This window comes from Tamandua tetradactyla, chromosome 19 (assembly GCF_023851605.1).
Source record: "Tamandua tetradactyla isolate mTamTet1 chromosome 19, mTamTet1.pri, whole genome shotgun sequence".
NCBI lineage: Eukaryota > Metazoa > Chordata > Mammalia > Pilosa > Myrmecophagidae > Tamandua > Tamandua tetradactyla.
In genome coordinates this window covers 38,371,040-38,443,128 of record NC_135345.1, presented here as the reverse complement: position 1 = coordinate 38,443,128, position 72,089 = coordinate 38,371,040, and the positions used below count along the sequence as shown (strand labels likewise).

General features: G+C 37.6%; 1 pseudogene; it reads left to right on the top strand.

Annotated features, from left to right (window-relative positions):
- The first annotated feature begins 13,610 nt into the window (after positions 1 to 13,610).
- On the top strand, positions 13,611 to 18,352 carry LOC143663371 (small ribosomal subunit protein eS26 pseudogene; annotated as a pseudogene).
- The last annotated feature ends 53,737 nt before the right edge of the window (positions 18,353 to 72,089 follow it).

Below are 72,089 nucleotides of genomic sequence, written 5' to 3'. Positions count from 1 at the left end.
AACTGCCTTCCTTCTTGCAGCCACTCAATATTCTGTGTTTGTCCTTCCATTCATCAGTTGAGGCACTGTTAAGCCCCCTCCATCCACTGCATATTGTAAATATTGCTGTCATAAACACCAGGGTGCTAATGCCCACTCAGTTCCCTGCTTTCAGTTCTTCCAAGTATATATCTGGTAATGGTGTTACAGGATCATATGGTAATCCTATACTTAGCCTCCTGTGAAGCTACCACACATTACCTCCAGATTGACTGCAGCATTCTACTCCCCTACCAATAGTGACTATGTTTATCTCTTGCTCTCCACATTTTCTCTAGCACTTATATTTTTATATTTATTTTTTAAAGGTTTATTCACACTGCATACAAACCATCCTAAGTAAACAACTAATGATTCCCAGAATTCACTACCACATTATATATGTGTACATTTCCATTTCTTCCACAAAGAAAGAAGAGAGAAAAAAATTAAGGAAAAAAATTTAAAAGGAGATACAACACTATGAAGAATCCCATACCCCTTCTTTATATCCCTCTTATTGACATTTTGCTTTGATAAATTGTCTTTGCTACATTTAATGGAACCATATTACAATGTTACTGTTAACTATAGACCCTAGTTTCAATTGATTGTTTTTTTCCCATATACTACCCTATTTTCAAAACCTTGCAATGCTGTTATTCATTTGTTCTCCATCATGTAAAAACATTCTTATATTTGTACATTTAATTACCATCATTGTCTACTCTAGATTTCACTAAGTCATACAATCCCACTCTTTATCTTCTTTCTTTCAGGTGTCATCCATGCCCCTAGCATTCCTCTTTCAACCATACTCACACTCCACAACCTAGCTTTTGTCCTTGAGTCTAAAGTGAGTCTGTTGTAGACAATATATAGATGGGTCATGTTTTTTAATCTGTTCTGCCAGCCTATGTCTTTTGATTGGGATGTTTAATCCATTAATATTTAATGTTATTATTGTAAAGGCAGTACTTTTTCTACTATTTTGTCTTTGGGATTTCATATACCAGATCTTTTTCTCTCTTTTTACCCTTACAAATGGTCTTCACTTCTACACTCATCTCCAAGCCCCTCTCTCCTGTCTTTTCCTATCTGCCTCTAGTGCTCCCTTTAGTAGTTTTTTGTAGAGCAGTTCTCTTGTTTGAACTCTCTCAGTGTCAGTTTGACTGAAAATATTTAAAACTCCCGCTCATTTTTGAGGGATAGTTTTGCTGGATTTAGAACTCTTGTTTAACAGTTTTTTTCTTTCAGTATCTTAAACATATCTTACCACTGCCTTCTTGCCTCCATTGTTTCTGCTGAGAAATCAACACATAGTCTTATTGAGCTTCCCTTGTATGTGGTGGATTACTTTTCTCTTTCTGCTTTCAGAATTCTCTCTTTGTCTTTGACATTTGTCAGTCTGATTAGTAAGTGGCTTGTAGTATGACATTCAGTTCAATTTAATCTTGACCTGTAGCATAGCTTCTGTCTTGCTTATAAGAATTTGTCAATTCTTCTTTTTCTGGTTCTTGCCCTGCTTATATGGAACCTTTTTTTCTGAGGAGTGTCTCCCAAGATATGAGTGACCCCAATCAGATTTTTCCAAACCAGACAGGCCCATGTCTCAGGAGGACCCAACAGTTTGTCAGACTTTCCTGTGATGTCTCTAGATTCTGTGGTTTTCCTATCCTTCCTAGAAGGTAGTGCTTGTCAGCCTGCAGCTCCCCACTAGTGTAAAATGGTATGGTGCCTTTAATTCTCAGCATACCCTGTCCCTGTCAGGGGTGTGGTTGAAACAGAGGCTGAAGCAGAAGGTAGGCTTAAGTTGTTTCTGTGTTCCAGCCCCTGGGGTCTGAATTCTCCAAATGAGTGCTGCCAGTTGAGTTGAGCCCACTGTCCCTTTTCTTGGAGAAGATACACCCTTTAGGAAATTACCTCCTTAACTTGACTGGTTACTTTGCCTCTCAGACATATCTTAACTTCGCCCTTGCCTGGGTCAGTGCTGTCAGTTGAAAATGCCTGAGGCTTTATTTAATGAGCTGCTTAGAATAGTTAAAAAAAAATAAGAAGAAATCTCTTTTCAGAGCCAGTCCCCTGTCCCCAAGATTTGCCAGAACTGGAGTTGGTACCTAACTCTGTGTGTCCCTTTTACTGGGGAACAGCCTTTTTGGAGTATTCTGAGCTTGGCCAACTTTAATCCCCTCCCCCCCTTCCATCAGTTCTGCCTCCACTCTGCTGGAAGAGACCTCAGAGTTCCTTTCTTACTTGCTCTGAGTTTATTTGTGCCCAAAGCTTGCATTTAGAAGTCCAAACTTCAGTTGGAGTTTGTTTGATCTATTTTCCTTGCTCCTAGTATGGAATGCTTCTTTTTCCCAGAAGGAAGTGTCTCCAACACAGCCTGCCCTGCCAATGGGGAAGAGGCATGAGCCTCTACAATTTGAGGACTTTACTTACAGTTCTACACTCAGCCCTTCCACCCATTGCAGATTGGTGTATGAGGTATGCCCATTCTCAGATGTCCCCTGAGCAGTTGTTCCAGCCAGTTCTTGGCTATTTACTAGCTAACCTAGAGGACTAACTAAATTCCACACCTTGCTACACTGTCAACTTGCAATGCCTCTCACAATATTATTTTCAGCAATCATCTTAGTTTAAACATCATTTGTTAATATGAACACCAGAGACTTGCCAACTATGAACAGATCTGATATATTTACTCTGCCATAATTTCTAATATATCAGGCAGCTCACAAAGAAGAGTAGAAAATGAAAGGTAAATCTATGCTACTCATGGTTTTCTGCAACAAATCATATTAGTTGCATATTTAATGATACTTTTCCTTTATGGAGCAGTTTGCTAGATGGTTTCATGCTTTTCTGACTGCTGTCTCTGATTTAAGATGGGGTTTCTTTCTTATTTTCTATCATGGAAAACTCCTGCATGCCCCAGAAACAGGCAAATTCTTTCTTTTCTCTGTTCCCATAATACCATGTTCATATAGCTATTCTAGCAGCTCATCTAAAATTATGGTAGTTGGTTTACATGGCCTATATTTCATATTGGACTGACTTCTTAAAAACAGAAGTTCAGTCTACACTGTATTACTTGCAGTGCTTGGGACTTAACAAGGTGTGATGGTTAGGTCCTGGTGTCAACCTGGCCAAGTGATGATACCCAAATGCATGGTCAGGAAAGCAAGGATATTTCATGACTGGTTAATAAACTGGAAGGCAGGTGTATTAAATCAGCAGTTAGCTGCATCTGTGCTGACTATGTCTGCAATGAATTAAGGCATGTCACCCATGAATGAGATAATCCATTCTGTTGGAGAATTTTAAGGAAGAAGAGAGACTTTTTTGCTGCTTCTTCAACCAGCAAGCCTATTCTGTGGAATTTGTTCAGACCCTTTCGACTCTTCTGTTCCCATGGAATAATCAAGATGGCACTGGCAGTCCATGGGATGAGTTGGCAAGATAGTTACTCAAAATATCATCATCGGTTTCTGCTAATTGTAAGCTTATGTGAGGCCAGGCTTTTAGTGAGAGTGTTTTTGACACCTCTATGGAGTTTTTTGAATTGTGAGGTATAATGATGTTGGCTGGTTTTCATTATATATGCTGGATACACTGAGGAATGAAAGGAATGAGCTGAAGGCTTCAAATTTTCAACTTAAGAGCCTTATGAAAGATATAAAAGTTTCCATGTTTGCCTTGAAAGAAAGTCTTATTTCCTGTGGTTGCAGACTTAAGATCTCTGAAAACCAGACACAGAAACTGATTGTGCAAGTAGCAGATTTACAATGTAAATTAAATCTCAGCCTTTTAGGGTGTCTGCTGTTAAAGAGCTTTGATTGGAAAATAATGTGATCCTGAAATGTGGGAAGAGGATATATGGCTTAATAATGATGGTGGTGGAGACATGGAGTCCATGGAAACTGCTGAGCCTTTGTTAGATAATCCTGTAATGGACTTCCCTGGGGAAAGACTTCTCAACCTCCAACCTTCCTTGAGGAAACAGTTTTTCAGCCTTCAACCTGCTTAGAGGAGTTTGCCATCCAACCTCTACCTCATGAGATTAATCCTTCAGTGCTTGCTTACCCTGTAACCACCTCCTCTGAGGAAGCAGCTCTCACTCCTCTCTCTGGATCAACTTACCCTGTTTCATAAGATGAAACTACAATGGAATACCCTTTAGTAATTGGATTGAAAAGCACTTCTATTTCTGTTCATGACCCATTCCCACTATCCTCTTTACTTCAAGACCTACAACTAAGCTAAAGTCCCAACAGGCCCTGAAAGGTGAGGTACAAAGTGACCCATGAGGAGGTATGCTATGCTCCAAAAGAACTGGATGAGCTTTCCAAGCTACATAGACAGAAATCAGAGGGATATATGTGGGAATGGATATTAAGGGTGTGAGATACTTGTGGAAGGAATATAAAGTTAGATCAAGCTGGATTTGTTGATATGGGCACACTAAGCAGAAATTCTAAATTCAGTGTTGTAGCTTGAGGGGTTAGAAAGGCTGTTAACACTTTGTTTGGATGGTTGACTGACACATTTATTAAAAAGTGGCCAAAAATTTCCTAAGGTTGAAATATCCCAGAACTACCCTGGTATAATGTAGTTGAGGAGATCCAGAGGCTTAGATAAATGGGATATTTAGAATGGATATGTTAGAGTGGATTTATCATGGAAGGAAGACCTTCTCACATACCCTAGGGATGTCCATAGGACACATCTTTCACCTGAACCTTGAGAAATAAATGCATAAGACTAGCTCTTTCATCCCTGAAGAGTCAGTCATCATTTTCTGTAGGTCAGATATTACTGTGGAAACTGCTGTCACTGAACTGGAATCTTTAAACACAATGGGGATGACTGGTTCCTAAGTTGGCAGAAGCCATGTGGTAACAGCTAATCACCATAAACAAGATGGGCATGGCCACTATAATGGACAGCAAACTCAATGCAGAAGTAAAAATAATCTAACTCCGCAAAGACTTTGTGGCATTGGCTAGTAGAACATAGGGTACCTAGAAGTAAAATAGATGGGCAGTCCACTAAATTCTTGTTTGAGCAGTATAAGCAGAAATCTAGGTCAAGTGAACAGAAGTTTAATTTAAATGACAAAGAAACAGAGAGTTACAGACCCTTAATCAGTTCTCAGACTTGAGAGAGTTTACAGAGCCAGAGCCCCTTGAATGAGAGGATGTCAGGATACCCTTGGGGAAGGATGCTGTTACACTACCCAAAATTTACAGTGTTAATCTTCATCCTAGCTTTCCCCAAGGAGATCTATGGACTTACAAGGGTTACTGTGCATTGGGGAAAAGGAAATGGTCAGATATTTCTGGGATTATTAGATGCTGGCTCAGAAACCACACTAAACATTGCTCTGATCTACCAGTCAGATTAGGGGCTTATAAAGGTCAGGTGATCAATGGAGTTTTGGCTCAGGTCCATCTCACAGTGGTCATTCACCTAGTTACAGAAGACAAAACTGGAACTGACATTTTCAACAACTGGCAGAATTTCCACATTAGTTCTCTGACTTCTGGACTGAGGGTTATTATGGTAGGAAAGGCCAAATGGAAGCCACTAGAACTGCCCCTACCTAGCAAAAGTGAATCAGAAGCAATAACATATTCTTGGAGGGATTTCAGAGATTAGTGCCATTCCTAAGGACTTGAAGGATATAAGGATGGTGATTCCCACCATATCCCCATTCACCTCCCATATTTGGCCTGTGCAAAAAACAGATCGATCTTGGAGGATGACAGTGGGTTATCATAAACTTAAGCACGTGATGACTCCAATCATAGCTACTGTTACAGATGTGATATCATTGCTTGAGCAAATCAACACATCACCTGGTACCTGGTATACAGCTATTGATCTGGGAAATATTTTTTTCTCAATAGCTGTTAGTAACAACCACCAGAAACAGTTTGTATTCAGCAGGTAAGGCCAGCAGTATACCTTTCACTGTCCTGCCTCAGGGGTATATCAACTCTCAGGCCCTATGTCACATCTCATCTGTAGGAACTTTGATCATTTCTCCCTCTCACAAGACACAACACTGGTCTATTATATTGAAGATATGTTGATTGGACTGAATGAGTAAGATGTAGAAACACTCTAGACTTATCGGTAAGGAATTTGCATGTCAGGTGATGGGAGATAAATCCAACAAAAATATAGGGGCTTTCACCTCAGTGAAATTTCTAGCTGTCCAGTGGGGTGGGACATGTCACAATATCCCTTCAAAGGTGAAGGATAATCTGTTGCATCTGGCCCCTCCTACAATCAAAAAAGAGGCCCAATGCCTAGTTGGCCTATTTGGAATTTGGAGACAATGTATTCCTCATTTTATGTGATACTCAGGCCCATTTACTGAGTGACCAGAAAAGCTGCTAGTTTTGAGTGGGAACCAGAACAAGAGGAGGCTCTGTGACATGCCCAGTCTGCTGTGCAAGCTTCTCTGTCACTTAGACGAAATGATCTAGCAAGTCCAATGGTGCTGGAAGTGTCAACAGAAAATAGAGATGCTGTCTGGAACCTTTGGCAGGCCCCTATGTGAGAAACACAATGTAGAACTTTAGGATTTGGAGCAAAGCTTAACATCTGCTGCAGATAATTACTATCCTTTTGAGAAACAGATTCTAACCTGCTACTGGGTCTTAGTAGAGACTGAATGCTTAACCTGGACTAAGAAGCTGACATGAAACCTGAGTGCCTATCATGAGCCGGGTGTTATCTGACCCACCAAGTGATAGAGTTGGGCATGGACAGCAGCACTCCACCATAACATGGAAAGTGTATATAAGTGACTGGGCTTGAACAGCTTAAGAATGCACAAGCATGCTACATGAGGAGGTGGCCCAAATGCCAATGGCCCCCACACGTGCCATATGACCTTCTCTTTCCCTGATCAGAACTATGGCCTCTTGGGGTAGTTCCTTACAGTCAGTTAACTGTGGAAGAGAAAACTTGGGACTGGTTTACAGATGGTTCTGAATGATATGCAGGGATCACCAAAAGTGGACAGCTGCAGCACTACAACCTTATTCTGGGTTGTCCTTAAATGACAGCGGTGAGGGGAAGAACTTCAAGCAGTGCACCTGGTTGTTTATGTTGCTTGGAAGTCGAACTGGTCAGAGGTGTATTTGTATGCTGACTCATGGGCTGTTGCTATCGGTTTGGCTGGATGATCAGGGACTTGGAAGAAGCATGATTAGAAAATTGGTGACAAAAGGTCTTGGGAAGAAGCACATGAATAGACCTTCTTAGTCAGCAAAGATAAGATAATTGTGTTCCATGTGAATGCTCACAGAGAGTGACTTTGGCAAAGGAAGATTTTAATAATCAAGTGGATAAGATGACCTCTCTGTGGATACAAGTCATCCTCTTTCCTCAGCTACTCCTTCCATTGCCCAATTGCTCATGAACAAAGTGGGCATGATGTTAAGGATGGAGGATATTTATGGATTCAGCAACATGGACTTTCACTCACCAAGGATGACCTGACTGTGGCCACTGTTGAGTGCTTAGTCTTTCAACAGCAGAAACCCACACTCAGTCCCCAATATGGCACCATTCCCCTAGGTGATCAACCTGATACCTGGCAGTAGGTTCATTATATTGGACCACTTCCATCATGGAAAGGACAATGATTTATTCCAACTGGAATGGACACATACTCTGGATGTGCATTTGCTTTCCCTACATGCAAGCTTCCAAAAAAACTACCATCCATGGACTTATGGAATGCTTTATCCACTGCCAGGGTATTCCACACAGCATTTCTTCTGGTCAAGGAACCCACTTCACAGCAAATGAAATATGGAAATGGGCACATGTTCATAGATTTCTCTTGTCTTATTATGTTTCCCATCATCCAGAGGCAGCTGCTAGGTTGATAAAATGGCGGATGGCCTTTTGAGGACCCAGTTATGGTACCAACTAGGTGACAATAACTTTCAGGGTTGAAGCAATGTTTTCCAGATGATGTGTAGGCTCTGAATCAGTGTCCACTCTACAGTGCTGTTTCTCCCATAGCCACAATTCCCAGGCCCAGGAATCAAGGGGTGAAAATGGGAGTGTCACTACTCACTATCACCCCTAGTGATTCACTTTGAAAAATTTTGCTTCCTGTCTCTGAAACCTTCAGCGTTGTTCATCTACATATCTTAGTTCCAAAATAAGGAGCGCTCTTACCAGGAGCTGCAACAATGATTCCATTGAACTGGAAGTTAACACTTCCACCTGGCTGCTTTGGGCTTCTCAAGCCACTGAATCAACAGGCACAAAAGGGGGTTACTATTCTGTTTGAAGTGATTGATTCTGACCATCAAGGGGAAATGGGACAGCAACTACACAATGGAGATAAAAAAGTTTTCCTAGAATATTGGGCGGGCCGCGGTGGCTCAGCGGGCAAAGTGCTTGCCTGCCATGCCGGAGGACCTCAGTTCGATTCCCGGCCCCAGCCCATGTAAAAAACAAACAAACAAACAAAATACAATAAAACAAGAAAATGTTTAAAGATGTTTCCCTTTCTTCCTCCCTTCCTTCCTTCCATCCTTCCTTCCTTCTCTCTGTCTTTCCTTCCCTTCCTCCCTCTCTCTTAAAAAAAAAAAAAAAAAAAAAGTTTTCCTAGAATACGGGAGATTCCCTAGGACATCTCTTAGTATTACCATGCTCTGTGATTAAAGTTAATGGAAAACTGCAACAATTCAATCCAAACAGGACTTGGCGCAGAGACTTCCAGAATGTGGGTTTGGGTCATCCCACCTGGCAAAGAACCATGGCCAGCTGAAGTGCTTACTGAAGGTAAAGGGAACATAGAGTGGATAATGGAAGTAGGTTGTGATAAATATGAACTATGAACATGTGACCAGCTATAGAAATGAGGACTGTGATTGCATGAATGTTTTCTACATTTTGTGATGAGTATGTTTACATTTGTACATAAGCAAATATCTTGCTTTCCTCTTATCATATGACATAAATTATATTTTTCATGTAATAGTATTTAAGTCAAAATATGTGAAGTTTGAGTGAATGTTATCTAAGGATTTGCATTCTATTCTGGAGAGATGTAGTGCATTTCTGGTTGTATGCAGGACAGTTGAGGACCATGGTGAAAAATATGTCCGTTATTGTGTTCTATTTGGAAATTAAGCGTGTTTCAAGGTGATCTGTATAGCTGCCAAGTCGACAAGAAGTGATGCTAAGGTTCAGGTATCACTTAGCCAAGTGATATGCTGAATTGTCTGGTCAGGAAAACCCTGACTTGATGATTGCTGCAAAGATATTTTGTGGCTGGTTGATAAACCACATAAGTCTCATTGTTTTAGTTTGCAAAAGCTGCCAGAATATAATATAACAGAAATGGAATGACTTTTAAAAGGTAAGTTATTAAATAGCAAGTTTATAGTTATAAGACCATGAAAATGTCCAAACTAAAGCATCCAGGTAAAGATACCTTGATTCAAGTAAGTGTGATGGGTCCAGAACACCTCTGTCAGTTGAAAAGTCACATTGCCATGTCTTTTAGCTTTTTCTCTTGGCTTTTCATTTAATAAGGATTCCCAAGTGGTGTCCTTCTGTGTCTCCAAAGATCTCTGGCTGTATGGCTTTCTCAGTTCTGTTGTCTCTGTGGGCTCTGAGATTTTTCCAAAATGGTTCCCTCTTAAAGGGCCCAAGTAAGCAATCCCACCTCCAATGGGTGGAAACACATCTCCATGGAAACCATCTAAACAGAAGTTTCCATTCATAAAGGAGTGGGTCACATCTCCAGGGAAACAATAAAAAATATCCCACCCAGAATGTAAAATGGTACAACCACTATGGAAGACAGTTTGGAGGTTCCTCAGAAAGCTAAGTATAGAGTTATCATATGATTCAGCAATACCATTGCTAGGTATCTACTAAGAGGACATGAGGGCAAGGACACAAATGGACATTTGCACACCAATGTTTATAGCAGTATTATTTATAATTGCCAAGAGATAAAAACAGCCCAAATGTCCATCAACAGATGAGTGGCTAAACACACATTGGTATATACATATAATGGAATATTATGCAGCTGTAAGACAGAATAAAGTCATGAAGCATGCAACAATGTGGATGGACCTTGAGGATATTATGCTAAGTGAAATTCATCAGAAACAAAAGGACAAATACTGTATGGTCTCACTGATATGAACTAACATTTATGAGTGAACTTGGAGAATTTCAGTTAAGAACAGAGGTTATCAGGAGATAGAAATAGGGTAAAGGTTGGTTAATTGGAGCTGAAGGGATACATATTGTGCAACAGGACTGATTGTAAAAATTCAGAAATGGATAGTACAATACTACCTGATCGTAGCACAATAATGTAAGTACACTAAATGATGCTGAATGTGAGAATTATAGAGGGAGGAGAGCTGGGGCACATGCGAAATCAGAAGGAAAGACAGATAATAAAGAATGTGATGGTATAATCCAGGAATGCCTAGAGTGTACAATGATAGTGACTAAATGTAAAAATTTAAAAATATTTTTGCATGAGAAAGAACAAAGTAATGCCAATATTGCAGGGTGTTGAAAATAGATGGTCATTTTTATTTTAAAACTTCAACTTCTGTATGAGAGTAAAGCAAGAAGTGTTTATTTGGTAAAAATTTTATGTTTTGACTAGTGCATTTCCTAATTTAACTTATACGGACAGTTTAATTGAACACCATAAGTACATGAAACCTTGAATAGGGCATGAAAGTTTGTAGGCTTATCCAGGTTAGTGCGATGCCCCAGTAAATCTCAGAGCTATTTGAACAGTGAATAAAGAAGTATTTGCAAAGTCCCCCAGGAGGAATAGGGAGAAAGGGGGAAAATTTCAACTTTCCCATTTGGAGAATTCCTGATATTCTTGTAAGCAGTGGGGACAACCAAATCAATAGTCTGACAGCTAAATCTTGGGGTTTGTCCTTATGAAACTTATCCTCACAAAGGATAGGCTAAGCCTACTTAAAATTAGGCCTATGAGTAACTCCCAGAGAACCTCTTTTGTTGCTCAAATGTGGCCTCGCTCTCTCTCAGCCAACACAGCAAGCAAACTCACTGCCCTCCCCCTCTCTACACGGGGCATGACTCCCAGGGGTGTAAATCTCCCTGGAAACACGGGACAGAAATCCTAGAATGAACTGAGACTCAGCATCAAAGGATTGAGAAAATCTTCTTGACCAAAAGAGGGAAGAGAGAAATGAGGCAAAATAAAGTGTCAGTGGCTGAGAGATTTCAATCAGAGTTGAGAGGTTATCCTGGAGGTTATTTTACACATTATATAGATATCCCCTTTTTAGTTTATGGTGTATAAGAGTGACTAGAATGAAGTACCTGAAACTGTATAGAACTGTGTTCTAGTAGCCATGTTTCTTGAAGATGATTGTATAATAATATAGCTTTTGCAACGTAACTGGTGATTGTGAAAACATTGTGTCTGATGATCCTTTTATCTATGGTATGGAAAGATGAGTAAAAAAATATGGATAATGAATCACCAAATAATAGGGGGCAAAAAAGGTTAAAATAAACTGAGTAGGTTGATATACTAGTGGTCAATGAAAGGAAGTGGTAAGGGGTATGGCATGTATGAGTTTTTTTTTTCTTTCTTTCTTTTGCTGGAGAGATGCAAATGTTCAAAAAAATGATCATGGTGATGAATACACAACTATGTTATGATATTGTGAACCACTGATTGTAACCATGTTGAGAATGTTTGTACGTCAAGAGTATTTTTATGATTGTTCATTGTTTATTATATATATATATATATAAAAGATCCCACCCAGCAATACTGAATGAGGATTAAAGGAATGGCTTTTCTTGGGTACATCACAGCTTCAAACTGGCACACTGGTGCATTAAATCATTAGTCAGTTGATTACATCTGTGGTTGATTACATCTTCAAACAACAAAGATGTAGCTTCCACCAACAATATAATCCAACCAATTGAAGACTTTTCAGGGAGAGGAGAGACTTTTTCATTGCCTCTTTTCCAGTGAGCCTCTCCTGTGGAGTTTGTCCAGACCCTTTACTGGAGCTGCCAGCCTTACAGCCCTCCCTGTGGATTTTGGACTCTTCCATTCCCACAGCTGCATGAAACACCTTTATAAATCTCATATTTACAGTTATTTCCCTTTGGTTCTGCTCCTCTAGAAAACCCTGACTAATATATAAGGACTCAATGAAAGTGTGTTGAATCCATATTGGGCTTCTTTTCCTTCTGAATTGTGTGGTTATCTTTCCTTTAACAAAGCTCAACTGTAAAAAAGAAATATTTGAGTTAGATTTCCTTATATTCCTTTCCACCATAATGGAAAAGATGAACAAAATATAATTATAACTTAAGGCATGCTTACGGTATGTTAAAACAAGTATATTTCAAAATTCCAAATTTACATAGAGGCAATCTTATCTCTCCACCAGCAATCATTGAAAACACTATTTGGTTCAGGCAGCAGCTCAGATAACCTCAGATATGTCAGTGTATGTGATATTTGGAGACCCAAGATAGTTACTTCATTTTATGTTCATTTGACATTTATGTTAGCAATGCCTCAGGGCAACCTAAACAAAATAAGACAATTCCAACACTGGAAGAAACTTCAAGAAATGACCAGTTGAACTAATAGATGCTTTGTGGGCCCTCATCAATATCTTATATAGAGATGATGCATAAGGGTTAGGTACTGTGATAAGATCATAGATCTTAGAAGATAGTGGGGCATACATACTAAATAAATGTTTATAACGGTGTAGCAGACACAGAGATGTGCAGCTCATATATATTTTCAAGGAAGTACTTTCTGCTTAGCTGCAAGGAGTGTGGTTTGCTGACATCTTCCAGCTATTCACTCCTTTAGGGCCTGCCTCCAATTTTGAACCAGGATTACACTTTTCTTTCAATGACTCTTCTTGCACCAAAGTTTGAGCAAGGTGGTGTTATAATGGCCTAGTCATTTCTACCCATGGTGAGACTCCTGTAATGGATGATCTTTGCCCCAGACGACCCACTGGGTTAGTAGAGACTTTGTCAGCTCCACATGGTGATGGAATGGCTCCACCTGCTCCATACTGCTTCCTTTTCCTTTCTTTCACAAGTATTACTCCATGATACATTCCTTCTTGGAGTAACCAAGCTGCAAGAAAAAACAATAGTAGAATCAGAAGACAGACCTAAACTCGCCCCTTGAGGCAGCTGGTATCCAATATCTGATTGATGTGTGCAGCACAAAATTTGCCCTGGCCTACTTGCCTCAATTAACATATCTTTGAATGGCCATCCCAGTTTCAGAGTGCCCTAAGACCTGGACAAAAGCTGCTGTGGAAACTGCATCACAAGAAGTACTTCTCTCCCTACACCTAGCTGTGGTTTCTGAGAACCCTCCATAATAACCTCATGCACTACAGATCTCAGTGTCTCAGAATCTGTTTCTTGGGGAACTACAGTTTAGGGTACATATTTTCAAGTGTAATTTAGGGTGCAGATTTATAGTAAAGTAGATACCACAGAATTTTTTATTAGAGAAGTTGTGGATTTACAGCGCAATCATGCGTAAAATACATGAGGAGAATACGACCAAGCTATCCCACTACTAGGTATATACCTAGAAGAACTGAAAGCAGGGACTTGAAAAGATGTTTGCACACCAATATTCATAGTGGCTTTATTCACAATTGCCAAAATTCCCATATACCACCCCATCATCCATACCTTGCATTGATGTGGAACATTTGCTACAATTGATGATAGCACATTTTTATGATTGTACTATTGATTAAAGTCCATGATTTAATTTAGGATTCAATGTTTTTGTAGTGCAGTTCCATGGGTTAAAAAACAAACTGTATTCTATTATCATATATATAATCTAACATTTCCTTTTTAAATGATATTAACATATGTGTATATATATATATATATATTTAAGCACTATTAAATGAAAAATGCTCAACATCATTAACTATAGGGAAATGCAAATCAAAACCACAATGAGATGCCATTCTATACCCATTAGAAAGGTTGTTAATTAAAAAAAAGAAAATAACACATATTAGAGAGGATTCAGAGAAAGAGAGACCCTTATTCATTCCTGGTGAGAATGCAAAATGGTGTAGCCACTGTGTTGCAAGAAGTTAAGTATAGAACTACCATATGACCCAGCTATCCCACTACTAGGTATATACCCAGAAGAACTGAAAGCAGAGACTTGAAAAGATGTTTGCACACCAATCTGCATAGTAGCTTTATTCACAATTGCCAAAAGATGGAGTCAACCCAAGTGTCCAGCAACCAATGAGAAGGTAAATAAAACATGTTATATACATGTGTATTAATTTACTAATGTGGCTGGCATGTAATATACAGGGAATGGAACAGCTTTTAAAAGGGGAATTGATTAAGTTATAAGCTTACAGTTCTGAGGCCATAAAATTGTCCAAACTAAGGCATCCAGAGAAAGATACCTTGACTCAAGAAAGGCCGATGGGTCCAGAACACTCTGGCAGCTGGGAAGGCATATGACTGGTGTCTGCTGGTCCTTTAGGTTCTGGTTTCAAACAGCTTCACTGGGGGTATTTTCTTTTTCTGCATCTCCAAATATCTTGGTTTTGTGTTGGCTCTGAACTTTCTCCAAAATGCTTCCTTTTAAAGGATTCTAGTAAACTAGTCAAGACACACCTTAAACGCTTGAGTCACATTTCCATCTTAACAAAAGGTCACACCCACAATTGAGTGGATTATATCTCCATGGAAACAATCTAATCAAAGGTTCCCACCATACAACAATGAATCAGGATTAAAAGACATGGCTTTCCTGGGGTACACAATACTTTTTAACCAGTACAGCATGCAATGGAATATTATTCAGCCATAAAAAGGAATGGGATCTTGATACATATTACAACATGGATGACCTTTGAAAACATCCTGTTGGATGAAATAAGCCAGACACAAAAGGACAAATATTGTATGATATCACTGTTTTGAAACAATTAGAATAAGCAGACTCATAGAATCAGAATCTAGAATATAGGTTATCAGGGGATAGGGGATGGAAGTTAAAGTTTAAAATGTACAACTTTCCTATTTGGAATAATGGAAGTATTTTGGTAGTGAATAGTGGTGATGGTAAAGGATTAATGTTTAGAATACATGAAGAAATCCTTCAATCTAACAAAAAAAGACAAATAACCCAATTAAGAACAGGTAAAAGACTTGAACTTATCCAACAAATAGACAGAGAGAATTATATTAAATTACAAAAAAATATGCCACCATGGCTTCCCTAACCTAATGTTTCTCTCTCCATTAGCGTCCGAACAGATTGCTGTTCTATATATTGGCCATACTGAAGTCCTTTCCATACCCTAAGGCACCATGCTTTTGCTTCCATTTCATGCATTGATTTTTGCATGTCTGCTTTTGGAGGCATCTTCCAGTCTACTTGGAGAACTCCTCCTCTTTCTGCAAAATACAATTCAAGTTGAAGCTTCCTCTCATTCTCTAAAATAATTTGATCATTTTTTCTTTTCTGCCATGCTACATCTAATAAATGCTTCTGGTTTTGTAATTATCACTTGAAAACAGTGAAGTGGGAGGAAAATCCAATTTTGGAAGGAGAATATAAGAAATGACTTTTAAGCATCTTCAATTTCAGAAAACATCTAGGTGCATATGTTCTACAAGCAGCTGAAAATGGGAATTCTGATATGCAGACAGATGTGAATATTGCTGTTCCTTGGTAAAGATATTTATAAAATGCATAGTTGGAGCTTAATCAACTGTGAAATATATGTTAGAAGCAACAGAACCATTAATAGTCTTTATGCATTGTAAAATGATTAGAGGAAACTGAAAGTTGGAAACATCTACTTCGGTTCGTTGTATCCAGTGACTAGTCACCTAGCAACAAGAATCCTGATTGACATGACTAGGCAGCTGTCCTTTGAGATTACTTTTAATAATCCAAAAATATTTCAAATGAATTTCTTTGAATAGAAGACAGAGTTAAGACATTCTAAAATCATAGACCATTTTAGGCTAGGGGCAGTGTAAGGAAAAGAAGCATAATTGTAAATTAGCCAAGGAAGTGAAAAAAGGGAGGTGTATACTAACTGTATAGATAATCTCATTCTATCTTGCACAAATCCATGAGGAAACATAATCATTTTATTGAATGAGCTTAACTTGGTAAAAGCAAGCAGAAAGCAACTTTATTCTTTCTCCCAGCTCTCACTTCAAATTTATTCTCTCTCTTAATAGCTTTGTTGAAGCATAATGCATATAAAATAAACTGCACATATTTAGTGTGTACAATTTGATGTTTGACATTGCCATACACTTGTGAAACCATCCCAGGATAAAACTAATGAACATATTTATCACCCCCCAAAGCTTCTTTGTGCTCCTTGATAATATTTTTCTCCCAATCTTCCTTGAACTTTAATCTCCATCAAGCAACCATCAATCTGCTTTCTATCACTACAGATTAGTTTGCATTTTCAAGAATATTACACAAATGGAATCATAAAGTTTTTATTCTTTCTTAACTGACTCAGTTCACTCAGCATAATTATTTTGATAAACAATCATGTTGTGAGGTAATATCTATAGATCATCCCCTCTTATTTTTGAGATTATTACCTTGAATGAATATACCATCACAATTTGTGTATCAATTCATTTCTTGAAGGATATTTGGGTTGCTTCCAGTTTTCACCAATTACAAATAAAGCTGCTCTGAACATTTCTGTACAAGTCTATTTGGACATATGATTTTATCTCTCTTTTGCAAAAGCCTAGGAGTAGAATGGCTGGGTCATTTGGAAGATGTATGTTTAACGCTGGAAATTGACAAACTCTTTTCTAAAGTGGTTGTAATATATTTCATTCCCACTAATAGTGCATGAGAGTTCCAATTGGTCCACTTTTTGTCAATAAATATATATATGATCAGTCTTTTTAATTTTAGCAATTTCAATAGGAATTTTGTGACATCTCATAGTTTTAATTTGCAGTTTCCTCATGACTAATAATATTGAGCATATTTCATGTGTTTACTTATGTCTTCTATGTATTTTCTTTTATGAAATATATGTTCAAATATTTTACCTATTTTTTTAGTGTTGTTTCTTTCCTTATTATTGTATATTGAGAGTTCTTTATATACTTTCGGTTACAATTCTTTTTCTTGATAGGCGACTTCCAAATATTTTTTGTAATTTTTGTCTTGTCTGTTTATTCTCTTAACACTGTTTTTCAAGGACTAGACATTTTCATCCTTTATGAAGTCCAATTTGTGAAATTATTTTCTTTATGTAAGTACTTTCAGTGTCATATCTAAGAAATCTTTACTTAACCTTGAGTCACAAATATTTTCTTTTACATTTTCCTCAAAAAGTTTTTGTAACTTTAGGTTTTACATTTATGTCTATGATTCATTTTGAGTTAATTTTTGTATGAGTGCAATATTTGAGTGCAATAACGTTCCTTATTTTGCTCATGATTATCCAAGAATTTCAGCATCATGTGTTGAAAGAACATCATTTCCTCCATTAACAACTTTGTTGAAAGTATCTTGATCACAAAGACAGAGGTTTATTTTGGACTTTCTTTTCTGAACTATCGTCTCTTTGTCCATTTTTACATCAATATTACACATTCTTAATAATTTAGCTTTATAATAAGACTGGAAATCATATGCAGTAAGTCCTCCATTTTTTTCTCTTCTTTTAAACATTGTTTTGACTACTCTAGGACATCAGCTCTTGGATTCTGCTTCCAAGACGACAAAGAAAAAAAGAAACAATGGTTGTGCCAAAAAGGGCTATGGCCACGTGCAGCCTATTCTCTGCGCGAACTGCACGTGCTGCATCCCCAAGGGTAAGGCCATTATGAAGGACACCACTGAAATAAAGTAGAGGCTGCAGCCATCAGGGACATTTCCAAAGCAGTATCTTTGCCACCTATGTGCTTCCTAAGCTGTCTGTGAAACTACGTTACTGCATGAACTGTGGCATTCACAGCAAGAAAGCATTATCATTTGAACAGAGTAAAAACAAGATCCTTGTTTAATATGAAGATACATCTGATAAGAAAACTATTAAAAATCATATAAAACTATAAATTTTTAGCCAACCTTATCCACAACCAATAGAATTCACTTCCAACAAGACATTCACAACAAGGTGAATGAATGAAAACCAGTCTCATGAAGCCCCAAAGGAGGACAACCCCACCCTGATTTAGACCTGCAGGTACTGCCCCACGACCTCCACCAAAGCCCATGTAAAAAGCTGAATCCATAAGGACTGAGGAAAAACTACCCTCTGGAAAGAAAATAAAATGGATATTAAACTTTATAGCATGATAAGTGTGTCTGTGCCAGAAAGGTTGGGGGTTTGGCATGTGTCATAATCCTTTCAAATTTTAGTTTAATTTTTAAATCTTGAAATACTTCCAAACTTACAGGACATTTAAAAAATAATATGAGCCCCGTACATAAAACTCCAGCATACCCCTACCCCCCAAATATCTGGATTTACCAATGTTAATATCTTGCCACATTTGCTGTGTCGTTCTATCTATCTATCTATCTATCTATCTATCTATCTATCTATCTATCTATCTATCTATCTATCTATCTACCTATCTATCTATCTATCTATCTATCTATCTAATCTATCTAGCCATCCATCCATCCATTTATCTCTCTATCTATCTATCTCATTTTAGTTTATTTTTTTGGCTCTTTATTTAATGAAGGTGATATAAAAGTTTGAAAGTAAATAGAGGAATTAACATGATTTAAAAAAAAACTTTTTTTTATTTAAAGTGAGGGGGCATTGTCTAAAACAGTAAGGAAAGAGATGGTCAACATACGTATCAAGAAGTATATTGGTCTGATAAGACATTGAATCTTTGTCATCTAGGCAGATTACTCAGATGGTTAAAAACCTTTTATAGCTTGTCACTAGGAGCAAACAAATAACCCAAGAAAACATTATCATTTGAGCAGAGTAAAAACAAGATCCTTGTTTAACATGAAGATACATCTGATAAGAAAACTATTAAAAATCTTATAAAACTATAAATTCTTAGCCAACCTTATTCACAACCAATAGAATTCACTTCCAACAAGACTTCTATAGCTTTCTATATCCATCCATTTTGTCCTACACATCCCTGTTTCTCATTCTGTAACATTCAGTTTATTTTACTTTAGGGGAAAAAGAACTCTCTTTTTTCCTTAACAAAAACACTTCCTGCATACTTTATGTATTAAAATTATCTATTTATCAATCTTAATGTATAGACTCCTCGAGCACATCACTGCCATGAGCCTTTCTTGAGAATAAGGATATTCACTTATGGAACTACTTTAAGTGCAATTAATCAAGTTCAAGGTATTTAACCATGTCTCAACTCTAAGAAGTTCTTGTCCCAAATTCCATGTTTTCTGTACATTGAGTCCAAAACCAGATTTCTCAATTACATTTCATGCATTTACCTCTTAGATCTCTTAGAAAGTAAAAACTGGAGTTACAGACTAAAAAAGAAAAAAGAAAGAAAGAAAAAAATAGAATGAGCTGGTCAATTTCTACATAAAGCCCTTAAAACCCTGCTGGGATTTTAACTGGGACTTCAATGAATCTAAAAATCAGTTGGAAGAGAAATTGAAATCTTAACAATATTGACTCCTCTGATCTATGAGCAGAATGTATCATTCTATTTATTTAGACCTTTTAAAATTTTTATCATAATTTGTTATAGCTTCTAGCATGCCAATCTTGCAAATATTTTATAAAAATTTTCCCTAAATAGTCCATATTCTTGGTGCTATTAAATGGTAATGCTTTTTATATTTCATTTTTCTAATTGTTCTTGGCTAGTTTATGGAAATACAGTTGATTTTGGTATTTTATTATTTATCTTGCAATCTTGCTAGCCTTATATGTTTGTTCTAATAGTATTTTAATGGATTCCATAGCATTTTCTTTAGAAAAAAGTCATCCCATCTGTGAATAAAGACTTCTTTACTTGTTCTCAAATGTGGATGACTTTTACTCATTTTTCTGGGTAGGACCTCCATGAGAAATGATGAGAGTTGGCATTCTTTCCTTATTACTCACCTTAGGGGAAAGCATCTAGTCTTTTACCGTTAAGGATGTTGGTTGCAAGTATAGGTTTCTATGGATATAACTTATCAGGTTGAAAAAGTTCCCTTCTATTTCTAGTTTGTTGAAAGTTTTTATCAGAGATGGATGTCGGATTTTGTCACATACCTTTTTGCATCTATTGAGATGATCATGTAGGGTTTTTTTTTTGTAGTCTTTTAATATGGTAAATTAAATTAATCCTTAGATGTTAAACTGTCCTTAAAGAAGCTGTTGCAGGTCTCTGCTGAAGAATGAGCATCCATATATCATTAATTTATCTATTATTGATTCCAGCCTGCCTAAGAATCAGGTACTATTCTGGATGCTGGGCTTGAAACTGTGAAGAGAACAGAACATAATCTCTGCTGTAGGGTGCCTATAGTCTACTTGGTTAAATGGTTAATAAGCAAATAAATAGATACACACTATGCCAAGTACTTAGAGGTTTTATTAAGAAGGGTTAAGGGATGAGAGTATTAGAAAGGAGGCTGGTGGTATGCTAGTTTTATAAAAGATAGCCAAAAAAGGCTTCTCTCATAATGTGATATTTGAGGAAATATCTGTATAACATGAGGGAGATGTCGGTCAGAAAGAGAGACACTTAAAGAAATGTGAACCTGCTCCAATATGGGTGTCAGGATTGCCAGCAAAAGCATGACTTACATTGACTCTGATGGAAAGTTGTTTTACTAACTTAGAGAAGAGACAGAGTAAGGTCATCTTTGGTAGGTGTCAGTACCCCAAGAGCAGCAGGTCTCAATCCTTGGCCAAGGCAGGGAGATGCTCTATGCACACTACCCTTCTCTTTTGTTTATGTGCTAAAATTCCACTCCCTACCTGCCAAGGACAGAGTTGAATGTGAGTGAGTTGGATGTCAAAAAACATGCCCACTAAAAACCAGACAATCTCCAGTGAATATTTACCTATGGTAGGGACAATTGGAGAAGGAATGCACTGGCAGTCCCCTTATCTACTAGGGATTGTGTTTTATCCCTCCTGGCTAATGCACCTGGTCTTGAACCCTGGATGTATTTGTGGGTCCCAGGTAAAGGCAGCAGGCCATGCTAGGGCTCCCACCTTCCACTAACAGCATTTAGACATCTGGAAGAAGGAAATTTCAGGCAGAAGGAATAATAAGAGCTAAGGTGGCAGATGGTTGGTGCGTTTATGAAACTGCAGAGATCATTATAATTGATCAGTGTGTGATAAATGCTCCTCCATTATTAGTGTTGGTGAGTCCAAACAAAAATTGAGGATGGAAGTAAATTTTAATCCATTTTGAAAAATTCAAGTGGAATATCATGTTCTGATATTACACCAAAATTTTCCAATTGGCAATACAAATATTACAGTATATATGCTAACATTGATATCAATATTTCTTAGTCTAAAATTGAGACAAAAATCTGAGTGAAACAATGTTAATATTAAGCTTATATCTAACCAAGCTTTTGTTCTACATAACACAATTTAATCTATTTTAGTATTTTAGTAACATTTTATTATAAAACACCTTCATGTGAATATTTAGTTTTAATTTCTTTGACATCATTTCATTATTTAGTAGAGTTGTTGCCTCAAATTTCAGCTCCCACCCCCCTGGAAGCATTGCTTTGAAGAGGGAACACATATTGATGGTCATTCTTCTCCTATTTTTTTTCAAATAGGAATAACTCTGAATGGAAGAAGTCTTGAGAATAAATAAACTTTCTGAAGACAAATAAAAATAAGTTATGCTGATAAATAAAGCTAATTGTTTTTTTTCTTAATTGCAGAATGTTTTGGTGTTTATTAAATGTTAATATAGATTGTGACTCTACAAGAGCAGGACATACAATTGACAACAGAAAATCTATTAACAGGTCTAGGAAGTTTTGCTGAAAAAAACAGATTTTGGGAAAACTGTTCTGCAAAAGTCAAGAAAACCTTGGTATTTTGAGTTCCTCTTTAAGTTGTAGGAGTGATAAACAGCTAAGGTGTACATGGCACACCATGAGCTCACAATCAAAAGGTTAGAAATGATACCATTAAAGAATTATAAGCAGAAACTTATAAATTTTTATCATTCACTGTTTTTAATTAACCTTTAAAAGCTATTCATGTAAGAATGCATGGGTCTTGGCTTCCGAAGAGAGCAGAGTTTAAAACAGCTGTGTTCTCTAATGAGGACCACTGGATGCCTCTCTTCTACAGTGTGGCTATGACATTTAAATTTCAATAATACCACATCTACTGAAAGAACCACTAGCTGAGCTTCAAGATGGCACCAGGTAGAAAGATGACATTTTTATTTCTTAATCATTTTTCCTTTGCTCCTAGACATTTCATATTATTACTACTATTTTTCAGTAACATTAATGTAATTGCATCATCACTCAAATGATCTCACTCCAAATTCTCTTTGTAGGACTTTCTATATACTAATGGAATGATTCTTCATCAATGACCTGTATAACTGGCCTTCAAGGAAACAAACAATTAAAAAACAGTAATGTATTTGTTTTCTCTTGCTGCCTAACAAGTTAGTACAAATATAGCAGCTGAAAATAACTCACCTTTAATTTATTACTAATGATTTCTCTAAGTTAGGAGTTAGGGCATAACTTAGCTGGGTCCTCTGTGTAGGATCTCATGAGGCTATAATCAAGGTGTTGGCCAGATTGCATTAGTGAATTCCTTGCAATGGTAGGACTGGCACCTCTGGTTTTTTGCTAGCAATCAGCTCGAGGCTGATCTCAGCAACTAGTGGCTGTCCTCAGTTGCTGACTTCTTGCATATGGTTATCTTCAAAGCCAGCAAGAAAGTCTCTAGAATAATTCTGCTAAAAAGATAGAATCTTACATAACAATAAAATCATGGAAGTGACATCCCATCATCTTTGCCATATTCTATTGGTTAAAAGCAAATCATATGTTTTGTTCAGACTCAACGAGAGGGGGATGCACAGAGATGTGAACTCCAGGAGGCAAAGATAATTCGGGGTCCATCCTAGAGCCTGTTAATCACACAAAGCAAAAACAATATTAAGCTATAGTAATGGACAATTTAGATCTTTAGATGGACTTTCAATATAGTAAGTTGAAAAAATATGGACTTTAGAGCAAGGTGAGACCATAATTGAAACCTAGTATCAGCACTAATTGCCTCTGTGCTTGTGAGTAAGGCAATTATTATTTCTCTGTCTTGATTCATTTAAAGTATGGAGAGGTGTGGATAAAATAAAATCAAATGAGATAATGCTTCTATTTTCAGCATCAGAAATCTCATATTTTTGTAAAGTATCAGTCCCAGGCAAACTAGAAGCTTTGGGTAGGGAACATTTCTTGAAGAATGTTAGAATGGAGGCATAATAATGCTGGTCTGTAAAGAACAGATTTCTACTAGTAGGGTCATCTAACTCAGGCCAGGACTAATGGAGTCAAAGAAGCTTCTCAAAGGAGACGATATGTGAGTAAGAGGACTGGGAAGACAAATACAATTATAAGTCAAAAAAAAGGAGCCAGGAAATGGATTATTGAAAGAGAATGTTTTGTGAGGCAAGGGAGAATTAAGTGTTATGGCAAATTTGGGGAATTCAATGTTAGTATTGTTGGAACATAGACTACACATAGGAAAATGTCAAGAGATGTAGCCTGAGTGATCATCAGTGGTCACAATGACAAGACTTTGAACCACTAAGCAGGATCAAGTGGCAGCACTGGGTCATAAGGTCAGATCTGTCTTTAAGATATATTAGTTTGTATCAGAGTGGAGATAGGCACGACTGTGTGGTTGGCATGAACATTTCTTTGCTCCCCCAGTGCACATTGCTTGAGTCCTTTGAATAGAAATTAACAAAAGCAATGCAAAACAAAACAACAAATATTAAAACTAACCAACCAACAAAACTGCTCTTTTTTTACTAGATAGGTGAAACAGGGGTATATGTAATCTCAGTTAGGTTTTGATAAATCCAGTATATAATCTGGGCTCACTTTTTGAAAAGTGTTTTCATATTCACTCAGCATGTTGCAGAGATGAAATAAAAACAAAAATTTCACACCAACCTCCCCAACCCGTGCACATACTCAAATTGGACTTTATATGTCCAGAAGTCAAGAAATCAATTTAATCATTGTAAGCTCTTTGTAAAGAGAATAAGTAAATTACCATTTAATTGGGTGGTTTAGAATCTGAATCAAGGCTCATTAAATTAGCATTTATAAGTTCTACTTAACTGCTTCAAATTGTGATTCTTATTTTCTAAAATACAAGAAAAGTGAAAGATTTTATCAAAGTTGCCTTCGAAGAAAATATATCATTTTCATACTCCTTTTTCTTTTCATTTTTCTAAACTATGCTCAAGGCCATCATAAAGCTCAATTGCATTTCATTTACCTTAAGAAGTCTTGGATACCATTATTTTTAGAAAATTTAGAAATCCATTTTTTACCACTTTTACATATTAAAATTAAACTTGGTTTTAGAGTTGTGAATAATGAAAATATTTGAAATAGTTTAGATATTAATTTGCTTAAACAATATGTCTCCAGGTACAGAGCATTTGGCACTAAGTTATTAGTAAAATAATCATATAGTGTTGTGTAAAATTAGCTGAAATCCTTCATGTCAATTGTCTTGTTAATCAATTATATTGATATTCTAATTTCTATTTTAAACTTGAGAAAAATAATGGTTGGAAAAGTTCGATGAATCTCTGTATGTCACAATACCAGTTAACAATGGTGCCTGACTAGAAGCAGGCACAGTCCTGGATAATGGCTTATTTTCTAGAACATTTTCCACTATAACCCCATCTATAACACCACACCTACCTTCTTATCTCTTTCCTGTACCTACTCTGAGTTACATACAAAAGAAAATCCATTTGATGGTTTAATTATTTACTCCCTGCTTCCACCTAAAAAGTATTTGACATGATTTTTAAAGAATGCAAAGTAAAAATTAGGAGTAAGCCGTAAAATTGGGTATAGGGTGAAGAGGGGTAGGAAAAGATAAGATGAAGCTAATTGTTAATTTGCTGCTAAGTGCATGTGCTGATGCTGTGTTGTCTCATTAATTTGACAGATTTGGGGTTGGAAATTAATCTCTAAACTTTATAGCAATCACTGAGAAGATTCTCATGCAGTTTCCTGTACTCATAAGATGAAAAGAAACCAGTTTTTCAGAAGAAATCTCTGCTAGTAAAGACTAAGAATTTGTCTCCTTCTGGGGAGTGATGAAATAAGAATGTGCCCTACTGGTAATGGTTGATGGTCTTGACAGAAATTAAACATTTTTTTTAATGAATGTAGACAAAGCCAGTAGAAACGTAGTAACATTAGCAGCGAAAACAGATTATCTATCTAATATAAGTTGTTTTGCAACCATAAAAATGGTGCAAATGTCTTTTTCAGAGTGATCTCTGCTTTCTCATAATATAATACTATCCTTGCTTTAACCTCCCCCTTCTGGAAAACACAAAACAACCACAAAAAAATTAGGTAATCTGTGCTAGTTTGGAAGGATTATGCACCCTAGAAAAGCCATGTTTTGTTCCTGATCCATCTCATGGAGGCAGCCATCTCTTTTAAACCCTGTTCAGTACTATAGGTTGGAAATACAATTAGAATATCTCCGTGGAGATGAGACTCACCCAATTGTGGGTACTAACCTTGGATTAGAGGGAGTTGTAACTCCACCCATTACAGGTGGGTGTTAATTGGTTTACTGGAATCCTTTAAAAGAAGAAGCATTTTGGAAAAATCTTGACAGCCATGGGAGAGCATAAGATCTATAAGAGACAAGAGAGCCCATGCAGCCAGAGATCTTTGTAGATGAATGTCCCTGGGGGAGCTTCATGAAACAAGAAGTCTGGAGAGAAGCTAGCAGATGTCACCATGTTTGCCATGTGCCTTTCCAGTTGAGAGAGAAACCCTGAACGTCATCGGCCTTCTTGAACTAAGGTATCTTTCCCTGATGCTTTAGATTGGTCATTTCTATAGCCTTGTTTGGATTGGGACATTTTCACAGCTTTAGGACTGTAAACTAACAACTTAATAAATTCTGCCATTTAAAAGACATTGCATTTCTGGTATATTGCATTCCAACAGCTAGCAAACTAGAACAGATTTTGGTACAGGAGAAGTGGAGACCTGCTGTGGTTTGCAAATATCAAACATGTTGGAACAGCTTTTTAAATGGATAAAGGGGAAGACTTTGGAAGAGTTGCAGTAAACTTGATAGAGAAGGCCTAGAATGCTTTAAAGAGGTGTTTGGTAGGTATGTGCACTCTAAAGATACTTCTGATAAAGCATTAGATGGAAATGAGGCATATGTTATTTGCCTCTGCAAGGAAGGTGATCCTTGTTTTTAAATGGCAGATAATCTGGCAAAATTTACTACAGACTTTGGCTGGAGAGCAGATCTTAAAAGCCATGAACTTGGCTATTTAGCAGAAGAGATTTCCAAGTTAAATGTGGGAAGTGCAGCCTGGTTTCTCTGCACAGCTTATAGTGAAATGTGACAGGAAAGAGATAAGCTGAGAACTGAACTCGTGGGTACAAAGAAACCAGAAATTGATGTTTTGGAAAATACTGGGCTTCCAGGAAGGGAGACCCCAGAGAATAGTGCCCCACATTAGGATTTAACCAAATGTGGAACCAGTCAGCCATTTCAGAAAAAGTCAGGATTGGAGACAGAGTAATCCAGGAAGGATTTGTGGAAACTCCTTATGTCTGATGGGCATGACCCTTGCTTACTACATAGAAAGCAAATGAGAGTGTTGTGGGGCCTGTTTAAATGGAACTGCTGCCAGTCTGGACTGGTGGGCTCAGAAAAGGGACAATGTGAAGGTAAAATAACTTCAGAGACAGAAGTACAGAAACTAAAGTCTAAAGTCAGGAAATATCAGGTCAGGAGAGTGGACACACTCATGTACTTGGAATAGGTGAGTTTGCCTCAAAGGCAGAGGGTGGGCCTTCCACCTCATTGCAGTGGAAGTTAAGCCACCTCAGGAATTGGAGAGGGTGGAGCACATTCCTTAGGGACTGGGCAGAGCCTGGCTGCCACTGCATGGAGGAGTTGAGCATGTGCCTCAGAGATGGTAGAGAGCCTGGGTGCAGCCCTGATCCTTGGAGAGGGTGGAGCCAAGAAAAATGTGGTCTTCCCAATATCCCTCAAGATTGCATTTGAAGAGAGGAAAGCCAGTGCATAGGCCCTTGGAAAGGGTGGGACTGCTGCTTTCTAAAGCACTGAAGATAAATGACTCTCAGACTTTGAAATCTAATGGAGTTTGTCCTGCAGATTTTCAAAGCTGCTTGAGTCTGGTGACAACTGTGTTCCTTCCAATTTCTCCTTATAGAAATGGGTCCATTTCCTATGACTCCTATAGTCCTATGACTGTTCCTATGACTGTTCCTTCTTTGTATGTTGGCAGCAAATAACTTGTTCTGAGTTTTACAGGTCCACAGCCAGAGGAGAATTTTGCCTTAGAACAGACCGTGCCTGTAACTAACTTTGTGAGATTTTCTACTGTTTTTAACCTTGTATTGTATTTGTGTTTTACTGAAATGCTTTAAGGCTTTCTAATATTGTGATGGAGTGAATGTATTTTTTAGGGTTCATGGGGTGAAATATGCTGGTATGAGAGGATTATGTACCCTAGAAAAGATCCATCTCATGGAGGCAGCCATTTCTTTTTATCCCTATTCAGTACTGTAGGTTGGAAACTCTATTAAAATATCTCCACAGGGATGTGCCTCACGGAATTGTGAGTATTAACCTTGAATTAGAGGGAGTTGTGACTTCATCCATTCCAGGTAGGTCTTGATTAGTTTACTTTTAATCCTTTAAAAGAGGAAGCATTTTGGAAAAAGCTTGACAGCCTCGGGAGATCATGAGATCCAGAAGAGATAAGCGAGTTCTTGAAGCCACAGACCTTTGGAGATAAATGCCCCTGGGGGAGCTTCATGAAATAAAAAGCCTGGAGCGAAGCTAACAGTCATCACCATATTCACCACATGCCTTTCCAGTTGAGAGAGAAACCCTGAACGTCATTGGTCTTCTTGAACCAAGGTGTCTTTCTCTCATGCTTTAAATTGGACATTTCTATAGCCTTGCTTTAATTGGGACATTTTTATGGCCTTAGAACCATGGACTTGCAACTTAATAAATTCCTCCATTTAAAAACCATTCCATTTCTGCTATATCACATCCCAGCAGCTAGAAAACTAGAACAGTATCCAATCACCCCAGTGCTCCTGCTTTATGATAGCATCTTACCTACTTTCCTAATGCCTCCTCAGAATCATCTAGCAAGAAGCACTTTCCAGATTCCCCTTTTTAAGATGCTCCTAATAGTCCCAACCCAGTATTTCTCCCTTATGGTTAGCCAAATAAATAAACTCCATGTGATTATAGGTGTATTCAGAGCCGTCATGAACTGGCAATAATATAGTCTAGAGGAGTTTTCAGAACTCTGACTTAATCCAGAGAAACATTTATATCTGTGCTTAAAAAATTTCTCACAAGACATCATGGAAATCTTGATTGACTGTATGTTTGTGCAAGATATTTTTAAGAGTTTTTATCCCTTAAAACATTGTTATCCTTCAAAATAGTCTCCTTTAAGTGAATAACCAACTTTTCAAATAGTTGTAACTTGGTAATAATCCTTTCACAAGGACCTTAAACAAATTTTCTGTAGACACTGGAGAGTAAAGGGCTTATTCCAGAGATTTTATTGAGATAAAAGTATTTTTGAGTCAGAAAAACATTCCCAGCATGACTGGATCACAAAAATGGTTTTGAAATGGGAACATTTGTTTCACATAAGAAGGGAAACAGTTATTCGAATGCACCCATCCCTGGGAAAATTCACTGGAGAGTTATTTGCTTTTTCAAGGCTGTTTTTAAGGCAGGTTTGGAAATGAAACATTTGTATCTTTTAAACATAAAGCACAATATCTGCCATATTGTAGGAGATGTAATATACCTAAAAAAGAGATTAAGTTTTTAGAAGCAACTATTTCCCTTCTGTATACTAACTGTTTCTTTTTTTTAAGTAATTAATAAATTTTACCTCCAAGTCAAAAAGCTTTTGTTTTTTTTAAGTTGCCCATCGGATACTTATTTTAAAAGTATAGGGATGCTTTCTTATGTTTATGTAATATGAGTCATATCATTGATTTAAAAATTTTACCATCTTATTCAGAGTGTGAAACCCACAAAGTAAAGCAACCTCAGGAAAATGTAAAGGCTGATTAATTAGCTAGTGATTAAGTTGAAACTAAAGGGATCTTATATTTTAATATTTTTCTAGACTGATTCATAATTTTAAACACGGTTTCTGCTCTTTATAAAGCACTTCCTTGAGTTTTCATCTTCCTGTCCTTGTATCCATCCATGATGTGTTTTTTGTTTTTGTTTTTTTGCATGGGCAGGCACGGAGAATCAAATCCAGGTCTCTGGCATGGTAGGCAAGAACTCTGCTTGCAGAGCCACCATGGCCTGTCCCATCCATGATGTTTTAAATATGAATTTTCTGGCATTAAAGAACAAATTTCAGTGTCAAACCTATTTTCCATAAACATATTTAAACTTTCTTCCTGTATCATGATAGCGCTTTGTAAATATATTCAATTTTTTCATAAGGAGTGTAACACAAATATGATATTCTCACTCCAGAACCGAACTCTCAAAATTAGCTCCTAATCTATTTGGGTAGAAATCAATTCCTTAATAAGTGTCATTTACAAAGATGGTATATATCAATACCTAAAGTTTGGAAGCCAGCTCTACCTATAAGTTTTAGAAAATAGGGTGAGTTTTTTTAAATTGTATTAAGATGGTATTATAACCAGGGATCCCCAAATACCAAAATCCTGTACCCGACCACAGCCATCTTTCCAACAGAGTGCTGGAGAGCAATGTATGCACAAGAAACAATGCTCAAAGAAAACAAAGGTAACATTTCATTAATTTTTGGAGCAGTAACGCAAATTTCAGTGCAGTAAATCCTGGTGATCCAAGCAGCATTACATTGAACTTCCCTTTTTCTACACTAGTCAGTAGTTCTGGCACCTGCAAGTTCAAGGGGAAGCTTTCAATGCCTAATACTGGACTATATTACAAATAATTCTCATGGAGTTATTCTATATTTGATAAGTACACATGGAAAAAGAGAAAAGCCTGGGTGGAGAAAAAGATCTGGTCTTTACTACCACAGAAAGGGCCCTTTCATGTGCCAGTGATTTCACCTACTAATGAAAAGTTTCACTCAGTGCCTTTGGGTCTGAATGAGCCCTGAAAACAAATTAATGTTTGCATTGGGAGGATATGGTATATAATCATCTTGCCTATGTTCTCATCTGATGCTCAGGATCCTCTTTAAAGCTCACATGGTTGTTGGAGGAATTTAGTTCTTTGCAACTGTAGGATTAAAGTCTCTGTTTTCTTGCTTCATCTTTTTACATTCAACTTTTTTATGCTCTGTTTTTATGGTATATTTCTTCTTAGAAACATACGGTTGGGTTTTGCTTTTAATTCAGTTTAATACACATAATTTGAATGGAGATATTTATTCCATTGCATTTAATGTAATTATGGGTATACGGATGAGGATTTTGCCTTGTGAGAGGAGTGTCCTGTGGACATTCCTGAGGTATGTGAGCAGGTCTTCCATGAAAAATCTACTCTAACATTCCAATCTCTCTAAGCCTCTGGATCCCCTCATCTGTATTATACCAGGGCAGTTCTGGCATTTCGACCTCAGTTAATGTCATCCACCTTTTGACCCATGTTTCAGCCAACCATCCAAACAAACTGTTAATGCCCTTTCTAACCCCTCAAGCTACAACCTTGAATTTAGAATTTCTGTTTAGTGAGCCCATATCAATAAATTCAGCTTGATCCAACTTTATATTCCTTCCACTATTATCCCACGTATATCCATCCCACACATATTTCCCTAACTTCTGTCTATATAGATTGGGAAACGCATGCAGTTTTTTTGAAGTATAATGTACCACATCATTGATCACACTTTGTACTTCACCTTTTGGGGCCTTTTAGGACTTTAGTTTAGTTATAGGTCTTGAAAAAAGAGATAGTGATGGGTCATGAAAAGAATTAGAAGTTTCTTTCAAGCCAGTTTCCTTATGGCGTACCACAGCAGCTTCATCTGTTGAAATGGGATTAATTGCTCCAGACAGAGGAGTGAGGACTGTTTACCCAGGGTAGGTGGTTACAGATTTAGCATGTACTGAGAAGTTAATTTCTTTAAGTAGGGGTTGGATGGCAGAAATCTCTGGGTGGGCTGGAGACCATGAAGCTGTTTCCCGAAGGCATGCTGGGTGTTGTCAGGTGACTATCTCTTCTGGGCAGTTTGGAGAAAGGGGGCTGTTTCCTTATGACAGACCATTACAGGGCTATCTCGCAAAGACTCAGCAGAATCCAGGCTTTCCATGTCCCCATTGTCATCACTATCAAACCATATTTACCTATCCCAACTTTCAGGATCCATTCTTTTCCAATTAAGCCCTTACTTGAACAGCATGTACCCTTAAAGTTTGAGATTTTAGTTTACATTGTAAATCTGTGACTCACACAATGAGGCTCTGTGTCTGTTTTTCAGATATTTCAAAGCTGCAGCCATAGGAAATAAGATTTTCTTTTGGGCCACACAGGAAACTTTTAGATTATTCATACATCATTTAAATTGCATATTTGAAGCCTTCAGCTCATGCCTTTCCCTTATGACAGTATCTAGCATATCTAACAACAACCAGCCAACATAATTATACCTCTTAACTCCACAGAACCCCATTAAGGTGCAAACTACAATCTCATCCAGAACCTTTCCTCATATGAGCATATGATTAGCAGAATCAAATGGTGATATTTTGCATATCTCTATTGTCAACTCATGCCATGGACTGTTAGTGTCATCTTGATTATTGGAAACAGAGTCTTTAATGCCTCTGAGTCTAATGAGAGTAGAAAACCAATTATTAAAACCCATTTTTAACAATTTTAAGATTGTGTTTTTTAAGAGCCCTGTGACTCCTGGTACCAAACTGTATTACTCAAGTTTCTCCAGAGAACAGAACCAATAGGAGAGATCTGCAACTATGAGATTTATAAAAATATCTCATGCAACCATAGGAATGTGAGAGTCCAAAATCTATAAGGCAGGCTGTAAGGTTGGCAATTCTGATGAAGGATCTTGATGAACTCTACAGGAGAGGCTCAATGGCTGAAGAAGAAATGAAAATTCTCTCTTCTCCCATAAAAGTCCTCAACTGATTGGATCAAACCCAAATGATTGGGTTATCTTGTTGTGGGAGATATGTCATTAGTTGATCATAGATGTAATCAGCCTCAGCTGCAATCAAATGACTGAGGATTTAATAAATTGCCTTCTGGTTTATCAACCAGCTATGAAACAACCCTGAGTAATGATTAGGTCAGTGCTTGCCTGACCAGACAACTGGGCACCATCACCTAGGCAAGTTGACGACAGAACTTAACCATCACACTTTCCTACTTCACTTAAATTCATAATTATAATTTATTTTTCTGTGTGATACTTGATCAAATAAGCCCAAACCAAATATATATTATGTGCAGTAAAATTGAGTCCCTAGGTAATAGCTAATGCTTTATTAAGTAAGATTGTTTTTAGATATTTAAAATATTTTTGTTCACATAAAAATCATTAATGCAAATCTGTTTAAAAGATCAGTATGTTTTTAAACATTGGGTATAATGTCATATCTATTGTCTCACCTTTGCATTTTCTGCACTGCTTTTAGAAAATAACTTTGTAATTTATTAGGTTTTATTTTGATGTTATTGTATGAATATATATAACACATATTGAATTCTTATTTATCTTAAAGAAAAGAATAGAGGTTTCATTGTTCCCATGACTTTTTTTTCACTCTCTCTGTCAGCATTCTTTCTGTCAGAATTCTCTCTCTGTCAGAATTTCATTCCCTTTACAAAGGACTCCAGTAACAGGATTAAGACCCATCTTGACTGATGTGGCCGCACCTTAACTGAAGTAACCTCATCAAAAAGTCCTTCTTTCAATCAGTTCATACCCATATGAATGGATTGAGTTTAAGCACATATTTGTCTGGGGTACATAAAGCTCCAAGTCATCATAATTTGACACTGTTATTTCTGTTCTTCCCTATTTGGATTCTACTGCCAACATTAATTTGGTGATTTATCAGGGGAGACAGATATGGTGGGTTAACTTTCAGTGTTCACAGGTCCCGTACAACCCCAGCACAGTCAAGCCTTCAAAAAGTTCCTCTGTACTGCCTGTGAACTGGAGGCTACCAAATCCCTTCCAAATTCAAGGGTAGGGATTTGAGAAGATTAAAAAATGATCATATAGCCATTGCTACATCCATCTTGCCTTCGAGCATTTTAAACAGCACCTCAAGGAATTTTAACATGTAGGTGGGTCAGAAAACTGCTATTCTGTCGAATATACCCCTGCTACAGGGTCAGCATATGCTGTCACTGTTGAGACATTATAAATTGATCAAATCTTTTTTTAAGTTGAACCTGGAATAAGAGGACCTAGCATATCATTCTAGAAGGCCACTGTTAAGAGATCAGAATTGGCATTCATAGTGAAACCTATTTCTCTCTGGATTTAATACGTAGTAAAGGTAATAGAAGAAAGTATCACTTACTTTAAAATAATTATAAAGTGCTAAGGAATGCAAATATTTTGAAAATTACTTCCAGCTAAGAAGAGTCCATTAATATTCAATTATCTAATTTTGCTTGTGATTAAATAAGCATATTTGAAAGAAAATGTGCTGAATATCATTGTGGACCAGAAAATGGAGTACTTACTGTTGTAAGATCATAATCCATGTTGTTGGGTGGGCCATGGTGGCTCAGAAGGCAGAGTCCTTGCCTGCGATGCTTGAGACCCGGGTTATATTCCCGGTGACTGCCCATTCAAAAAACAAACAAACAAAAACAAAACACATGTTGCTGGCCTCATAAGAATAAGGTAATCGCCAACTATGTCAAGCTCTAACCTTCAAGGGTCTGCCCATCATTCTCTTTGAAGAAAAGGACCATCCCACTAACATCATTTTAATTATAAAGCAGCATTAAGTAAAGGCTATGAAAGGGGCTATCCATTTCAATATCAATCAGGATTAAAAGCTGCCGCTGAATAAAGTTTTAGAAAAAAACCATCAAGTTAGATTAATACATCCTGAGAAACACATTAATCTGATAGACCTAAGTGTATAATTTTTCAGTTGCTAAATTAGCTATTAAAAAAGCTAAAAGCTGTAGCACCAAGAAGACAAGCAAACGGTCTTAAAAATATTTGGAGCCAAAAAGACAATAATCTTTTCTGGCTATCATTGCCACTGATATTATCTAGCAAATAAGCATCACATTTGGCCCAGCCAGACTTGCTAATGATAGCTTTAGTATGTCTAAAATGAAGACAACAAACAAACAGAGAAACAACCCCAAACCAGAACATGTGTCCATTGCAGATGAATAAAGTTATAAATACAGAATCCTGAAAATGGTGCCACAAGCTATATAGCACCCAAAACCCTTAGATGGTGTTATCTACGGATACTAGGATTCACTAAGGCAAGGATAGAACAGATCTTAGAACTATCCTTTTTTGGCCCATTTCCAACATTTTACAGAAAAAGAACACTAATATACAAAATCATATAGTGAGGCAGATATTTGTTGTTATTTAGCTGCCATTCATGTTATGTGTGCATATTTTTTGTTTTTTGGGGTTTTGGATTGCCAATTGAAAATCAACTGTAAACAACTTAAGGATAAAAGTAGCCAGGAAAGGGATTTTGAGCCCTAGTTCAAGCATTACTTGAACAGTTTCCGCACAAACAAATGAATTCCATTTTTGCTTAAGTAAGTTTGATTCATTCATTTGCAATTTAAAGCATGATAATTATCAGAATATCAGAGTGGAGACATATTCTCCCACTGGGAAATCAGGGTGTGGCTATCAGAAGAAGGGTCAAAGGATAATGGAGGGACAAAGCGACAATTGTCCAAAACAATCAGTTAGTTGCAGCAACTGTGTATAGAACGTGTGTCTCTTGACTCTCAATGTAATGCTTACTGGACTTTGTTATCTTAGTACCTGTCTTAATTTCTTAGGCCTCTGTAACAAAGTACCACAATGTGGTGGCTTAAAACAATAGATATTTGTCATCTTATAGTTTGGAGACCAGAAATATGAAGTCAAGGTGTTGGAAGGACCATGCTCCCTTTGACATCTGTATCATTCTACTCTCCTGACTTATGACAGTGGCCAGCCATCCTTGTCCATCCTTCTATCATCACACAGCCACCTTATTCTTGTGTATATCTTCTCCCTCTTTTTTATAAGGATACCAATTATTTTGGGTGAAGGGCCCACCCTAATCCAGCTTGACCTCATTTCAGTGTAACTAGTTCTACCTGAAATGACCTTTCTTCCAAGTAAGTTCACGTTCTGAGGTAGTTGGGATTAAGACATTAGCATTGTTTTTGGACTCTGCCACATCTGAAAAAGGACTGCCTTTCCTATACTTTCTAATAACGCATTCATCAAGTTTTTTCCTAAGAACGCATCAGAAGTAACTTTAGTGTACATATCTCTACCAACAGTTTCTTCAATGCACTATAGGTTTTTTCTATCAAGTACCTCACAATTCTTCCAGCCTTTACCCATTACCCAGTTTCAAAGCTCTTTACACATTTTTGGTATTTGCAATATAAATGCCCCACTTTCCTGGTACCAAAATCTGTTTTAGTTTCCTTGGCTGCTCAATAAATGCCATGCAATGACCCGGCTTAAACAATCAGAATTTATTATCTCCAATTTTGAGGCTAAATAGAAATTCAAATTAAGTCATTATTTCTGGGACTGGCTGCTAGTAACCTGAGTTCCTTATCTTGTCACATGGCAAGGCACATGGTAGCATCTCCAAGTCTTTGCCTTCTATTCCATTGACTTCACCTCTTGCTTCCTGGAGCTCTATATGTGTCTGAATTTCATTTTGTTTATAAAGGACTCCAATAAAAGGATTAAGATTCACCCTGGGTCATATTTTTACTGAAGTAACCTCATCAAAATGTCCTACTTACAATGACTTCATATGCCTAGGAATGGGTTAAGTTTAAGAGCATGTTTTTCTGGGGTATATATACCTCCAATCCACAACAAAAGTGTACAGAAAATAGTGGCAGTGTTGTCAGAATAAACATTTTTTACAACATTAATTTACAAATGTGCTCCATGCTACTAAGTTCAATGGACAATTATCCATCTTCATCTCATTTGACCTAGCATAGGTTTTGATAAAGTTTGCCACTTCCTCCCCTTTGATATACGTTCTTCCCTTGGCTTTTAAGAATACCATACAGCATTTGCTTTTTTCCCAGATCTCTGGTTATTCCCTCCCAGATGGCTTTATTGATCCTTCTCTTCATCCTGACATCTTAGTTTTGGAGTGTCCAAGTGGTAGTCCTTCGTCTTTTCCTTTAAACACAACTCATTCCCTTGGTGGTCTTATCCAGGCTGGTGGCTTTTCAATCTATATACTGATAATTTCTAAATATAAATCTGTATCCCTGACCATTCATTTGAACTCCAGACTCATATGCCCAATTACCCAATCTTTCTACTTGGTTTTATCCTAAACAGACTTAGCATCCAAAACTGAACTATTAACCTTCTCCCCAAAACCTCCTCCACCCCAATTTCTCTTCTCATTTGAGAGCACTTCTGCCTTTTGAATTGCTCAAGCCAAACACCTTGGAGTCAACCTTGGTTCCCTTTTACTCACATTCCCCTTATTAACAATCAAGAAGTCCTTTTGCTGTACTTTCAAGTGATCGAGATTTGACCACTTTTAGGCATATTCACCATCTCTGTCTGAGCCACCATCAGCTGAGATTAGATTACTTCACAGTCTCCTAAATGGTCATCCTGCTTTTATCCTCACTTGCCTCCAAAATAGTCTCTGTATGGCAGGATATGATCCATTTGTTAGACTATGTTGTTTCTCTGCTCAGCATCCTGCAACAGCTCTTCACTGTACTTAATATGATGTAAATAGCAAAACCAAAGTTCTTTCACTCTTCTACCAGATCCTACATGATCTAGTCACTTCCTATTACCTTTCATACTTATTTTCTACAACTCTTCCCTACTTCCACTATCTGAGAGAGCCATACTTCCTCCCTTGTTGTTCATGGAACACTTCAGATATACCTTCCTTTTAGGACCTTTGTTCTAGATATTGTTTCTGGCTGGAATGCTTTTCCCTCAGCCACCTGCTTGGTAAATTCACTCCACTTCTCTAAGTCTTTGCCCAAATCTTACTTTCTTAACAAGAACTACCTGGACCACTCCTTTTAATATTGCAACCTGACAGCAACCCACATCCCTGTCATTCAAGATTTCCCCTTACTTGGGCCTACTTTTTCTTTTGTTCCATGCATTTATAAATTTATAACACGTTACATATTTATTATATCCAATTTATTTATTGGTTGTCTCCTCATGCTAGGATGTAAGTTTCATCGAAGTAGATTTTGACTATTTTGTTTTCTGCTGTGCTCAAAGTGTGTTGCATTGAATTACTTGTTGAATTGAATGAACTTATTCCAAAATAATAGACTTTTGGGGTTATAATCTATATTACACTTTTTTATGCTGCTGGGATGCCTAACACAGTCCCCCAAATAATATGCATATTCAGTATGAGCTCAGGACTCATCATTACTATTACTTCAGGATCACTTGATGCTAGATCCTATTCAATTTAAAATTATATGTTAACTATTCAGTAGGTTCAAAATTTGGTGTTGTGAGAAATATAATAATATAAAAACATGGTCTCCCAAAAACTCACAGTCAAGTGTAAAAAAAAGATACTTTTCATATTTATCTTACCAATGAATTTCTTCCCTAGCTGCAGTCCTTCTTTTCAAAACCAAATGAAATAATTTTTTTCAAGAGTTAAGGCAAAAGATTTTTTCTCCCTATCTTTTCTAATGCTCTTAAGAATTTCAGTAAATGAAACTTGTGGTTATCTGGCTAACGCTTCTCTGGGTGTTAATGGGACCACAAACTCATTTAATTCTGGCTTTTTAAGAAGTTCCCTGGAGGCTAAGCCAGCAAGCTGAGTTATATTAATAGGCTTTCAGCATCACAACCTGTGTACATATTTTTTATGCCACTGGTATAAAATGGTTTAAAGTAAGTAAAATATTACCATTACATTAATATGTGGTGCTGTGCAGTGCTAGGATGTTTAAAACATATTTGAATGATATTTTAAACAAAGTAATAAAGTACACAATCTGCCTCAGGTTGCTACAGCTGAAAAGATATCTATGGAAACCAAACTCAATGACCATGAATGTTAATCCATCTGTATTTTCACAAAATGAAAATCTCAATTCCAACCACATGTTTTGCAAATGCAATCTCCTGTTTAAAGCTGTAAGTCAGTGACTTGTTGTTTAAAATCTGCAAGAAGAACTTTCCCCTAATATTTGTACATCAATGTCATATTCTTTCCAATTTTGTTCTTTTTTTGAAATTTGGGGGGGACTGGCCTTATCTTTAGTGAATAGACAGCTAAGAATGATAGAATTCTGATGCTTGCTGGAAATTTATATAATACTCTAATGCGTACTTATGTGGAATAAGGTTTGATTTAACTGTGTCAGAACTAGGTGTACCATTTCCCAAATACTTGTTTACCACCTCAGCAAACATTCTGAAATGATTAATTTTTTTTGTGGTACTGCTTCATTTTCCTTTGATCAAAATACCTGTTTGTGTTCCTAAACCCATTTTTAAAATGAACTTTTCTGGCAGTGTTTTCTGAATTACTAGTTGAAGGCAGATATCCTATGAAAAGGAAAATTTTGTTTGGGAAAAGAGTAAGGAAATAAAGAGAACTCCTACATGGAATGGGATAGGGTAATGTAACTTCTACTTCTACCCTCTACCTATGCTTTTACCTATAATTATACCTATACTTATGTTTCTATTATTTGCATCTATATCTTCACCTGCCTCTGTATCACCTGTCTCTAAGTTTACATGAGGGCCTATAGACATATTTTTATGAGCCACATTTTTTTCCCATTTAAGATGAATACAGTTATATTGAGTCCCATGGGGGGAAATGCACATTTTTTTAAATTAACAATTATTTTGTAGAATAGAATGTCTTATTTTACTGAATAGAAGAATGTTAAAGAGAAACTTGATATTGTTTTAATCATTAAACCATTAGCATCTTTTCAGCATATCTGAAGAAAACTAGTAATCTGAAGTAGCTGTTGTGTCTCTCAATCTGCAATCAGATCTAGACAGACTATGCAGGCTAGTTTACTTTGACCTTGACAGCATTGAACTGGGGATCTGGAGAGCACCATGAACATTCCAAGAGAGGAGAGAAGCCGGGAAATGGACAGAGAGGCAGATGAAGGGGCTCCAAAGACAACTCTCACCTATTTCATTATTTTTCGAGTCCTAGTCCAAGACATAGCCCAGATTCCTCTTGTTTTGAGTTCTGATATGAAATCTTGATCTTAATCCATTTTCCTTCCTAAAAAATCACTTGATATATGGTGCACAATGTATATACATAAATAGGAACTTTCTAAGAAATGAAATGTATTTATTCAGCCTTTTAAATATGACTAAACTTGCCGTTCATCTTCATCTCAGCCATCATATTTAGAAATTAATGTAACTCACTGTTCTTATTTTTTTTTGACTAAAATAGCCGGAAAGTAGAACATCTTAACTCATGGGAGTTCAGTGTCATGCCCTAGGGAAAGTTAAGAAAGTTGCTCAGAAAGGTTATTAGAGGTCAATTTGCAGTTGCAGGGGTGAATTTGTGTTTATAGTGTGATAAAATTCTATAATTGTGGCTAGTTAGTAATGACAGCCATTTTTTAATGACAGGTGTTTTAAAATTATTTATGAATAATCACTCATTTGCAAAAGAAGAATAACTGCTTGAGTTTAATATGATACTCTATACTCAATATTTGAACAACCGCAGTACTCTAGTTGCTGGCAAAAAAAAAAGTAAGATGTGCTGTTTCTTACTCTCTCTGGTGCCATGGTATTTTGCAACTACGCAAATAGTTACTTCTCAGTAAATGAAAATAAATAAGACTGATTGCTTCTCCCATGGTCTGGGTGTAGTGCAGTTATTGAAAATATTTCCCAGTCATTCTTGTCTCTCCCATCCTTGACAACTATAGTTGTGAGGTGCTATAGTTTGCAGGCTGCATCCTTCACATCTGCAGCTTGTTTTGACCAAGGCTGCAATGTTCATTTATACATGCATCAAACACAGTATGAGTTCCTACTTTTACCAGATAGTAGGCATAGAGAAAGACTCAGTCCTTGTCCTCAACTGACTTATTGTCTTGTAGGGGAAATGTGCTAATTGAAATGTAAAACTACAACAGAATATGATACAAGTGAGATACTGTGAGAGGAAAAACAATGAGCTCTGTGCCTATAACTGACTGACTTATAAGTAAGTTCAGTTCCTCCAGATGGTAGAGGCCACAATTTCTCTTTATACTGTAAGCTTGATGTACTGGCAATAATCTCATACTACTTGATACTCCAAATTCAACTGCCCTCTAGTCAAGGAAGAAAGGACTGGGAGACCAGTTTGTATGCTGAGATTATTCCTTTGTTTTATTTGTTTCATATATTCAGTGATTCATTTGTTGGGCCTGAAGTTGGGCTCTGATGTCCAGCCTCCCTAATTTTGGGAGAACTCTCTTCCCAAGGTACTGGCCTATGAGCCCCTATAGATAACCATAGACTAGGAGTCTGAAGGACTGAAGCCTTCAACAGGGAAGGGAAGATTGCTCTGTTGAATTTATCGAGTTAATATAGAAGGCATTCACCTACCATAAACCAGAGAGAACTCCATCTCAATGTTATCTCCAAAGATCTCTAAACTGTACCACTGCTTGGAAGTCCTTGTCACTACTTGCTTTTTGTGGATTGGATGATGAGCCCAAGTTGAGTTAACTTGAATTATTTATGCCACTTGGCCATGATGTGACTGTCTTTTATAGGGGCAAAGAACACAGACATTGGGACTTCACCCCCAGTAATAATCCTGGTTGTGTTGCTTGTCCACATGTTGTGACTCTGGGGAAGCTAGTTAATCTTTCACTGTCTTATTGCCTCATTTGTAAAATGAGAATAAATTAATACTGACACTTTAGGATTGATGTGATGATTAAACAAATTAAAATACAGAATGCAATAAGATCATTTACCTTAAAGAACCATGATGAAGACCAAAAGCTAAGAGATTTATATTCTTAGTCTAGTTATTTGAATTTCTTTCCCTGGCTATCTGAGGAGTGGGTATTACCCCACTCTTCCTTCTGGTTATTTCTGGGTTCTGAATTATTTTCCTTTCTATTTACCCACTAAGAGCAAACCCTGGGTATTAAAGCTCTGGTTATTTAAGAGCCAATATAATGAAGTGGTTATGAGCACAGAAAGTGGTGCTGGACTGCATTAGTTCAAACATCAACTCAAGCACTTAATGGTTGTGTGATCTTAGGAAAGTTAAACTTTTTGGTTCTTCATTTTCTAGGTATAAAATGATAATAATAATCATATCTACTACATAGATTTGTTGTTAGGATTAAAAGAGTTAATGTATGCTAACCAATACATGGTACACAGTAAGTGCTAAACAAGTGCAAGCTCTTAATATTTATTTATTAGACATTTGTTTTTAAACTGCATCCCTACTATCACACTTTCAAAACAAGATATGATCACTTTAAACCTGGAGAGCTAAGCTGTAAATTCAAATTTCGACTCACATTCAGTTTCATCTATACCATGATTGTTGACCAATCCCAGCAGGTACCAACCTTGAACTTCAATAGCTCCATTTGTCAGAAACCCTTAGAGTTACCACATATGGTCCTGAGTCTTTGCCAGAATTCCCATTGCCAACATTTTGTTCTCTTTCTTTCAATAATACATTCATACATAATAGGCACCTCATTTCAATCGTTATTTCAGGAAATATCCCTATATTTAAGTAGATTAATATAAGTGTGAGACAATTTTCAGTAAAGTTACTGTCCCATCATGGCCCTCCATGATTTGATCTTCAAGGTTTTAGTAAATCTGAATCCTTAGTGACCTATTCTTCTGAAGATAATCAGAAGTGGAGAAATTGGTAAAACAGCCCAAATTCACACAAGGAAGATGTCTATAAATATGCAATCTTTTATTTTAATTAAAAATTGTCAAGTAATTGGTAATTCACATAATTTAATAGCCCAGGTATTACAAGGCTTGCAATGAAAGTTACCCACTGCTATATTCCTTTTAATCTCTAAAGCCCTCTTTTTAAAAGCTCTTTTACTTATTTTGGTACTTACCCTGGTTTTTCTAAATAATAAACTTATACTTATATTTCCTGGCTTATAAATTTTTTATTATTTATTTATTTATTTATTTATTTATTTATTATTTATTTATTTTTGCATGGGCAGGCACCAGGAAGTAAACCCAGGTCTCTGGCATGGTAGGTGAGAACTCTGCCTGCTGAACCACCATGATCCTTGGCTTAAAAATTTTAAACTTTGTTGACTTTCTGCTAGGAAGATAAGGATACAGAACTCTATTTTTTCCTATTTCTTCAAGGTAATAAACACCTTGGAAGTCACTTTTATACACATACAAAGATATACATATGTCTTAGTAAATATTTGTTGTATGAATGAACTCTCAATTATTCAGGGACAGATTACACTAGTTTAAAGATTAATTGGGTTGAGAAGTCATGGTTCATGTGGCTGCACAGTAAAATCACTAGAGATCTTTAAAAAATCCTGACGTTTGAGTCTCATTTCTAAACATTCTAAATTAATCCATCTGGGGTGTGACTTGGGTATTCTAATTTTTAAAAGCTTCCCAGGTAATTCTAATGTGCAGCGAAGTTTGGGAATCACTGATAAATACAGTTTCTTATTGACCTTGAATCAAATTGTGGCCTCCTCTAGGTTAGAGAAGGAGCCAAATCATCTACCATGGGTCCCTTTTATGTGCCTGGTGTGCCTTAACCTTGACAAGTTTTGGCCAGCCAGTGGGCAGGGCATCTTCAAGGGCTTTAGCTTGGGTCTCCAGTCTGGATTCCTCTCACAGGGAGATCATACAGGAAGAGGTCTGGTATGCCGGTGGGTGAGGGTTGATGGCCACTGGAAAATGCTGGCTTGCAAGCTGGTGAGCTGGCAGGTCCTAGGGATTATGCAGAAGTGTAAGGGTGGGTCAGAGGTGAAGGTGAAACAGAGGATGAGCCTCAGTGATCCTGAGAAGGGAAAACCAATGCCTAAGCTTAAAAGGAGAGATTTTGGGAGCCAGAAGGTACTGGAACCAATCATTCTGAAAGGGGATTGACCTTGAAGCTTAGGGGTTTCTGAGGATCCAGACATAAATTCTTTAGTTGTAGGATCTTACTGAGGATGAAGGGAGTGCCTGGGAAGGGTAGGGTAGCCAGGGTGATAGGAGTAGGGCTCAGACAAACAGCTATCCATTAAACAAGACAGACATAGTTCAACATTTTAATGAACTGTATAGCTGTTCTGATGTACAGAGGTTGGATGTCAGTCCTGCTTAGCATACTAACATACTGGGCTGTGACTAGTTGCTTTTGTGCCCCTGTTTGGCTCAAGTGTTGTAAATTAATCTTTAGGCAGAATTTCAACCTGTAATTCAAAAAGTATTTATTTAATTCATTTTTTATTAAACTAAATTTACAGCTAAGAAGAAATAAACAGGACATCATGATAAACAGCAGTGGGGCAGGTTGCTTCCTAGAGGGTTGTCAGGGAAAATTTCTCTGGAAACAAGGCATTTAAGCTGAGACGTGAAGGGTCAGAGGGCTGCAGCCATGGGAAGAGCCAAGGAATAGTGTTTCCAGCAGAGAGAAAGTGGCAAAAGCCATCTTTGTGACTATGAAGAGCTTGGCATCCTGAGAACAGAGAGATTGAATGTGAATAATAGATATAGATATAGATATAGATATAGATATAGATATAGATATAGATATAGATATAGATATAGATATAGATATAGATATAGATATAGATTTTCAGACCAGGGTTCTGTGCAGCATTAGTGCCACATATAAGAAAGTTGATAGATCTATACAGAATGAACTTATATAATCTAGTTCACAGATGCTCATGGAGAATCTTTTATATAGGGCTCTAACAGATCCTGATGGGTATAGGACCACATATCTGCAGTTTTCCATGACATATCTGATTTAAAACATCTTTCTCTTTTCTTTAGAATTATAAGCAGGTCATGTGCTATGAATGTTGCACTGGATAAATAATTCCTATTTCTATAGGTTAGGCCTAAATTTAACTGGGTAGATATTGGCATTGGTTAATGCTGAAGCTAACTAATAATATATGACTTCCAGATATTTCTCTTCCCTTCCAAGTGCAATCGGTAATCACGCACAATTACCATTTACAATCATCTCAGGTCCACAGAGAAAGAAGCCATCCTTGACGGGAAAAACAAAGAGTATGCATGAATGTGAGCAGAATACACTCTTCCCTGGTCTGTGCTTTTCCAAAAGAGGTATACAGATTCAGTTTTTTTTTTTTTTCTTAAATCAGTTTTTGTTGATGTTGTACATTTCAAATGGCTGCTTTGCCATTGCCAGACAAAGTTACTATGAAAGTGGGAATTTGAGTTCTGGCAAATGAAATTAAATTTTTGAGTGAACAAAACCAAGAAAGCAAAAATGATGGTGTGGTTAAAGCCTCCACTCATGACTGCCTCATTATTAGTACCTAGCCTGGGCAAAACCCATTTGAGAACTATCTGTTGCCAGAGAACTGTATGTCTAACCCTGTCCCAGCACCACGTTGCCAACATTTCCTCAGGTAGATAATCCATCAAACATTTCCTACAATGAAAGTAGAGGTGTGCTGGTAAATGTGTAACAGCTAGCTCTCTGGGGAAAAGGCCTTACTTTTCATCATTTAACAATTTTCATGATTTCCGTCTATCAAGGTGATGTTGCTGAGTTGGAAAGAAATGGGTACATTTGAATTTCCTGAGCTGGTAAAAGTGCTTCCAGCACATCACTGGCTCAAAGGATCCTCTTTCTCTGCTCCAGAATTAGACTGGGAGAGAGGAAGGAATCATTATTTTGCTTTGTAGAAATCATCTTCTTCCTTGTTCATGGACTGCGAATTCCTCTTCCTTGTGGAATTTTAAAAACGTTTAAATCTTTTTCAATCCCCTTGGAATGGGTCTTCCCAGGAACTCTACACTACTTCTAGTTCCTCTTATCCCCAATGCAACAACCTAGTTTTATGTCTTCTGCTAGTGCTAATGTGTAATTTAGCTGTCAGGTAGCTAATTGGAGTCCGTCTAATTATGGTTGTGATGTACAAAGAACAATGAGTAGAGGGACAGACCATTAATGACTTAGAAGAAAGGGCAAAATTCCCTGGTGCACTGGCAATGTCCACATAATTTATGGATTTTACTGATTCATTGAGTTGAATGCGGAAAAATAATTAAACATCCTTTGTGGTGTCATGGACACTATGTAACTTGTGGGTTAATTAAGATTCATACTAATACAAGTTGCATACACCTTCTATACCATAAGGTACAGAAAAATTATGTGATTTTTAGGTCATTAAAAATTGTTTTTCATCTTCCTGGTTATGTGACAGAGTGTGAACAAGAGTTAATGGATACAATTTGGATGAATAGGGGCTGACATCAGGCTTGCCAATTCTCCTTTGGAAAATTGCTCACGTATTCCACAGGGTCTGGGAACAAAAATGTCTCCAGTCCTTGAGAGATGATGACACTCAAATGCCATAGGATGGAAGAAAGATGGAAATTTGGGGGTCATAGATAGACAACAAATACATGTAATTTAGGAAATATTCCTATTTATCTTCACAATCTCCATGTCATTCTTCACGTGATAGCTGTAAGTCTGGTTCCATATATTTGAAGCTTTGAAATCAGAGCCCTCATAAAAATCAGCTCAGCTCAACATCTTTACTTCTTCCAATTACCTATGTTATCTTGAAGGAGAATTACGTTTGTCTCAAAAACCTTCCACACACATTTCAAATTCTCAAAGTTCTTTGGTTATGCATAGGTATGCAGCTAATGGCAAAACTATAGAACCATTTTCAAATATCATTATACAGTATTCACTATTATCAGATACCTGTTTTGCTCTTAGAGAGAGAGAGACTTAAGAATATAGCTAGGTATATGAAACTTTCAAATCTTTGAGCTTTAAAAATTATTTAACTTGTTACAGCAGAAATATATTAAAGCTGCAAGTAGAAGAATATTTACTGTATTAAAAATGCGTGGTTCTCAACCTTGGTTTATTAATTGGATGTTTAGCACCACTAAAATAGTCTCAACAAGGCATTTCAGCATCATCTCTTTCCATCATGAAACACTAATAAAGACTATAAAAATGATTTCTTAGCAATTTTGGAAACATGGAAAAGTTTAATATAGAAATCACCTTTCTCCTAACCATTTTTAAAAGAATGGGGATTTCCAAATGAGAAGGAGGGGTTTATCAAAAAGTTACTGGATTATAAATTATGAAAAAGTAGAAACTTCCTTCTGTATAAGACTGTGCATCCTTGGTAATTATCCTACAGATAAATTATGTGGTTAATTGGTAAGATAACCTATAAGTAAATAAAAGTTTGATAAAAAAATATTTCCCTGCTTTATAATTGCTATCTCCATGTTAATCATTAGACAAATGGATTCATTACTGGGTTCAGATGAACACATTTCCAACATGAATTCTTATTGACCTCCTCTAGTCAACTTTCAGGAAGAGACATGGAGGCTCAGTTCTAATGAATATTTATTTCCTGCACAATCTCATGGGGTGACTATGTCATTAATGAGATCATGTAGCTTTCTCTGACTTCTGGGATAAATGTCAATAGAAGTAATAACTCCATGAAATTGGTAGGCACATTAATTGCTTTCCTCAAGGAGCCAAGTAAGAGGTCATTCCAAGAAGGCTTGTAGCACTGCAGCGGCCTGACGAAAAGGGTCACATAATTCAAAGAAAGCATGAAAGTTTAGGCTGCCCTTTTAGGAGAACACATCAATATTTCATTGAAACTAAAGATTGAGCTTGTTGTAATAAAGGAAAACCAGAGCAGGGGACAGGAAGAAGGGTATTTGTGGCCTGGGGAAGAAAGAAGTAATGAAAACACAAGGGGTGAGGGCAAAGAAAGCTATTATGTGTGACCCTTATTTTCTATCCACTGCCAGTGCTTTGAACCCAAACTGCCAATGTTCTATTTCTGGGAGACCAGTTTTGCTGTTTTCTTTGTTCTGTCTGAAGCTGATTTCCTAAAAGCCATACTTCCCTATGAAAAGAGCAATGAAATTCTTTCAACCATTCAAGAGAAAGTAGAATTATCACCTGGAAATTAGCTTTCTCAATCCCCTCCAAATAATTTAGTTACTAGACCAATGTATTTGGTTTGGGTTCTGTGGCAGACTGAATCATGCCCCTTGCAAATATATTTTATTGTATTAGTTTACAATCAATGGCTCTTTACATAATCAGAGTTGTGCATTCATCATCACAATTGATTTTAGAACATTTTCATTATTCCAAAAAGAAAAACCCTTAGCAGTCACCGCTCAGTACCTCTATCCTTCCCTACCTCTGCATAGTCACTAATCTAATTCTGTCTTTGTAAATTTATTTAGATTTATATTTTATATAAATCAAATCATATGTGTAGTACTTTATGTCTGGTTTCATTCAATTAGCATAATATTTTGTTTAATTGTTATTCTTTTAATTATAGAAGTAGTAACTGTACAGAAAAGTCATATAAAAAATACAATGATCCCGCATACTTTGCTATTGTTGACACTTTGTATTAGTGTGTTACCTTTGTCACAATTGATGAAAGAATATTAAGATAGCACCATTAACTATAGTCACTAGTTTAAATTTGGTGTATTTTTCTCATATAACACCCGATTATTAACACCTTGTGATTGTGTCATACATTTGTTATAATTTGTGAAAGAATATTCTCATATTAGCACTATAAACTATAGTCCATAGCCCACAACAGGGTCCACTGTGTTATACAGTCCTCCTAGCTTTCCTTCAAGTAACATATATGACCCCAAATTTCTCCTTTCAACAACATTAACAAACTTAATTCAGTGCTGATAATTACATTTGCAATAATGTGCTATCATCACCACTATCTATTTCCAAATATTTATAATTATTCCAAGTAGAAATTCTGCTTGTATTTTGCATCAACTCCCCATACTCTATCACCCAGTCTTTCCCTGGTAACCTATATTCTAGATTCTAATTCTGTGAGTTTGCTTGGTATAATTAGTTCATACTAGTGAAATCATATACTATTTGTCCTTTTGCATTTTGCTTATTTCACTCAAGATAATGTCCTCAAGATTCATCCATGTTGTCACATGCATCTGTACTTCATTTCTTCTTGTGGCTGAATAATATTCCCTCATAAGTTCATACACATTTTTTATCCATTCATCAGTTGATGAATACTTGGGTTGATTTTGTCTTTTGACAATGTGAATAATACTGCTATGAACATCAGTGGGAAAATGTCTGTTCATGTGTCTGCTTTCAGTTCTCCTGGTTATATACATAGTAGCGGGATCGCAGGATCATACATAGTATATACGTAGTAGCAGGATTGCAGGATCTATATACATAGTAGCAGGATTGCAGGATCATATGGTAATTCTATTCTTAGCTTTCCGAGGAACACCCAAACTGTCTTCCACAGTGGTGCATCATTTTACATTCCCACCAGCAGTGAATGAGCATTCCTATTTCTCTACATCCTCTCCAACACTTGTAGCTTTCTGTTCTTTTAATGGTGGCCATCTAGCAAAATGATTTCTCACTTTGGTTTGATTTTCAATTCTCTAGTAGCCAGTGATGCTCAGCATCTTTTAATTTGCTTTTTAGTCATTTGTATTTTCCCTTTGGAAGTCTTTTGCCCATTTTTTAAATTGGCTGTTGGTCTTTTTACCGTTGAGCTGTAGGATTTCTTTAAACATTCTGGATATTAAGACCTTATCAGATATGTGATTTCCCTCATTGAGTAGGTTGCCATTTCACTTTCTTGTCCTTTGAAGCATGAAAATTTTGAATGTTAATGAGAACCCATTTATATATTTTTTCTTTCATTACTTGTGTTAATGAAAGAAGTCTAAGAAACCATTGCCTTCCACAAGATCTTGAAGATGCTCCCCTACATTTTCTCCCTGAATTTCTTGGTCCTGCTTTTATATTTAGGTCTTCAATACATTTTACATTAATTTTTGTATATGGTGTAAAATAACAGTCCTCTTTTATTTTTCCATATGGGTAAACAGTTCTCTCAGCAGCATTTGTGGAAGAGGCTGTTTTGTCCCAGTTGAATAGACTGGCAGCCTTGTGAAATATCAATTGGTCATGGATGTGAGGATTTATTTCTTAACTCTCAATTTGATTCCATTGATCAATATGGCTATCTTTATGCCAGTACCATGCTGTTTTGACCACTGTAGACTTGTAATATGCTTTAAAGTCAAGACATATGCTTCCTCCAACTTTGTTCTTCTTTTTCAATATGTTTTTGGCTATTTGGGTCCCCTTACCTTTGCAAATAAATTTTTCATTTCTGCAAAGTAGGCTGTTGGAATTTTTATTGGGATTGAGTTGAATCAGTAAACCAATTTGGGTAAATTTGGAAGACTTTATCATATTAATATTATATTTTATTATATATACTTTATAATAATATTTAGTTTTCCAATAAATGAACACAGAATGTCTTTCCATTTATTTAGGTTCTCTTTGGTTGTGTTTAGAAATGTCTGCATTTTTCTTTGTACAAGTCCTTTACATCTTGGTTGAATTTGTTCCTAGATATTTGATTCTTTTTTTTAAGTTGCTATTGTAAGGTAATTTTTTCCCAAGATTTCCTTCTCGCATTGTTCATTACTTATATGTAGAGACACTACTGCTTTTTATGTGTTTTTCTTGTATTCTGCCACTTTGCTGAACTTATTTATTAGATCTAGTAACCGCATCTTAGATTTTTCAGAACTTCCATAAATAAGATCATGGTATCTTCAAATAGTGAAAATTTTACTTTCTCCTTTCCCTTTTGAGTGCCTTTAATTTCTTTTCCTTTCTTAACTGCTCTATCTAGAACTTCTAGCATGATTTTGAATAACAGTGGTAATAGTGGGCACCCTTGTATTGTTCCAGATCTCAGAGGAAAACTTTCAGTCTTTCACCATTGAGTATGGTCTTAGCTGTGGGTTTTGCATTTATTGCCTTTATCATGTTGAGAAAGATTCCTTCTATTCCTATATTTTAAAGTGTTTTTTATCAAGAAGATTTTTGTTTTGCTGGATTTTGTCAAATGCCTTTTCTGCATCAATTGAGATGATCATGTGGTTCTCCCCTTTAATTTGTTAATGTGTATTGCATTAATTGATTTTCTTGTCTTGAAACACCCTGCATAACTGGGATAAAACCCACTTGATCATGATATATAATCCATTTAATGTGCTGTTGGATTCAATTTACATGTATTTCATTAAATATTTTTCATCTATTTTCATTAAAGAAATTTGTAATTTTCTTTTTTTTTTTGTAGTATCTTTATTTGGCTTCGATTTAGTATGATCTTGGCTTCATAGAATGAGTTAGGTAGTGCTCTAGCCTCTTCAATTATTTTGAAGAGTTTGAGCATGATTGGCATTAATTCTTGGAATGATTGGTAGAATTCACCTGCGAAGTCATCTGGTTCTGGACTTTTCATTATTGGGAGGTTTTTGATGACTGATTCATTTTCTTTACCTATAATTGGTCTTTTGAAGTCTTCTATTTCTTCTACAGTCAGCACTGGCTGTTCGTGTGCTTCTAGGAATTTGTCCATTTCATCTAAGCTGTCTAATTTGCTGGCATGCTGTTATTCATATCCTCTTCTGATCCTTTTTATTTAGGTAGGGTGAGTATTAATGCCCCCCTTTTCATTTCCGATTTTATTTGCATTTTCTCTCTGTTTTTTATTGTCAGTCTACTTTAGTGTTTGTCAATTTTATTGATTTTTTCAAAGAAAAAACTATTGTTTCTGTTAGTTCTCTCTATTTTTTTTTCTCAGTGTCATTTATGTCTGCTTTAATCTTTCTTATTTCTTTATCTTTGGGATTAGTTTGCTGTTCTTTTTCTCATAGCCCCAGGTGTGCACTTAGTTTTTGACTTTTAGCTTTTTCTTCTTTTTCTTTTTTTTCTACATGGGCAGGCACTGGGAATCGAACCTGGGTCCTCTGGCATCGCAGGCAAGCATTTCTGCCTGCTGAGCCACCGTGGCCCGCCCTTTCTTCTTTTTCAATGTATGTATTTAGGGCTATTAATTTTCCTCTCAGCAGCATCCTTTAGTTTTTTGTGTTTTTTGTTTTTGTTTTTGTTTTTTTTTTGCATGGACAGGCCTAGAAATCAAACCCAGGTCTCTAGCATAGCAGGCAAGAATTCTGCCACCGAGCCACCATCAAACCACCCTAGAACACATTTCTTTTCTTTTCTTTCTTTCTTTTTTTTTTTGCATGGGCAGACACTGGGAATTGAACCCAGGTCTCCATCCTGGCAGGCGAGAACTCTGCCACTGTACCACCATTGCCTACCCTATAAGTTTTGGTATGTTGTGTTCTTGTTTTCATTTGTCTTGAGATATTTATTGATTTCTCTTGCAATTTCTTATTTGACCCACTGATTGTTTAAGAGTTTGTGGTTCAACTTCCACATATTTTTGTATTTCCCAGTTCTCTGCCTGTTATTGAGTTCCAGCTTTATTCCACTGTGGTCAGAGAAAATGCTTTGTGTAATTTCAACCCTTGTGAACCTATCAAGAATTGTTTTTTTACCCAACATGTGGTCTGTTCTGGAGAATGATCCATGAGCACTTGAGAAGAATTTATTTCAAGCTGTTTTGGGGTACATTGTTCTATGTATGTCTATTAGGTCTAGTTAATTTAAAATATTAGTCAAGTTCTCTGTTTTCTTATTGATCCTCTCTCTAGATGTACTAGCTCTAGATGAGAGTAATGTATTGAAGTCTCCAATCATTATTGTAGAGACACCTATTTTTCCTTTCAGTTTTGCTAGTGTTTGCCTCACATATTTTGGGGGACATGGTTAAGTGCATAAATATTACCTTTGTTAATTTTTCCTGGTTGATTGCCCCTTTTATTAACATATAATGTTTTTCTTTGTCTGTTATAACTAGTTCGCATTTAATGTATATTTTGTATGATATTAGTATAGCTGCCCCAGCTCTTTTTGGTTATTCTTTACATGGAATATCTTTTTCCAACCTTTCACTTTCAATCTATTTTTGTCTTAGGGATTAAGGTAAGTCTCTTATAGACACTATATATGTGAATCATACTTTTTAATCCATTTTACCAATCTATATCTTTTGATTGGGGAGTTTAATCCATTAACTTTCAGTGTTATTACTGAAAAAGGAGTAGTTCCTTCAACCATTTTATTCCTTTGTTTTTATATGTCATAGCTTATCTTTGTCTCTCATTTTTTTTTTTTACCCTTTTAGTTATCCTTATGGATACTCTTCTCCAATCCACTCTCTCCTCCCCTTTCTTTTTGGCCTACAGAACTCCCATTGGTATTTACTGTAGGACCCATCTCTTGTTGATGAACTCTCTTAGTTTTGGTTCATCTGAATATTTTAATCTCCATCATTTTTGAAGGATAGTTTTTGGCTGGCAGTTTTTCCTTTCAGTGCCTTAAATATATCATACCACTGCCTTCATGCTTCCATGATTTCTGATTAAACATTGGAACTTAGTCTTATTGCAATTCCCTTGTATGTGATGAATCACTTTTCTCTTGTTGCTTTCAGTATTCTCTTCTTGTCTTTGGTATTTGACATTCTGATTAGTATGTATCTTGAAGTAGTTCTATTAGGATTTAATCTGTTTGGAGTATGTTATGCTTCTTGGAAATGTATATTTACATGTTTCATAAGAGTTGGGAAATTTTTAGCTGTTATTTGCTCAGATATTCTTTCTGCACCTTTTTCCTTCTCTTTTCTTTCTTGGACAACCTTGACACATATGTTCACATACTTCATGTTGGCATTAAAATCCCTGAGGCTCTGCTCTTCTTCTATCCTTAAGATTTTCATTGTCCTGTCTTCTAGTTCACTTATTCTTTTGTCTGCCTGTTCAATTCTGCTTTTGAATGTCTCTAGTGTATTTGTAATCTCTCCTAATATGCTTTCATTCCCATAATTTCTGCTATTTCTTTTCATACTTTCAATTTCTTCTTTATGCTCACCCAGTGTCTTCTTAATGTCCTTTATCTCTGTAGCCATTTTCTTTCATCTATTTGAATTTTATTCAACACCTTTGGTTAGTTGTTCCAAATTCTGTATCTTCTCTGAAGTTTTATTTTTTTTTCCTTTGAGTGAATCATATCTTCTTGTTTCCTATAGTGGCTTGTAATATTTTGCTTGTATCTAGTCATCTGAGTAGCTTGATGAGTTTACTCTGAGGTCAGTTTATTTCTCTTGTCTAGAGTTTTATATTGCTGATTGTTTTTGTGTTAAGTCTCTTCTTTGATGCTTAGTTCAACTTATTCTAGACCTTTAGAATTTCTTGTTTAATCAATTCAATTTTTCCAGCTCTTTTTCATCTGATGCTTGCCCTGAAAGTCTCGTACAACTGTTAAGGTTGTTTTTACTCTTTTACCTAGGGTTTCCTTATTGGATGGATTTGTTCTCTATCTGTTCTTTGGCATTCAGTTCAACTTTTCTAAACCTTTAGCATAGGTTCCTTTTAACTGATCAGAATTTTTCAGTTCTTGTTTCTCTGTCTCTTGTCCTGTCTATATGGAGGCTTTTATTGAAAAGGGTCTCCTAAGATATGATCAATTCCAATCAGAGTTACACCCTTGGAGAAACAAGCAAGGATTCACAGGAGATGAGAGGAAAAGTCACTGAAATCCAAACCCAGGAGAAAAGCACCAACAGACATTGACATGTGCCTTTTCATGGGACAGAGGAATCATGGGTGCCACTTGCCTTTCTTCAGAGAAGGTATCCCCTTGCTGATGCCTTAATTGAGACATTTTTCATGGTCTTAGAATTTGTAACTTAATAAATCCCCGTTGTTAAAAGCCAGTCCATTTCTGGTATATTGCATCTCTGTAGCCTTAGCAAACCAAAACAATAGTCATCAGGAGTTTATTTGCTTATTTGTGTAAAATTTTTAGCATAATGTAAAAGTATATTGGATACTAGATATTGCTATTAAAAATCTGGTTCATAGTTTTCACTGGATAAACAGAAATGATCTTCTTTCACTGTATTATCCTGTGAAAATCTTACAAGTAATAATTCTATGGCTTTAATTCTCAAATATTTTTAGAAGTGGGGCTGGACTGTGCTCAGAAACTTTATAGTTATCACAGCTAAAAATTGTGGGAGTGGGCCACGGTGGCTCAGCAGGCACAGTTCTCACCTGCCGTGCCAGAGGACTGGAATTCGATTCCCAGTGCCTGTCCATGTAAAAAGAAAAAAAATTGTAGGAGCATGATACTCTTTTGCCTCCCTTCTCTCCCATAATAAAAGAGAAGCTTTATGCTAAATGTTTATTTCATTTCTCAGTGGAATAAGATAATTTCAGTAGTCAAAGTGCAGATCTTTAAATGGTGATTAGGAAAATAAAGATTGGAGGACAGAATAATTATTCTGTCTTAATTTCTTTGTCAAATATAGTTATACTCTCATTTAATTAATCCAATGACCCCTTCTTTTTCTAGTGAGATTTTCAATTTTAGTCAAAAAACTAGGTTTATTTATAGCCATTTTGATGGGATTAATAGGCCCAACTGCATAAAAATGAATTTCAGTATGCTCTGATTTAATTTTTTTAGAATACAGATTCCCAAATTAAGGCACTGTACTATATGTGTTTATATTGGCATACTCAGTTTTATAGAAGAGTTCCTAATTTTCATAACACCATTAACAATTTGATCCAACCCAAAGCATTGCATTGATTCTTTTACAATACCATATTGCATCTAAACATCTCTTCCTGAGTTATTTGTAATTAAGTCACTATTTCGCTCTCCATGTATAAATAGTGTCCAGAATTTATGCTGGCTGTTTCACACAGCTCTGAATGATATGCAAAGACTTCAGGAGTGAACTCGCTGACAGCTGGCATAAATCAGATAGCAGATATTCCAACCTGGATCAGACATTGGCATTAAACTCATTGGGTTTAAGTCTGCTCTCATCATTAAATAAGTTAGCAATACAGAATGAAATGGAAAATAAACTAGGCCTCCAGTTTCAGGTCTGATATGTAAAGAGCTTGGAAGTCATTTTTTTTCTATCCTGGCCAGAAGAAAAAGCTGGATCTACTGAAAATCAGTTACTTTACTTGGGCATATCTGAAAACTGAGGTCACAGGGAAAATTGATACACCAAAATTTCGGGGCAGGTACATTCAGAGAGTCACTGCTGAGTTTTGTTTATCTGGAGAAGAAGCCATTGAAAACATAAACTGATAGGAACTCTTAAGTGACAATTTTATCCAATGGCTGAAGGCTGAGTGTAGACTAACATGAGAAGGAGAAACATCTTCAGGTCATATTTATAGGTGGTCTCATACTTTTGCAGCCTTTAAACTATAGCAAGCCCACCAGATAATCATTGTGAAGATGTCAGTAAGATTCTCTCATGGCTCTGGCAAGAGTAATCTTTGTGAAATATATCTAGAATCATTTTCATAATAACAAACTACTCTTCATGAGTAAGCACTTTATCAGAGCTTCTGCTACATGGGGAAAGGGAATTTATCAAACTCTTGCCATCTTCCTTTCTCATCAATGCGCGGGAAATAGTCAACAAAGGCAAGGGCTTCAAAGAAAAATGGGAAACATGACAGCCAGGAAAGGGTGTGGGAGGCAGAGGGAACAAAAGAAATACTCCTGGAGAAACTTGTGATGCTCATAGATCAGAAAGTCAGGCCCACTGAAAGAGTAAGATTTAATTGGAAAATTATAAAATACTGCTCCTCCTGGACATTTTACTGCCATACGGTAGTGGCTTTCCAAAAGATATGTTGCTAGAGAAGGCATTGACATGCTTGGTGGCCATCTCTCAGCCCTCAGCCACCCTCGTTTTTCCTCCCTCTTGCTTTTTTGCATGCAGATATTTATATATGTTTCCATTTTACAGCCCAGAGAGGCCTGATCATACCTTGAACCTGAAAACAGGGACAAACAGTCCCAACTGCTTTTCAGTGCATGAACTCTGCACAAAGGTTGCTTGATGTATCATTTTGCCTGAATGGCAGGACTCCCTCCCGGGGTCCTGTATAAACACCCAGCTCTTAGGCAACACAGCAGTCCCTACTCTCCAATGCCAAAGAGAGTGTGGAGGGCTGCCATCCCCTGACCCTTACTGAGCTGCCATCAACTCGTAACCAAGAAATTAGGATTTAAGGGATGATTTTGATTACTGAATCATTACATAGACATTCCTTTTTGCTTTCTGGTATACTTGTATTTCAGAAAAATACCTGAAATCTCTAAATTGTAATCCAGCTGCCTTGATCTCTGATAATGGTTGTATAGCCTTTATCTCCTGGTCCTGTGACTGAAAATCTTGTGACTAATCTTCATTTGTACCCAGTTATCCAGTTTTTCAACTTTAGAGTCTTGTACTCACTAAAGGCAGTCCCTGATGTTTATTAGTGAAGGGTTTTTGCTCAGCCCAGAACTAATTCACCAGAAGTTCAAAGTTACCTTGGTAACTGAGACTGGATCTAACTAAAATAGGCCCACGTGACATGTGCAGTAGTTTAGACTTTAAGCTACCAGTCACTTATACCCCATTCTGCCATTTTCTTATATACTTTCTGTGGCTGAGCATGCAATCAATCTATGCATCTCAATAATTAGATCACCTCTAATTACATCATCTGGGGCCACTGTGCTTGTTCTCCTAAATCCTGCCAATCTTTTTCTCTAATAAATTTTTCAGAATTACTGCAATTCCGGGAGTGATAGGCCTTTTGCTTTCCTACTCTGTAATGAGTAATTAATTTTCTTTCTTTGAAACCTTGGTGTCTCAGGAATTGGTTATTGAGTGTGTCAGGCAAAAGAATCCCATGGCCTTTGTCCAGTAACATGCTGATTCTAACAATGAAGTTATCCTCTATAGGGAACCAGACATGATGGAACCTCTTCCCCCGTTCTTTTCTTAAAAATTAATTAAATAGGAATGGTAGGTTTACAGAAAAATCATGCTTAAAATACAGAGTTCTCACATACCACCCAATTGTTAACACTTTGCCTTAAATATATAGTGTAGTATATTTGTTGCAATTTATGAAAGAAATTTGGACACTTTCTGTTGTGTAAGTAAAAAATTAGTCATTTGTTGAGAATCTCTGTTGTGCCTGAGATTGTGTTCCCTTGATGTACCATACAGCAACTTATTCCACAGAGTTTTGGCATAGTGTGAAGGGTATACAGATTCTTTGGTGATTCTTTTTGTTGCTTTTGCTTTCCTTTTGTACAGAAGCATCTTGGGCAGCACAGGAATCATGGTTCTGTGAGCAAAAGTGAAGAGTCACCCCCACCCTAATAGCCTGGGGAGATATGTACTGACCCTGCTAGGTACCTGGTATGTGTTATCTTCATCCTCTGGGGAATGGTGGTGATAAATGGGGCTTTGGGAATCCTCCAGTGAATGTCAGGGATTTGGTTAGCTAGTGCTCACAGAGATCAGTAAGGTTGGAGCGTCGATGCCCAACATGTACTCCCCTGGATCATGGTCTCTTTTATCTGTTTTCATTCTGGAACCAGGCACACCTGCACTAAGGCTACCCACACTGATCTCGAGGTTAGTGTAAGACTGGCCATTATTCAAAGGACTGAAAGAACTGAAGACAAGGACCTGGAGATGAAAGTATGAGCTTATAAGGAGAATGAGATATGGAATATGAAAGACAGGTTTGGACAGAGAATATGGGAGAGGATCTGCTCTTGTGGCTGACCTGAGTTTATGATGATGGCACCTCTACGACCCTGATCAACCAAGATGAATGAAAGGGTCTTGGCCACCTCACGTACACCCTGTTCTTCAAAGAACTCTCAGTGAGTTGGAGTTAAGGGAAAAGGTGAGGGTAGGGAATGAGTGGCTTATGGTACAGCCACAGCCTATGTTTGAGTGGATACTTAAGGCAGTTAGGTGAATGTGTCCTGCTCTGGGTGTTCTCTGCTGAGTTCTGACTGAACCTTGAAGTGATGGGAAGGAGGATGTGGTCATGCTGCAACAACTGGGTGTTGGCACATGGATATTCTACTCATGCAGAGGGATTTAGTCCTTACCAGATTCCCATTTTAAAAAAATTTTTTTATTAATTAAAAAAAAGATTAACTAACACAACATTTAGAAATCATTCCATTCTACATATGCAATCAATAATTCTTAATATCATCACATAGATGTATGATCATTATTTCTTAGTACATTTGCATCGACTTAGAAAAAGAAATAGCAAGACAACAGAAAAAGAAATAAAATGATAATGTAGAGAAAAAATAAAAATAAAAAATACAAAAAATATATAAAAAAACACACAAACAAACAAACAAAAAACTATAGCTCAGATGCAGCTTCATTCAGTGTTTTAACATAATTACATTACAATTAGGTACTATTGTGCTGTCCATTTTTGAGTTTTTGTATCTAGTCCTGTTGCACAGTCTGTATCCCTTCAGCTCCAATTACCCATTATCTTACCCTGTTTCTAACTCCTGATGGTCTCTGTTACCAATGACATATTCCAAGTTTATTCTCTAATGTCGGTTCACATCAGTGGGACCATACAGTATTTGTCCTTTAGTTTTTGGCTAGTCTCACTCAGCATAATGTTCTCTAGGTCCATCCATGTTATTACATACTTCATAAGTTTATTCTGTCTTAAAGCTGCATAATATAACATCGTATGTATATACCACAGTTTGTTTAGCCACTCGTCTGTTGATGGACATTTTGGCTGTTTCCATTTCTTTGCAATTGTAAATAATGCTGCTATAAACATTGGTGTGCAAATGTCCATTGTGTCTTTGCCCTTAAGTCTTCTGAGTAGATACCTAGCAATGGTATTGCTGGGTCGTATGGCAATTCTATATTCAGCTTTTTGAGGAACCGCCAAACTGCCTTCCACAGTGGTTGCACCATTTGACATTCCCACCAACAGTGGATGAATGTGCCTCTTTCTCCGCATCCTCTCCAGCACTTGTCATCTTTTGTTTTGTTGATAATGGCCATTCTGGTGGGTGTGAGATGATATCTCATTGTGGTTTTGATTTGCATTTCTCTAATGGCCAGGGACATTGAGCATCTCTTCATGTGCCTTTTGGCCATTTGTATTTCCTCTTCTGAGAGGTGTCTGTTCAAGTCTTTTTCCCATTTTGTAATTGGGTTGGCTGTCTTTTTGTTGTTGAGTTGAACACTCTCTTTATAAATTCTGGATACTAGACCTTTATCTGATATGTCGTTTCCAAATATTGTCTCCCATTGTGTAGGCTGTCTTTCTACTTTTTTGATGAAGTTCTTTGATGCACAAAAGTGTTTAATTTTGAGGAGCTCCCATTTATTTATTTCTTCAGTGCTCTTGCTTTAGGTTTAAGGTCCATAAAATCACCTCCAATTGTAAGTTTCATAAGATATCTCCCTACATTTTCCTCTAACTGTTTTATGGTCTTAGACCTAATGTTCAGATCTTTGATCCATTTTGAGTTAACTTTTGTATAGGGTGTGAGATATGGGTCCTCTTTCATTCTTTTGCATATGGATATCCAGTTCTGTAGGCACCATTTATTGAAGAGACTGTTCTGTCCCAGGTGAATTGGCTTGACTGCCTTATCAAAGATCAAATGTCCATAGATGAGAGGGTCTATATCTGAGCACTCTATTCGATTCCATTGGTCGATATATCTATCTTTATGCCAATACCATGCAGTTTTGACCACTGTGACTTCATAATATGCCTTAAAGTCCGGCAGCTTGAGACCTCCAGCTTCGTTTTTTTTCTCAAGATACTTTTAGCAATTTGGGGCACCCTGCCCTTCCAGATAAATTTGCTTATTGGTTTTTCTATTTCTGAAAAATAAGCTGTTGGGATTTTGATTGGTATTGCATTGAATCTGTAAATCAATTTAGGTAGGATTGACATCTTAACTCTATTTAGTCTTCCAATCCATGAACATGGTATGCCCTTCCATCTATTTAGGCCTTCTGTGATTTCTTTTAACAGTTTTTGTAGTTTTCTTTGTATAGGTCTTTTGTCTCTTTAGTTAAATTTATTCCTAAGTACTTTATTCTTTTAGTTGCAATTGTAAATGGAATTCGTTTCTTGATTTCCCCCTCAGCTTGTTCATTGCTAGTGTATAGAAACGCTACATATTTTTGAATGTTGATCTTGTAACCTGCTACTTTGCTGTACACATTTATTAGCTCTAATAGTTTTGTTGTGGATTTTTCCGGTTTTTCGACGTATAGTATCATATTGTCTGCAAACAGTGATAGTTTTACTTCTTCCTTTCCTATTTTGATGCCTTGTATTTCTTTTTCTTGTCTAATTGCTCTGGCTAAAACCTCCAACACAATGTTGAATAATAGTGGTGATAATGGACATCCTTGTCTTGTTCCTGATCTTAGGGGGAAAGTTTTCAATGTTTCCCCATTGAGGACGATATTAGTTCTGGGTTTTTTATATATTCCCTCTATCATTTTAAGGAAGTTCCCTTGTATTCCTATCCTTTGAAGTGTTTTCAACAGGAAAGGATGTTGAATCTTGTCAAATGCCTTCTCTGCATCAATTGAGATGATCATGTGATTTTTCTGCTTTGATTTGTTGATATGTTGATATTGATTTTCTTATGTTGAACCATCCTTGCATACCTGGGATGAATCCTACTTGGTCATGATGTATAATTCTTTTAATGTGTTGCTGGATTCGATCTGCTAGAATTTTGTTGAGGATTTTTGCATCTATATTCATTAGAGAGATTGGTCTGTAGTTTTCTTTTTTGTAATATCTTTGCCTGGTTTTGGTATGAGGGTGATATTGGCTTCATAGAATGAATTAGGTAGCTTTCCCTCCACTTCGATTTTTTTGAAGAGTTTGAGGAGAGTTGGTACTAATTCTTTCTGGAATGTTTGGTAGAATTCACATGTGAAGCCGTCTGGTCCTGGACTTTTCTTTTTGGGAAGCTTTTGAATGACTGATCGATTTCTTTACTTGTGACTGGTTTGTTGAAGTCATCTATTTCTTCTTGAGTCAGAGTTGGTTGTTCATGCCTTTCTAGGAACTTGTCCATTTCATCTACATTGTTGTATTTATTAGCGTAAAGTTGTTCATAGTATCCTGGTATTACCTCCTTTATTTCTGTGAGGTCAGTGGTTATGTCTCCTCTTCCATTTCTGATCTTATTTATTTGCGTCCTCTCTCTTCTTCTTTTTGTCAATCTTGCTAAGGGCCCATTAATCTTGTTGATTTTCTCATAGAACCAACTTCTGGTCTTATTGATTTTCTCTATTGTTTTCATGTTCTCAATTTCATTTATTTCTGCTCTAATCTTTGTTATTCCTTTCCTTTTGCTTGCTTTGGGGTTAGTTTGTTGTTCTTTCTCCAGTTCTTCCAAGTGGACAGTTAATTCCTGAATTTTTGCCTTTTCTTCTTTTCTGATATAGGCATTTAGGGCAATAAATTTCCCTCTTAGCACTGCCTTTGCTGTGTCCCATAAGTTTTGATATGTTGTGTTTTCATTTTCATTCACCTCGAGATATTTACTAATTTCTCTTGTAATTTCTTCCTTGACCCACTCGTTGTTTAAGAGTGTGTTGTTGAGCCTCCACGTATTTGTGAATATTCTGGCACTCTGCTTATTATTGATTTCCAACTTCATTTCTTTATGATCTGAGAAAGTGTTGTGTATGATTTCAATCTTTTAAAATTTGTTGAGATTTGCTTTGTGACCCAGCATATGATCTATCTTTGAGAATGATCCATGAGCACTTGAGAAAAAGGTGTATCCTGCTGTTGTGGGGTGTAATGTCCTATAAATGTCTGTTAAGTCTAGCTCATTTATTGTGATATTCAAATTCTCTGTTTCTTTATTGATCCTCTGTCTAGATGTTCTGTCCATTGATGAGAGTGATGAATTGAAGTCTCCAACTATTATGGTAGATGTGTCTATTTCCCTTTTCTGTGATTGCAGTGTATTCCTCACGTATTTTGGGGCATTCTGATTCAGTGCGTAAATATTTATGATTGTTCTGTCTTCTTGTTTAATTGTTCCTTTTATTAGTAGATAGTATCCTTCTTTGTCTCTTTTAACTGTTTTACATTTGAAGTCTAATTTGTTGGATATTAGTATAGCTACTCCTGCTCTTTTCTGGTTGTTATTTGCATGAAATACATGAAATATCTTTTCCCAACTGTCTCCACCCATCTGAGTAGGTCTTGATTAGTTTCTGAAGTCCTATAAAAGAGGAAACATTTTGGAGAATGAGAGATTCAGAGAGAGTGACACTATGAAGCAGAGAGTCCTTCAGCCAGCGATCTTTGGAGATGAAGAAGGAAGATGCCTCCCGGGGAGCTTCATGAAACAAGAAGCCAGGAGAGAAATCTAGCAGATGACGCTGTGTTCACCACGTGCCCTTCCAGCTGAGAGAGAAGCCCTGACTGTGTTCGCCACGTGCCTTCTCACTTGAGAGAGAAACCCTGAACTTCATCGGCCTTCTTGAACCAAGGTATCTTTCCCTAGATGCCTTTGATTGGACATTTCTTTAGACTTGTTTTAATCGGGACATTTTCTAGGCCTTAGAACTGTAAACTTGCAACTTATTAAATTCCCCTTGTTAAAAGCCATTCCGTTTCTGGTATATTGCATTCCAGCAGCTAGCAAACTAGAACAGATTTTGGTACCAGGAGTGGGGTGCTGCTGCTGCAGTTTGCAAATACCAAACATGTTGGAACAGCTTTTTAAATGGATATGGGGAAGATTCTGGAAGAGTTGTGAAAAGCTTGATAGAGAAGACCTAGAATGCTTTGGAGAGACTGTTGGGAGAAATGTGGACTCTAAAGATACCTCTGATGAGGCCCTAGACAGAAATGAGGCACGTGTTATTGTAGACTGGAAGGAAAGTGAGCCTTGTTTTAAAATGGCAGATAATCTGGCAAAATTGACTCATGGCTTTGGCTGGAAGGCAGATTGTAAAAGCCATGAACTTGTATATTTAGCAGAAGAGATCTCCAAATTAAGTGTTGAAAGTGCAGCCTGGTTTCTCCTCACAGCTTATAGTGAAATGCGAAAGGAAAGAGATAAGCTGAGAACTGAACTCTTGAGTAAAAAGAAACCAGAAACTGAGGTCCTGGAAAATTCTGGGCCTACAGAAAGGGAGACTACAGAGTATAGTGTGGATTTAACCAAATGTGGAACTACCCAGCCATTTCAGAGAAAGTCAGGATCAGACATGGAGTTATCCAGGAAAGATTTGTGGAAACTCCTTATGTCTGATGGGCATGATCCAAGGCTACTGCATAGAAAGCCAACGAGAGTGCTGTGGGACCTGTATAAACAGAGCCGCTGCCAGTCTGGACTGAGGGGTTCAGAGAAGGGACACATTGGAGGAAAAATAACTGCAGTGGTAAAACCGTGGAGGCTGAGGTCTGAAGTCAGGAAGCCTCGGGCCAGGAGAGTGGACCCACCCAAGCCCGTGGAGAGGGTGAGTTTGCCCCAAAGGCAGAGAATGGGCCTTCCACCTCATTGCAGTGGAAGAGTCATGCCACCTCAGGCCTTGGAGAGGGTGAAGCACGTTTCTTGGGGTTGGGGGAGAGCCTGGCTGCCACCACATGGAGGGGCTGAGCGTGTGCCCCGGAGATGGCAAAGAGCCCGGGTGCGGCCCCAATGCTTGGAGAGGGTGGAGCCGAGAGAAAGGTGGTCTCCCCAATATCCCCCAAGGTTGCATTCAGAGAGAGGCAGGCGTAGGCATTTGGAAAGGGTGGGACTGCCACTTTCTAAAGCCCTGAGGATAAATGAGTCTCAGACTTTGAAATCTAATGGACTTTGCCCTGCAGGTTTTCGAAAGTGTATGGGTCCGGTGACCCCTGTGTTCCTTCCTCCCTATGGAAATGTGTCTATGTATCCTATGAATGTTTCTCCTTTGTATGTTGGCAGCAAATAATTTGTTATGAGTTTTCAAAGGTCCAGAGCAAATGGAGAGAATTTTGCCTTAAGATGGACCATGCCTGTAACTGACTTGATGAGATTTTATACTGTCTCTAATTTTGTACTTCATTGTATTGCTACTGAAAGGTTTAAGGTTTCTGATATTGTTATGAAGTTAATATATTTGTATATGGGAAAAACATGTCTTTTTTAGGGGCCAGAGGGTGGAATGTGCTGGTTTGAAAGGAAGTATGCCCCCTAAGAAAAGTCATGTTTTAATATAAATCCCATTTCTTAAAGGTAGAATAGTCTCTATTCAATGCTGTGTATTTGGAACTGTGATGGGATCATCTCCCTGGCTGATGAGATTTAGTTAAGAACGGTTGTTAAACTGGATTAGGGGATGACATGTCTCCACCCATCTGAGTGGGTCTTGATTAGTTTCTGAAGTCCTATAAAAGAGGAAACATTTTGGAGAATGAGAGATTCAGAGAGAGTGACGCTACGAAGCAGAGAGTCCTTCAGCCAGCGATCTTTGGAGATGAAGAAGGAAGATGCCTCCCGGGGAGCTTCATGAAACAGGAAGCCAGGAGAGAAATCTAGCAGATGACGCTGTGTTCGCCACGTGCCCTTCCAGCTGAGAGAGAAGCCCTGACTGTGTTCGCCACGTGCCTTCTCACTTGAGAGAGAAACCCTGAACTTCATCGGCCTTCTTGAACCAAGGTATCTTTCCCTAGATGCCTTTGATTGGACATTTCTTTAGACTTGTTTTAATCAGGACATTTTCTAGGCCTTAGAACTGTAAACTTGCAACTTATTAAATTCCCCTTGTTAAAAGCCATTCCGTTTCTGGTATATTGCATTCCAGCAGCTAGCAAACTAGAACACCAACCTTTCACTTTCAACCTATGTTTATCTTTGTGTCTAAGATGTGTTTCCTGTAGACAGCATATAGAAGGATCCTGTTTTTTAATCCATTCTGCCAGTCTATGTCTTTTGATTGGGGAATTCAGTCCATTAACATTTAGTGTTATTACTGTTTGGGTAATACTTTCTTCTACCATTTTGCCTTTTGTATTATATATATCATATCTGATTTTCCTTCTTTCTACACTCTTCTCCATACCTCTCTTTTCTCTCTTTTCATATCTGACTCTAGTGCTCCCTTTAGTATTTCTTGCAGAGCTGGTCTCTTGGTCACAAATTCTCTCAGTGACTTTTTGTCTGAAAATGTTTTAATTTCTCCCTCATTTTTGAAGGACAATTTTGCTGGTTATAGAAGTCTTGGTTGGCAGTTTTTCTCTTTTAGTAATTTAAATATATCATCCCACTGTCCTCTAGCTTCCATGGTTTCTGCTGAGAAATCTACACGGTCTTATTGGGTTTCCCTTGTATGTGATGGATTGTTTTTCTCTTGCTGCTTTCAAGATCCTCTCTTTCTCTTTGACCTCTGACATTCTAACTAGTAAGTGTCTTGGAGAACGCCTATTTGGGTCTATTCTCTTTGGGGTGCGCTGCACTTCTTGGATCTGTAATTTTAAGTCTTTCATAAGAGTTGGGAAATTTTCAGTGATAATTTCTTCCATTAGTTTTTCTCCTCCTTTTCCCTTCTCTTCTTCTTCTGGGACACTCACAATACGTATATTTGTGTGCTTCATATTATCATTCAATTCCCTGAGCCCCTGTTCAAATTTTTCCATTCTTTTCCCTATAGTTTCTGTTTCTTTTTGGATTTCAGACGTTCCATCCTCCAGTTCACTAATTCTATCCTCTGTCTCTTTAAATCTACCATTGTAGGTTTCCATTGTTTTTTTTCATCTCTTCTACTGTGTCTTTCAATCCCATAAGTTCTGTGATTTGTTTTTTTGGACTTTCCATTTCTTCTTCTTGTTGATCCCATACCTTCTTCATGTCCTCCCTCAATTTATTGATTTGTTTTTTGAAGAGGTTTTCCATTTCTGTTCGTATATTCAGAATTAGTTGTCTCAGCTCCTGTATCTCATTTGAGCTATTGGTTTGTTCCTTTGACTGGGCCATAACTTCAATTTTCCTGGTGTGATTCATTATTTTTTGCTGGCGTCTGGGCATTTAATCAGATTTCCCTGAGTGTGGGACCCAGCAGATTGAAAGACTTTCATGTGAAGTCTCTGGGCTCTGTTTTTCTTATCCTGTCCAGTATGTGATGCTTGTCTGTCTGTGGGTCCCACCAGCAAAAGATGTTGTGGCTCCTTTAACCTTGGAAGACTCTCGCTGCTGGGTGTGTGGTGGAGACAGAGGAAAGGTTGTAGGTTGGTTTTAATGGCTTCACATAGTGAAGTCCTGGGATCTGAGTTCCTTGAGAGAGGGAATCCACCTGAGTTGTGTTTTGCCCCTCCCGCAGGGAAGATTCAGGTGGTAGAGAGCCCTGAAAGCAGACTTTTTCTGTGTTTGGGGCAGTTGTAACCTATGTAATCCCAGCGCTGAGCCCAGAGGCAACAAAGCCTCCATAGAAACAGCCACAGAAGACTCTGTTTTGCCCCCTTTCCTCTTTTTCAGTTAGCCCAATTGGCGATTTCCACCTTGATCAGTTTCACCTGAGCTGAGGGCCTATTTTTAGTAGTCAGAAGTTGTTCATTAATGCCACTATTGGTGTTAGGTTGGGTTCAGTCTCTACTACTGTTGGAGACTCTTTCCTTTCCCTCCGGGAAGTTGCCTGTCTGGGAGGGGCACCAGCCCCCGCGGCTTGGGGAACCGCTGTTTGGATGCTCCCAGCCGGCCCGGGAAGCCGCGTGTGTGGAAGTGGCTGCAGTCACCAGCCACCGTGGCTTGGAGAACCGCTGATCCAAATCTCCCAGCTGGCCTGGGAAGCCGCGTGTGTGGAAGGGGCTCCAGTCGCCGGCCACCGCGGGTTAGGGGATTGCCGCTCCGAGGCTCCCAGCTGGCCCGGGAAGCCACACGTGAGGAGGGGCACCAGCCACCGCTGCTTGGGGAACCCAATCCTAAGCTCCCAGCCAGCCCAGGAAGGAGGGAGGGAGCTCCAGTAGCCAGCCACTGCGGCCCTGGGAAGCGCGTGCCTCTCGGGGACCTCACCGCAGCGGAGACTCTTAGCCGGTCCAGCCGGTCCAGAATGGGGTACGCTGTGTGTCTGGTCTCTGTAGTGGCTCCAGGAGCTGTTCTGTACTGTTTCTAGTTCTTTAGTAGTTGTTCTGGAGGAGGAACTAAGACCCGCGCACCTTACTAAGCCGCCATCTTCTCCACGAGGCCCAGATTCCCATTTTGCAGTGATACATTGATTTGAGAACTAGTTTTCCTCTTCACTCTGGAACTTCCTCTAGAGATGTGACTGAGTGAGTTTATTATACCTTCCCTGTTTGGGGCTAGACCTCCCATACTAGGAGAGTAGCCATAGTGGTAAATGATTGAAGAGCCAGACCAGTGGGTAGCAGGCAACTGCCTGTTAATCCAGCAAATCCTGAGACCCACAAGATGAGTTGGCAGCCATACCTTCTCTTGGAGTCCCCCTCCCTGAGCTATGTTCTTGTGGCTACTAGAGCAAGGTGTTCCAAAAGACCTCCTGCCTGGCCTCATCTTCACAATCCCCAGTTAGGGCAGTAGAGGAGAAGTCAATGTAGTCAAGTCTGGGTATAAAGGTCCTTCTTGGGGTCTAGACTACATTGAGAATGGCTTAGGAGTAAGGCTAAGGGCTCTGACTACTTCCCAAGGCATTAAAGGCCATACACCCTAGTGCATTTATAATTTGGGGGCAGTGATAAAACCTTTATGGCACTTTTGTATGCATAAGCCCAGATCACCATCATTTAGAGAGATGCATAAGGGAGGGGGCAATGAATAGTGTTAGGGCTGTTTTGGTCATTCTATACAGATATTGGGTGTCTACTGTAACCCTGTGGGTTGGTCCATTTGATTCTTTGGCCACCTCTATTATCATGTTTCCTTCCAAGGAATGCATTATAAGGATTGATATTCTGAACTGTTTCTTCATATCTCAATGCCAGTTGGGGGGATATGCTCTCCTGACCCAGAAAATTCTGGCCAGTATAGCTGTATAGGTGAAGAATTGCACATTCCCATAATTCCCATCTCCACTCCACGTTGTCCAATAACAGCAACACTACCTCCCTGGGGGGCAGGGAGAAGTCAGAAGGACATTACCGAACTCATATAGGACCTTCTATTTGCAGGTGACCTCTGCTCCACTATTTCAATCTATAGTAGTCCAATATGTCCAGTGAAAAAGGTGAGAGGAGTGCAGTGGTGAATATAAGACTATTGATGCTTGAATACAGAAGAGCCCTCATTGATGCCCCTGGCTCCATACACTGTAACTCAAAGATGCCATAATAGCCTCCACCAGCATTTGGAATGCAGTTGTTGACCTGTTAATGATACCAGGTTTATGGGCCAAAGTGAGGAACAAACTGTGCAGGGATAAATCCTGAAAAGACATAGTGCTTAACCTAGCAGATCACCTTCCTAGGCAGCATATGGACCAGAATCTATGGCCATATCCCTGACTCTGTCCATAAAATCCCTTACATCCAAAAAGGAGACCCAACAGTTGATTGGGCTTTTTGCATATCAGAGCCAGCATATTCCTTATTTCAGAATTACTGCAGTTCTGTATTTCCCCTTTTCAGCAGATCATTACTGCTCTGGCTGGGAGTAAGTGACAATGAACACATGATATGCAATCTGTCAGCCACCTTGGCTGACATTGTTGAGTTCATTTTAGGAGCCCTTCAGGCTCAAAAAATCATTAAGTGGTCTAGCCTACAAAGAAGTGCTTGATAGTTGCATTGCCTTATACATCCTTCTTATTCACAAGGAGGCATTTGTGCTACTGTTAACACCTCCTGTTGTGTGGATTGATACCTGTTGTGTGGATTAATACCTCAGGTGTAACAGGAAGTGACTAAAATCCAACAACAAGCCCACTGACTACAAAATGTACAAAAAAATTCTATATGGGACTTCTTCAGCTGGCTCCTGGATGGTTGGAGGGCATGGATGCAATCATTGCACCAGACAGGACTGATAACCCTGCTTGGAGTAGTAGTACCCATAGAAATCATCAAGACCCTCCTAGTGTGCTGCAACCACTGGTGTTCCCAAACCATGTACTGTCAACATTGTTGATAACCAAGGGCTCAAGGTTCATCTGTCTCTGCCTTCATGTCTGAAGAGAACTGGGCTTATGTTGGAGAATTTAATGGAGAGGAAACAGTAGGCTAGAACTGGTCAAGAGAGTGAGGGGTGGGCTGAACTGGAAAATTCATGGACATATTCACCAGCCAACCATCATCTACTGCCATCCTTTTCTCCTCTTCCTTGTTTGTATGCAGATATTTCAATACATTTCCATTTCATAGTCAAGGGGAAACATTAGGTCTAATGGAATTGCCTAACCCCATGTTGAAACTGAAATCAATAACAAAAATTTCAGCTGCTTATCAGTGCAAGTGTAAGAACTCTGCACAAAAATTGTTCGATGTTTTTTGCTGACTGGTGGGCCCCCTCCCCCTGGGTTGTTTAAATATCCATCCCTCAGGTAGCACAGGGGTCCTTCTTCTCAGACATCAAATAGAGTATATAGAGCCACTACCCACCAACCCTGACCAGGGCAGTTTTCCTTCCCAACAGAACAGTCAAAATATGACATTTTCCCCTGTTCTTTTGGGCCCATTGTGCTGTGTAAGTAATAAAGTGATAATTTGTTGAGTATCTCCATTGTGTCTGAGCCTGTATTTCCATGATCTCTGTACAACTAGCTCCACCTGTGACTGTGTCCAAATCCCCTGGAACCAGTGAATCTTACTTTATTTAGAAAAAGGCTTTGCAGCTGTGATTAATTTAAGGATCTTGAAATGAGATCATATTGGATTAACCAGATGGCCCTATATCCAATAAAAGCATATTTTAAGAGACAGAATAGGAGAAGACACAGAAAAGAAAAGAAGTTGATGTGAACACAGAGGAGGCAGAGAGTGGAGTGATGTGCCTATATGGAAGGGAACAACAACAATTGTTATCAGCCATCAGAGCTAGAAGAAGAAAGGAACAGATTCTTTCCTAGAGCCTTAGAAGAAAGTGAAATTCTGCTTATTCCTTGATTTCATACTTTTGGCTCCAAAATTGTAAAAGAGTAACTATGCTGTTTAAAGAACTTATCTGTGTGGTAATTTGTTGCAGCAGTTGCAGGAATACAAATCTGGGTAACAAAAAGGGTGGTGCTGCTGTAATAAATCCCTAAAATATAGAAGTGGCTGTGAAATTGGGTAATGGGAAGAAGCTGGGAGAATTTCAAGAAGCAAGATAGAAAAAAATCTAGATTGCCACAAAGAGACTAAACATAGAAATATAGAGTTAAAAATGATTATGAGGAGACCTCAGAAGGAAGTGAGAAAAATGTCATTGGCAAGTGGAGGAAAGACAGTCTTTGATATAGAGTGGCAGACAACTTGGCTAAATTATGTTCTACAGTTGGGTATAAGTGATAAACTGAGATATCTAGCTAAGGAAATTACAAGCAAAATGTTGAAAATGTGGCCTAGTTTCTCCTTACTGCTTATATTCAAATGCTGAAGTAAAGAGCTAATTTGAGGGAGAAACTGTTAAGTAAAATGGATCCAATACTTGAGTAATTGAGACATTTGCAGCCTATCTAGATCAATCAAAATAATTAGGAGATTCATTGTTAGGAAAATAATGGGAAAGAAACCTAAGGTTGTGGGTCAATAATCTTTTGTTGAACAGATTAGGAATGTGACTCATGGATCTTCTCAATCTCCTTGGCAGAAACGAGCAACAAAGATTAAATTACTCAGAAAAGATCTGTGGAGGACTCTCCTATTCAACTGCATGGATCCCTGTGATATATACAGGAGATCACAAAATTTTTGAGAATATTATAGTAGTAAGCTTGGACTAAAAGGGACTGGTGCAGAGGCTAAATGACCTGATTGATTGAGGCAGAGATTGTCAGAGTTGTCGTGGATGCAGAAGCTTGAGCCTGGAAAAGTTATCACAGGGCCATAGGATGGAGTCTTGAGCCTTGAAACCTAATGGGATTTTCCCTGATGAATTTCAAACTTGGTTGGGGGTAGTAACACCTTTATTCCTTCTAATTTCTCCTCTTTGGAACTGGAATACCTATCATATACCTGTTCAATCATTTAATTTGAGGAACAGATAAATTCATTTATAGTTTGCCAGGTGCACAGATGGGGAGGAATTTTTCCAGGATGGAGCATACATTCTTTCATAGGTGATTTAGATGATGAGATTTGCTAACGATATTTAGTTGAAATTTTTGACTTAGAGTCAATGCTGTAATAGGTTGAGACTTTTGGGATGTAGGGATGTGGTGAATGTAGTTTGCACATGGGATGGATGTCAATTTGGGGGGCCAGTGGGGAAAGAGTTGTGGGTTGAATGATGACTGCCTCAGAAG